Source organism: Vanessa atalanta, chromosome 28 (genome assembly GCF_905147765.1).
Source record: "Vanessa atalanta chromosome 28, ilVanAtal1.2, whole genome shotgun sequence".
Lineage (NCBI taxonomy): Eukaryota > Metazoa > Arthropoda > Insecta > Lepidoptera > Nymphalidae > Vanessa > Vanessa atalanta.
The window spans coordinates 4,621,995-4,694,083 of NC_061898.1; the positions used below are offsets into that span (position 1 = coordinate 4,621,995).

The 72,089-nt window shown below is 36.0% G+C and overlaps 3 protein-coding genes across 5 annotated transcripts; 2 read left to right on the forward strand and 1 right to left on the reverse strand.

Annotated features, from left to right (window-relative positions):
• Positions 1 to 4,853: 4,853 nt before the first annotated feature.
• On the reverse strand, positions 4,854 to 35,804 carry LOC125074844 (kinesin-like protein KIF3A). Of its 2 annotated transcripts, none has more exons than XM_047686300.1 (14): positions 35,666 to 35,804; positions 35,111 to 35,323; positions 16,703 to 16,908; positions 15,618 to 15,748; positions 14,433 to 14,632; positions 13,599 to 13,796; positions 12,711 to 12,841; positions 12,104 to 12,156; positions 11,229 to 11,356; positions 10,056 to 10,132; positions 9,692 to 9,872; positions 8,569 to 8,805; positions 5,833 to 5,952; positions 4,854 to 5,476 (listed from the first exon to the last, which is right to left on the reverse strand). In XM_047686300.1, exons 1-14 carry the CDS (start codon positions 35,669 to 35,671, stop codon positions 5,360 to 5,362), a joined length of 1,998 nt encoding a protein of 665 aa, XP_047542256.1. In that variant the 5' UTR covers positions 35,672 to 35,804; the 3' UTR covers positions 4,854 to 5,359. The 2 variants fall into 2 exon arrangements, with proteins under 2 accessions (XP_047542256.1, XP_047542257.1); XM_047686301.1 differs by having other exon boundaries at positions 4,855 to 5,458.
• Positions 35,805 to 36,710: 906 nt separating this feature from the next.
• On the forward strand, positions 36,711 to 54,787 carry LOC125074717 (coiled-coil domain-containing protein 186). Of its 2 annotated transcripts, XM_047686128.1 has the most exons (15): positions 36,711 to 38,050; positions 39,616 to 39,828; positions 40,412 to 40,531; positions 40,979 to 41,087; positions 42,314 to 42,468; positions 43,380 to 43,489; positions 44,981 to 45,140; positions 45,430 to 45,567; positions 45,745 to 45,846; positions 46,471 to 46,561; positions 47,453 to 47,535; positions 47,692 to 47,712; positions 48,813 to 49,010; positions 51,925 to 52,071; positions 52,290 to 54,787. In XM_047686128.1, the coding sequence occupies exons 1-15, from the start codon at positions 36,836 to 36,838 to the stop codon at positions 52,359 to 52,361; spliced, it is 2,934 nt and encodes a 977-aa protein (XP_047542084.1). In that variant the 5' UTR covers positions 36,711 to 36,835; the 3' UTR covers positions 52,362 to 54,787. The 2 variants fall into 2 exon arrangements, with proteins under 2 accessions (XP_047542084.1, XP_047542085.1); XM_047686129.1 differs by lacking the exon at positions 47,692 to 47,712.
• A 3,454-nt stretch (positions 54,788 to 58,241) lies between these two features.
• Positions 58,242 to 64,210, forward strand: LOC125074793. Its single transcript, XM_047686216.1, has 7 exons — positions 58,242 to 58,505; positions 60,014 to 60,212; positions 61,075 to 61,242; positions 61,663 to 61,740; positions 62,746 to 62,811; positions 63,585 to 63,645; positions 63,971 to 64,210. The coding sequence occupies exons 2-7, from the start codon at positions 60,015 to 60,017 to the stop codon at positions 64,207 to 64,209; spliced, it is 810 nt and encodes a 269-aa protein (XP_047542172.1). The 5' UTR covers positions 58,242 to 58,505; position 60,014; the 3' UTR covers position 64,210.
• Positions 64,211 to 72,089: the final 7,879 nt, after the last annotated feature.

The window sequence follows — 72,089 nt, forward strand, 5'->3', positions numbered from 1 at the left end:
GTAGAAGTACACATTGCCCCACAAAAGAGTTACTGACTCTATGCAGTCGAGTAACAGGAGTAACAGGATTGTGTTTGTTCCTTGTACCAATGTTATATAATATCGTAGACTATTCGAGCTCTCGACCAATGACATCGCGTCATTTCAAGGTCAAAGTTGTTTACTCTTCTGACTTGTTGTATTTAAATGATCAATATTATTGTCTAACATTTCGATTGGATCGTTTTCGTTAAACTACCTGTAACGTTTATACGAAATTCGAATGATTACGATGTAGCGTGTTTTATTTTTTTTTAAACTGGGACGGTGTAGAGTTGTCTGGTATCTGAGCTCGTACAGGGTGAGAGCTAAATATATAATTAGGGGTGGTTTTATGTCGTACATTTTTATGTAATAATTTAGAGGGGGGGGGGCGTTATTATGAAATTATTTTTCGTTATACTTTATAGTAAGTGTTGGTTAAATCCTTTGTGAACGGTAGCGCAAAAGTTTTGAAATTAAATATCAATCAAGAATTCAGAAACTACTCGAATAAAATCAGTTAAAAAAACGTCCAGTCGAATGTTAAAACGTCGTAAGTGATAAAAATTTAGTTTAGTAAACGACCTAATGCTACGTTTACTTAAGGTAACTCATACCGAAACGTTGTAAGCCCTCACACCGTCCCAGTTAAATCAAGCCGGCTTCGGTCCTACGTCACAAATAAATCAAAACAAATCCGTGTGTCTGTCGTTTGTTCGATATAACTGCTGTAATATTGAAAACAAAAAATGTAAATGAACATCCTGTATATCATTTAAATAACTAATGGCTTTTTATTTATATAAGTTTAAACTAGAGATGAGATGTACATACTTTACTGGGTTTTAAAAACAATTCGTTTCGAAGTTGTTTGAACGAATTTACTTCACTCAAATTGGAATTTGCATGTATATCTCATCCCTAGTTCAAACGCCTTTAATCCGACTCAGTTAATTAATTTACAGTTGTTATTGGCACTTTTGTTAATATTACTGGCATAGCTAAATAACAATTGGCGTGCCAGTCATATAGTATGACTATATATATATACTGACATTGAAATGTAAATAATTTTATCAATATGTATTAAATTTAAGCATATACGGTAATCCTAAATGTTGATAGTCTAAGCTGTTTCGGAGTTTTACGTAACAAACGGACGGACGGACGCGTCTACGGTTAATCTCGGTGTTGCCACACTTTCACTATGAATAGTTTATTTGACAGTATTTTGATTTAACATTTATTTCGCAAAGAGGTAAACACCAGAGGTGGATTTTTTTTGGGTATGACATACGGTTGATGACCTTTTACTCTTAAAGACGCTTTCTTCTTGGAAAGCTGCCTTGGTCTCAAAACACTCCAAGAACACTAGGCAAGGGATGGGTGATATTATTCGTAGGATTGGTTACACTAGCTGACTTTGAAACGTGTCACACTAATAATACACACGGCAAGGGAAGTACGTCATACGTCAAAATCACACGAAGAACAGTAACGATGCTCAGAATACTATTTTTGCGCGAATCCGTAATTTTTTTTCCAAGATCTCGACCAATTATATCGCGTGAATACAGTTTCAAAGTTGTTTATGGCTGGAATGGTATAGTAGTTACACATCCCAAGGACCAAGGTTTAAATGTTTAAATTGTGTGTTTTCATGTGAAGGGAACTTCGTCCCAACGAGGTCGTATAACACCTCTTGCTATCGCCTCAGAGATGACATGGCTCAGTGTAACAATGTAATGTATGACGAGTTCCGTACATACATTTTTGCGACGTTTTTTTACCCAATTTTGAATCCTATGTTATAGCATGCTCTTTACATACAAGATCAAGATCCCCATCGTGGGATGATTTTCAAAAATATCGGTATTTTTTTTAATTGTTTTCAAATTTAAAACTAAATAACCATTTCGATTTCTTTTACTAAATCTATTTTCTCTAGATATATCTTATCCCCTAATGCTTCGATTCGATTTTTTTGTATGTTCTTGAAAGATTTTTAGGTAAGTTATGAACATGCAATCATAACATCCTACTATTCGTATATATAATAATAAAAATATAGGTATGAATAAAATTCTATCGTTTTAAGTGAAACACGTGTTATAATTAAATTTGATATTGTTTTTCGTTTTATTTCATATGTAAATAGTACGTCAAGTTATTAAATGTTAGAGAACGTCAAAATAGAAAAAAATTATAACTCGTAATGTGTGACGTGTGAGTGGATCGCGTGTCGGTGAATGTGTCGATAATTTGTTTACCTGTCAAAATTTTCGCGCCATTTTTTGACAGTTGATATGTCACCTTTTGACAGATAATCTAAAAAGGTTTTAATACCGATTGATTATTTTTTATCGATTGGCGGTTCTTTTATATTGTGATTAATATGAGTTTTATTATGAAGTTTGTATGTTAAGTTGGATTGCAGACGGTATTTGTTTTAAAGAGATCGTAAAATCGTTTATATCGAAGATAAGGCCAGCATCACTACACTAAGTTTCTCTACGACATTAGTCTGTTTTTAAAGTGATCACAATATTTGTAAGACGTACAGTAGGGTGACACTGAAACGTTGAAATTGTTCGGACTCAGGACGGATTCATTTTCTATTTACAATTTAAAATAGAGAGACAGGCAAGCAGACCACTTGATGGTATTTGGTCACCGCCCATACACAATGTCATTGTAGGAAATATTAATGAGCATACATTGTCGCGCGACTAACCTTGAGAACTAAGATGTCATGTCCCTTGTGTCTGTAGTTACCAACGCACTGCCCTTCGAATCACACCAATATTCAGTTCTGCTGTTTGGCGGTAGGGTATGAGATGATGTCGGTTATATGCGCCGAGTAACAGGAATATAAATACAAGTTCTTTTCTCGTGAATACACACTTTTCTTTAGCTTAGAACTCTCGTGCGTTGACGCTCGTATTGAGGAATATAAGCAGCTCTAAGTGTAAGCACGCGACGGGGGCTTGATACTCTGAATCTGCTGAGCGCAACCGTGACGTTGGACGTGACAATGGACACTCGCGCGATTTTACGGATAGGGTGTCCTATCTAATCCAGTCTGAACTAGTGAGACTCTACTGTACGTCAGCGTAAGGAATTGTATAGTTAAGTAAGTTTCCTATGCAAGAGAGATCTATATCCGGAAATGTGTTATTTTGTAAGAACTCACTTCGTATGTCACACGGGAAATGTCGAAAACTGTCTTCGGTGATATTTTGATGCGTGTTTGAATGTCGCGTATCGTTTTGGCATTAAACAGTCGCGTCCTGCTGTGAAATTCGAGTTTGGTCACACAGAACAGTCCTTCATAGCGGAATATACTTTATTAAACAGCAGTGATGTCTGTTTCGTAAACTTATCGCTCTAAGCGGTTTGTCTTAATAATTTTTGTTTCAGTCGTTTCGTTTCGAGTCATTTCGGTCACAAGAGTCAAATTCATCTCTGCTGTTCAGTAAAAGTTAAAATGTTGGGGAATTCATTGAACTCGTCGAAGTTTCTAAACTATATTCCAGTGGCAGGGGATTAAAGGTAAACAAACTTCAGACTTACGTGTTCCAATCGAATTGCTAACAGCTCGGCTATGCACACTACGAACAGTTCATGGTTGATATATTTTTATTTATAATACAACAATACTCCTATAAACTACTTATATCCGATTTAATTTACTTACAGACCACAGATTATAAAGATCTCGACCAATGGTCGGTTCAAGGTCACGGTTTGTTTAACTTTAATCCTGTCATTGGAGTCGACTATGTGTAGTGTATAGTCAGTACGAACACAGTCAGCGCGTCAGTCTCTGATACTCTCAGATAATTATAAAATATTGTTTATAATTTAAGTTTGACCGGTTTCCTATATTACGTGGTACGTTTGGACGATGTTGTAAATAGTTTAATAAATTGTGATTTGTACAAAGAGATGTGTCGTTTTATTCGTTTTGATGTTTCACACCAGTTGCCCTTTTCTGGCGTCGCTTGCGCTAAAGCTGAGCTCAAGGCGAAGATCGCCAGTTCCAAGGATGCAGCTGCAATCGTGCTGCACGGAGGAATTCTCTTCCTGCTCTGTATCTGTTACGCTTGCTCATGTTCTGGATACGATGTTAGTCGATAAACAAAATTGATCTTAAGTACTATAAGAGACTATACCTATAACACTATTGTAAGCAGGGCCGGATCTACCTTATGGCATTTTGGGCTTCAGCCCAGGGCCCCGGGGATTCAAGGGGGCCCCAGCTAAGTCAAGTCAAACTCAAAAATAAATCATAATGCGAAAGAATCCATAACTTCATTAAATTAAACAGATCGTATGGTTTCCAGCCCTGCGAGTCCTGCAATTAATCAAACCCATTCAGTTCAGATATGTCTCAGGTGGGCCCCTAAGTAGTGTTAGCCCAGGGCTCCCTAAACTTTCGGTCCGGCCCAGATTGTAAGCTTATTTAAGAACTTAAACATCAAAATATACTTTATTCAGGTAGACGTTCGCAAGTATCGTCATTATATTATAATTTTACACGATTGTTTCAAATGACGCTGCTAACGGTACCAACCGTGGGTTGAACACGCAGACAGACAATAAACTCAGTATAATAAATTAATATGTATAATTATCACGATAGAGTTTTGTTTAGTTGATATTTAGACTAGATACTGATTATTACTACAGAGTCCCCCCTTATAGACCCTTTTTTCAGGCTGTTGAAACCTTCATAAAGGAAACAAGGCATAAATAAGGGAAGATCTAAATTTACTTATAAAAAATAAAAAAACATTTGCATACAATATATTTATTAAAAAATTCATGACATTTATTTTCGCAAAATATACACAAATATATAATTTTGTCACGTCGGTTACATTGCGATAGATTTATAAAGTTATTATTTATATAATAGTCTTAACATTTATCACTGGAATGTGACTAGCATAGTTTTAAAAAGGAATTAATACACTTTTTTAATTCGTTACATCGAGGAGAGTTCTCGCTGAGAGCGATTACGGTTTAATATAAATTAATTTTCTCAATTCAACTATTATTTTTATAATAATGAGATGTTAATGATTCCAAAAAATTGTCAACAGTTACAAACACACCTGAGAGTTCATCGGTTACGTGATTAACAAATTTAAAATACAGATAACATACAAAAACATCGTTCCCGCCAAAATGTTTCTACAATGATACAAATAAATAAAAAAAAAACAAGCAAATAATACTGAATTTTAGTAAACATTAAAATTTAAGCGTAAGTGAGTACAGAGATCATCGTCGTCGAAATAATAAATGAGTCAGCGGGCGAGCGCGCGGGGTGCTAGCGGGCGGGGCGCGCGGAGGGCGGGCGCGCGAGGCGGCTGGCGGAGCGCGCGCTGCCGTACGACAGGTAGCGCTCCGACAGGTCGGGCGCCTCCGCCTGCGGGGAGGGGCGGCGCTGCAGGAGTGGCCGAACATTCGGGACTTATGGCTTTGCGTGCTATTGAGGCTCCGGGCAGTAAAAGTAACTACCAGTCTCCGGGCTGTTACTAAGAATTTCTCGACAAAACCGAAAAAAATATGCAGGTAACGTCAGGTTCCGTAGCCTTCGAGGTAAAACTGTTGTGGCAAATTCAAGGCTGCCCTTATTATACTCACTCTTAACACAACTTTACTTTTAATGTGGGGGGGGGGTCTGGCCTTGAACAGTTGTAATTCATTCGAAATAGACATATACAGAGTTGTATTTTTTTTCAATTTCAGATGCTACAGACCTGTGACGGATGCTTTTATTAAATTAAAAACTTGACATACATGTGTGTGCGGTCTGTGCGGCGGCAGTCTGGGCGCCATGTTGTTTCCGGTGTACGCGACGCACTTCACTTGCCACTCGCCGAGTTGCTCGTTCCAATGGACGTATTGCTCGATTAAAGCCTGCAAATATTGAACATATGTTAAGCAACCGAGACGGCGTAATGGTTAGTTAGTTTCATTTTCATGTGCTCAATAATTAACGCTTTATTTAGTTTACACATAGTATGGCGTTGCAAATGATCCACGTATTGGTAAGTGGTCACCACTGCCCATAGACGTTTGCGCTGTAAGAAATATTAACTAAGATGTTACGTCCCTTGTGTCTGTAGTTACGCTGGCTCACTCACCCTTCAAACCGGAACACAACAATAGTAATTATTGCTGTTCGGCGGTAGAATATCTGATGAATTATATGTAGTATGCAGTGTGGCACAACCACTACCTAGTGGTAGTGCCCCACTGCATACCTTCGGGTTGCAGCCGAATGGGCCGGCACGCCCGGGGAAGTACCACTCTCTCACTCAAAATCGGCGTGAAGTGGTAGCTATGCTACTGCGTTTCGTCCGGTATGTGACAGTCCCGGAGGTCCGATCCCCCTCCCCCCCAAAACATAATGGTTGTGCAGAATTTGGTTCTATTACCCCAGGAGGGTACCATCAGCGACTGCGGTGGAGAATCTTTCTCTGGGCATCCATGCTCAGGACGTACACAACCTGAGCAGGGATGCCCAGGCTGCCCTCCGAATTCTGGGGGGGGGGGCAATTTTGCGCTCACCACTGTTCGGGGCAAGCGGAGCAGGCATCATAAGTTGCCTTATGATGCCCCCTACCACTCTCACCGTGGACTTCTGCAACATAAGGGGACTCAACTCCAACTTGAACGCCGTTCACTTTCACCTTGAGACGGCGAAGCCGGCCTTGCTCTTTCTTACCGAGACCCAGATATCCTCTCCTGCCGATACGACTTTTCTCTCTTACCCCGGGTACAAATTGGAACATTCCTTTGTACCACGAGCTGGGGTGTGCGTTTACGTCAGAGATGATATCTGCTCTCGACGCCTCGGCAGCCTTGAAGGGCAGGACCTATCGATTATCTGGCTACGTGTAGACTGCGACGATCATCCGCGAATCTACGCGTGCCTTTATAGGTCCCATAGCGGTAATGCCGAAACCGACCGACTGGTTGAGCACGTCCAAATGGCTACAGATTCCGTGCTGCAGCAGATCCCATCCGCAGAGATCGTAATTCTTGGCGATTTTAATGCCCACCATGCCGAATGGCTTGGATCGCGCACTACCGATCATGCGGGTAGATCTGTTCTCGACTTTGCTTTAGCATATGATTTGACACAACTAGTACCAGCTGATCAGCGACCGCCAGTACGGTTTCCGTCGGGATCGCTCAGCCGGTGATCTTCTAGTTTACCTTACTCATAGATGGGCGGAAGCAGTTGAGAGCAAGGGGGAGGCATTAGCAGCCAGTCTGGACATAGCGAAGGCCTTCGATCGCGTGTGGCACAAAGCGCTTCTTTCGAAGCTTTCTTCCTAAGGGCTTCCCGGAAAATTATGCAATTGGATTACCAGTTTTTTGGCAGATCGGAGCATCAAGGTCGTTGTCGACGGTGCATGCTCTGAATTAAAATTCGTCAATGCTGGTGTTCCACAAGGCTGCGTTCTATCACCCACTCTGTTTCTTCTGCATATCAATGACTTGTTGCAAATCAGTAACATTCACTGCTATGCAGACGACAGCACCGTAGACACCTCATAGACCGGCCGTGCTAATATTTCTCGGGAAAACGTCGAAGAAAACCGGAACAAACTTGTGTCTGAAATCGAGTCTTCGTTAAACAAAGTCTCGAACTGGGGTCGGCTAAGCCTAGTCCATTTCAACCCCAAAAAGACGCAAGTTTGCGCGTTAACTACTAAAAAAACACCATTTGTCATATCTCCACGATTCAAGAACATTCCGTAAGCCGCCACAGCTAGTATCGGAATACTCGGCGTCGATGTTTCGAGCCTCGTTCAGTTCCGCGGTCAATTGGAAGGCAAAGCCAAATTGGCATCAAAAAAGCTCGGTGTGCTCAGCAAGGCAAGACAGTATTTCACGTCGGCCCATCGTCTAAGTCTATACAAGGCGCAAATTCGGCCTCACATGGAATACTGCTCTCACCTCTGGGCGGGTGCTCCCCAGTACCAGCTCCTTCCATTTGACCGTATCCAACGTAGAGCGGCTCGAATTATCGACGATCAAGCCCTTTCCGATCTGCTTGATCCTTTGGCTTTGCGTAGAGATGTTGGATCGCTCTGCATCTTCTAAAGAATTTATCACGGGGAATGTTCCGAGGAATTGTTCGGATTAATCTCGGCTGCTGAATTTCACATTCGGACATCTCGTCAAAATTCCAAATATCATAATAAAAAGATGGTACATACACACACACAGTAGTTTGCAATAAGCCCCACCACCAAGTGAACGTATCACAGAAACACTAATAATAGGTGATGACTACTTACCATCCAAAATACAGTGTATAATTTGACATAAAATCAAAATAAATCATCCCCGAAAAAAGCTTAAAGCTATACTAATATTATAAATCCGAAAGTAAATCTGTCTGTCTGTTGCTCTATCACAGCCAAAAACTGAACCGAATTTGATGAATCAAGCCTGAACCTCAAGGAAAGCCATAGGCTAACCTTTTATGAATTAAGATAATTTGGTTAAGCCACTAACTTGATACTCCTTGGGTATGTACGCGTCTAGAACCAAATCAGCCAGCTGCAACTCTCGCCTAAGAGCGCGAACTCCATCCAGGATCCCTTCCATCTCCCTCTGCTGTTCACGCTGCTGGTCTGCGAGCTCAGCCTTGGCCGAATTCAGCAGCTGCACCGCTCGCTTCAGCTTCCTTGTCTTCGCTGCATTTTCCTCTTGTAGACTGGAGTAACGTTCTTCAAGGTCTAGACGTTCAGCCTGGAAGTGTTACCATGTATAATGAGATGATATCCTCTCGAATTCAGCAAAAAAGCGTAGGGCAACATATTATAGAGCTCGACTTTTTGAGAACGCAAGTACTCTCTACCACTAACCCTCATAATGCGGTAGGACATAAAATCTGATACAATCGGATTGTTCTGGCTATACGTGCTTTCCGAGGCATACAAGCTTGAAAACTGTCAACTTCCAGAATCTTCACTCGCATGTTTTTGGGCGCCATATATGTATGTAATATATATAGACGGACCGGAATATCAAAACATACTTTATTCAAGTAGGCTTTTACAAGCCATAAAAAAAAACTTTTGAATCGTCATTTAACAAACTATTTTAAGTTAAGCTACCACCGGTTCGGAGTGTAGATTCTACCGAGAAGAACCGGCAAGAAACTCAGTAGTTACTCTTTTTCAATGTCTAAAAATACAGTCATGTTAGTTAAATACAATTATATATGTATGTCATGTCTCCTGCCTGGAAGTCAACAAGCATTAACTCCACGCTTTTTTATATAATATATAAAAAATGTATAAATGACCACCTGATGTTAAGTGGGCACCACCGGCTATAGACATCGGTGCAGTTAGAAATAATTACCATCCCTTACTTCGCCAATGCGCCACGAACCTCGGGAACTAAGATGTTATGTCCCTTGTGCCTGTAGTTACACTGGCTCACTCGCCCTTCAAACCGGAACACAACAATACCAAGTATTACTGCTTGGCGGCAGAATAGCTAATTAGTGGCCCTACCACCAAGTATTTCCGATGTGGCGCCCAAAATACAAAAAACTGTTTTGACAATAACACTTTCCGACTTATTGTACGATGAACTATATAGTATCATTAATTATAATTAAATATACCTCTTTCTTCTGCAAGTCCTCCTGGAGCCGCAGCTCGTTGAGTTTCCTGAGCTCCAGCTCTCCAGCAGCTTGTTCCAGCAGACGGCGCTGAGCGTCCGCTTTGTCCAGAAGGTTCTCTCCCCCCACCAGCACTTTGGACTCCAGGTGCTGCAGCTTTTCTTTCAGCTCTTCCTGTTGCTTCCTGGAATATTAATTTCGAATACGTATTATATACATAAGATGATTTCAATTAATTATATTTGTCTGTAATTTTTTTGCCATTACAAAGTCACACCGTCGATTTGATAACGGATCTCTCAGGAACGCTTTCTATCAGAGAATGGACATTGTTGTTTTTTTGTATGGTCAATGAATTCCTACTCACTTTGTCCTTTGCAACTCTGCCTTTTTCTCTTCGAGGACCTTACGAGCGAGATGAGCTTTTTCGCGACTAATTTTCTCCTGCAAAAAAAAAATAGTAATCTTTATTAATAAAAGTTCAATTCAATCATGATGGAAATTTGGTGACGTTTACGTCCTGCGAAGGTTTACAGATAAAAACAATTTTATCTTTTCTTGTTGCAATATAAAATATTTACGTAGACTCGTATTCAGACAGGTTTCCTCACGATGTTTTCCTTCAACGAGCACGAGTGACAAATTGAGTACATGGAAATTAATTAGTGATCGTTCTAACCACATGTGTCAACCAAGTCATACTAGCGTAGTGAAATTAGCTTCAAAATTCTCAAAAGGGGAGGAGGCCTTAGTCCAGCAGTGGGATGCTTAAACTGTTATTCACACTCCAATTTTATTATATGTACTATACATATAATAAAATTGGAGTGTCTGTGTAATATTAAAATAACCACTTTTTACTAAATGGATATATATGTATGTACACACGGTACATATATACCAAAATAACATTTCAGTGTTTGTCTGTTTGTTCCTACTGGACCGATTTTGACGGGACTTTCAGTGACAGATAGCTGACGTAATAAGGAGTAACTTAGGCTACAATAATAACTTTTTTCATAAATTCAAACGCGCACGAAGTAGCGGCCAAAGCTTATCTATAAATAAATTAAAACTCAAGTAAAAAATATATAAATTATATTTATTACTTGTATTAAATTAAATAAATATTACTTGGAGTTAGTATTCATTGTTGTTCATTATATTTAAAATAATTTAATTGTATTTATTTAACATTTTATGTACTAGCTAAACCTGTGACACTACTCGCGCGAAATTTATTAATCTACCACATAAACCTTCACCTACATTTTACTGTTAAATAAAAAGGTAGCTCATGTCCTTCTCTTGTTCTCAAACAATCTCCAAAGAAAATTTCATCAAAATCGGTTTAGCATTTATAATGTTAGTATAGATTTTAAAAGATGGCAAAGTTACTACTGAGACACTCGCCGGTTCTTTTCACCGCAATTTTAATTACAGAACAATGATAGTTTTAAATATAATTAAAATAGCTTTAAACTTACTAATTACATAAGTCATACATGTGATTTAAATTATAATATAACATTAAACATACCTTCTCTTCTCTACGCATTTTCCTTCTTATTTTCTTCTCTTCTGGATCAAGTACATCCAGCTCGGGGTCCGTGAGAGTGTCTTCTGATAATTCCTCTTCCGATATCTCTACTTCTTCTTCTTCTATCTCTGTATCAACAAAAAGTTATTCAGGTTAAGTCTCCGTGGTCGTGAAGGATTGCCAGAGGGCTGTATTTACGAACATAATTATGCTCTGTAACATCTGTTTATGGGTCACCATTGCCGAACTCGCTCAAAAAGAATTCGATTCTATAAATATTGTTTGTCTTTTGAAATGATAACTTCTTATGGAGGGGGGGTGTTAACTTCGTTACGTAACGCGTTACAGCGCCAGTGTGTCTCGTTTTCGGCAATAATGATACTAATAATGTACATACACTAAATTCTAATGTACAGTCAGAGTAAGAAAACCCCCGTCAGTTTTCAAATTCATTCCTTTATCAAGTCGTAAACTCTTAGAACATTTTGAAACTAAAGCATTAAACAGAAAACTGCACATAAAATTAAACTAACACGGTATGATAACGAGGTTCAAAATAGTGTACATTGCGACGCAATATGTCATACTCAATCGGTAAAGCAGATTATCGCTCATACCGAGCACACGAAAATAGACCTTAAGGTGACGAACCTTTTCTTACCCCGACTGTACATATTCTATTGTAACTAAGAATAAAATAATATTTTTTATCAATAAATAACATTTAAGTAATAACCGAAGCTTTTCTCGAGTTAAACAATTTCGTTATTAAATAGTTCAACTTTGATTAGTCTACGTCATCACTTCCGTCTGGAGTCCCGAGACGCATTTTTTTTTTTTATTGAAGGTGTTAAGAATGTCATAGTCAAACTTACCGTTGGAATTCTCCTCGAGTTGTTTTTTCAGCTGGTCGATTTCTTGTTGGAATCTGAGAAATGTAAAAATTACGTTGGAAACAATTACGATCATAAACTGTTTTTAAAGTACTACTTTTTTATGATATCGGTTGGCGGACGAGCACATGGTACCTGAAGGTATGTGGTCACCATCGCCCATAGACAGAGACGCTGTAAGAAATATTAACCATTCCTTACATCGATAATGCGCCACCAACCTTGGGAACTAAGATGTTATGTCCCTTGTGCCTGTTGTTACACTGGCTCACTCACTCTTCAAACCGGAACACAACAATACTGAGTACTGCTGTTTGGCGGTAGAATATCTGATGAGACATGTAAGCTGACAATTTAAAAAGTCCGTAATATTCTTGGTTCGCTATTTAAACAACATACATTATAACTTGACAAGGTCATTTGAACCAACAGGTTCATTCTAGTATCTCTTCCCCTATCCTTGTGCCCGTAACACCACCCATCCATCAAACTGGAACACTGAGCACAGCACAGTTGTTTGGGTATCTACCACCAGAGGGTCCATTTCCTTTTCTAGTCGGTGAAATAATCCTTATTCAGTGAGCTATACCTAGTGAGCAAGGCGTCTCCCGGCTCGCTGTTGATATGCGTCTTGTTTTCGATATTCTTCGCCCGGTTCGCGTAACGAAGCGTGCTGATCGTCTCCACGTAGTTCGAGTCAGCTGGACCAACTGTTGCTATCTGTGTACAATCAATCATTTATATCGACGGTGATTTCTGAACGATATTGGACATTCAATCTTAAGGGAGACCGAATATGCACAGGACATTTTATAGTGGACAAGTGTGTGCGCAAACTGTGTGCGTTTTACTTGGTGGTAGGGCTTTGTGCAAGCCCAACTGTATCACAATTGGGTACTTTCGGTAGTGAAATATAAATTATGAAATTTGATTAAAATTGAAATCTATTTAAAAATATACTTAAATATTACCATTTTGAGTAATTAAAGCATTATTGTTTTATTATATTAAAATAAAAAAATCGTAATTTTTAGTCTGTATATCACGTGACCTAAAACACGAGACGCCATGGTGTGACGTCATAAAGGCAAAAACTGTCATTTCAATATCGTCTTGTACTTTGATAAACAATTTTCTAGAGTGTTAATGTAGTATTTGTACAACTAGAACTACACTCCAACGATAGCGATTGTAATTCATTATTTTCCCAAAAGAACACCAAATATTTATAGCTGTTAACGTTGAATGAGTGCCGGTCGTACACGACTGTTCTTTTTACCAGTATTACGTCACCAAAATAACTGACAACGTTTTTGTGGAAAAAAAAGGTTAAAAATTTAATTTAATTTTATGGCAGATTTTGCTGAAATATATTTTTTTGTGGCTTTTCATTAGGAAAACCATCATTTTGAAGTACTTTTTCAAACATAGTAGAATACCCTATTTCTTAATAAAAAATATCGTATAAGATACAAACCATGACTGTCTTCGAGTTACCCCCCAAGGAATCCTGCAGCAATCTGGTCAGCTTCGAGTTCCTGTAGGGTATGTGGGTCGATTTCCCATCGACCAGCGCTGAGATGACGTTGCCAAGGACGGATAACGATTGGTTGATCTTGGTCGCTTCCTTCAGCCTCGTGCCCGTTGCTTGTGTTTTGCTTTGACGTTCTGAACCCTGGAATTAAGTAAAAACATACTTTATTAGAGGCTCATGAAGATACCACTTAGTTTAAAAAGGAATATGGTAGTTACGCCTTTTTTTAAATAAGTATATACTCGTTATTATTGTATTTGATGTGGTCAAGGGGTCGGTATCGCTAATAGATCTTCATGACTGGAAGTGTTCTTCTGGACAAACGCTGGAACTGCCTACTAGCTGGACTAACCTACCCCAATGATCTCCCCAATAGCCGGTCTTGCGTTACCCGTCCAGTGATAGACATTGCCACTGTTGGAACCAATCCTTACATCACCAATGTGCCACCAACCTTGGAAACTTTGATGTCATGTCTCTTGTGCCTGTTGGCTCACTCATCTTTCTAACGGGATCACAACAATATTGAGCATTTCAAAATCAAAAGATACTTTATTCAAGTAGGCTTTTACAAGCACTTTTGAATCGTCATTTAACAAACTATTTAAAGCAAAGCTACCACCGGTTCGAAATGTAGATTCTACCGCGAAGAACCGGCAAGAAACTCAGTAGTTAGTAGTTTTTCTTTTACAACATTTGAAATACAATAATTGATGAATCAATGTCTGTATGATATTTATTTTAATGTGATATACGTTAAAGTAAAATCAACCTTACCGCCAAGTCGACAAGGTGCAATTTCCCCATCTTGACGTGCATCTTCCCATCAGACCCTCGCTTGCTGTTCTCCACTGTTATGGAGAAGATCGCATGTGACCTGGAGCTTTCTATGTTCATGGCTGTCGCTCCGATGTGTCTGTTCTTGTTTCCGACCGCCATTATCTTTTCTAGCTCGTCAGCGTTGTGGACTACGTACCCTGGAAACCAAAACGCAAGCTGTGGTTGGTTAATCGACTTATGTAGGTGTTACTCATGAAGAATTCCACTGTAAAACCTATTGTTTAGCGTTGTATTGTGGTGGTCCATGAAAGGTGAGTGAGCTGGTGCAACAACAGGGATATGCTTCAATCACAATTCACATCGTTTATGCGTCACCAGCTTTGAGAACTAAAATGTTCAAAGTCAGATTATTTATTAGGCTTTATAAGTAACTGCCTAGGAGCCTGCATTGGCTATGGGCCCTAGGCAAAATTGAGATATACGTAAATAGTATAAAAGTAAAGTGGCAGGCTGTAAATAAGATGGGTTGTTAGCTGGGCTAAGGCCATCCTCTTTCAAGTCGACGCTTGGAGCTTTATCGACCACGCTGCTTCGATATTTTATGACATTTATTGATAGATGAGCGTATGGGTCACCTGATGGTAAGTGGGCACCACCGCCCATAGACAAAGGCGCTGTAAGAAATATAAACCATTCCTTACATCACCTATGCGCCACCAACCTTGGGAACTAAGTTGTTATGTCCCTTGTGCCTGTGATTACACTAGCTCACTCACCCTTCCAACCGGAACACAACAATACAGATTACTATTATTTGACGGTAGAATAACTGATGAATATTATAAATGAATATATATAATATATCAGACATATGCAGGTTACCTCACGATGTTTTTCATCACCTCCGAGCACGACAGGAATTTATAACAAATAAAGCACATGAAATTAAGATGGGGTTACTTTTGTGTAAGAACCCCCTTGACGTGTGCAACTGACACTTCTTGGACATCAGTTCATTCACAAAGCTATCAAGCGCACTTGATGAGATCTGCTCTATGAATGCCTGCAACTGATAGATTCCATGGTACCGAAGTAGATATTGGAGACAATGCTGCTGAATCGGGCCCTAATGATGTCAAATCCAAGGGTTAATTTTATCACATATATTTAAATACTCATTACCTGTTAGATCCTTGACGAATACACCTATATCTGGTCTCTCCTTAACTTCAAGGCTCTGGTGGGGGTTGTTCCCAAGCAGGTCCCGGACTTCCTCGTTGTATATCTCAAGATACGTAACGCAGACCAGGAACCTGATGGAGAAATGTTATCGCCCAATGAACATTGCTCCAATTTTAACATGTCTAGTAAAAGAACCTATTTATCGGTTATTCCACAACTTTTCGGTTCAGCTGGCCCTGAGACTCAGCCGGGAAAAGAACCCACGTGATACCCATTATGGAAAATAGCGTCCGATCGAATTTATTAACATATATATTTAAATAAACTCGACTGCCACGTTGGTTTAGTGGCTGTTTATAAGTCCAGGTCGATAGAAAATTAATTGGGTTTTTTCGACGAAAAATCGAAAAACATGCAAAGCCTTGGATTCTCGTCTGCACTTTTTCCGGTCTTGTTGGATTTGTCGTTCCATCGGATTATGTGGAAGGAATGGAGAGTGCTCCTGTGTTTGACACACTAGAACACTTTTAAACGTCCTGAGTTAGCAGGTAGCTTGAAATTGGCCCCGTGCCGAAATCGGTCAGAATGACATCATAATAATTTATATAAATATATATCATTTGTAGAAAATACATTGGTAAAGAAGGCATATTATTCGATACAAGATTATATTGATGATAAAAAAGCGTGGAGTTAGTGCTTGTTGACTTCCATGCAGGATATATTACATACATATATAATTGTATTTAACTAACATGACTGTAACATTTAGATGTTGAAAAAGAGTAACTACTGAGTTTCTTGCCGGTTCTTCTCGGTATAATCTGCTTTCCGAACCGGCGGTAGCTTTACTAAATATAGTTTGTTAAATGACGATTCAAAAGTGCTTGTAAAAGCCTACTTGAATAGAGTATATTTTGATTTTATAATATTTTCTAAAACAAAACTCTTTCTTAGAGCTAGCGCGCGTAAGCTAATCCAAATGTACATGTTTTTTCTGTAATTTTCATTACTTTTGTTTCGTTTTTTTTATTGGCTATGGTGTTATACTTTATATGCCACAATAATCTAGATGTAATCCTCACTTTTCGTCATCCTTCGCCTTCGCGATGTGGCCGAATATATGCGCGAATGAGTTCGGTATGATGCCTCGCAGTTCCGGCGCGGAGTTACTTCCGGCCATTGTGTACGTCTTCCCGGTTCCAGTCTGACCATACGCGAATATAGTTCCATTGTAACCTTTGAGGACCTGCTCCACGATCGGGTTCGCTGTCTGAACATAGATGTCCATCTGAAAAAAACAACCTGGTGTTAGAAATTTCGAAGACTTCCATTATTTATACTAACACTATAAATGCGAAATAACTCCGTATGTCTGTCTGTATGTTGCTCTTTTAAAGCCAAACCACGAATATATAATGTATGAAGCAAGCTTGAAGTCCAAGGTTTCTCCGGTTCTCCTCAGGTCCGAGGTATTAATTTCCGAACCGGTGGTAGATTACTGACTGTCACTAAGCAAGTGTAACGCTTCTATATTGAATAAAGATTTTTGTCTTGACTTTGATTTTGAGGGACATGGGCTTTTTATACCTTACACCCGACAACCAACCCCAAATTTTTTAAAGTGATCACCACCGCCCATAGACATTCACGCTGTAAGAAATATTAACCATTCCTTACATCGCCAATGCGCTACAAACCCTGGGAACTGATATCTTATGTCCCTTGTAGCTGTAGTTACACGCTCTTTAAACCGGAACAATAAAATATTATGTATTAGTGCAACGCTGATACTAAATATACTACAGAATGTCTCACAACGTTCACAGTTTTTCAGTCGTTAGACAATACAAACCGCTATGTCCCTGCGTTTTAAATCTGTAATATCTTCGAAAATATTCATTTAAATCACACGCTGTAAAGGGCCATATTGATCTATATTAAATGCACAATGTATTTAATGTACGCAATTGGATAAGGATTAATGCTGTATTGCTTAAAATCGCTTCGAAAATAAGCCATTATTTCTCGTAAAGAGTTAAGGATAAAAATGGTCATTGTGGGCTATCCCTAAGAGTTAGACATACGTCATCGCGGACTTTTTGAAGACCTTTTTAACGTTCACAATACTGTAGTACATTATTTTGATCTATCTCTTTAGAGTTCAGCCAGCATTTGCAATGTAAGCGCAAAAAAAAATGTTTATTTACGACATCACTTTAGAAACCACTAAAATTATCAGTGTTTCTCTACTATATTGTGCATGTATTATACATATAAACCTTCCTCTTGAATCAATCTATCTATTACAAAAAACCGCATCAAAATCCGTTGTGTAGTTTTAAAGATCTGAGCATACACAGAGATAGACAGCGGTAAGCGACTTTGTTTTATACTATGTAATGATATACAATGTTTTAAAACAAGTAAGCAAGTTACACTAATAGTGAAGATACAAAGGCATTACAAACTAGGTGATCCTGCGGCTTTGCTCGCGCGTAAATTTAATATTATATATTAAATTATAAAACTTTACGTATAGCACACAAAGCGTCGTTGCCATTTTACCGCCCCGAAGGGATTAAAATTAGCCTATGTCTTACACAACCTTCCTGCCAAAGATTCTACCATTGAAACCAACTTTGTACATAAGTTACATGTATTGCTAATTGTACATTGTACAAGTGAACTGTGAGGTTCTTTATGAGTAATTCTTTAACCTGAGTTTCCTCGTGATTCTTTCATTCGCCGAGCACGAGATTAATTATAAATACAAATGAACCACATGACAATTCAACAATTCAGTGGTGCTGGGTTTTAAACCCGCAATCATCGGTTAAGATGCACGCGTTGTAACAACTGGGCCATCTCGTCTATACACAGATCAATATCAAAAATCAAAATAAAAATACACTTAATTCGAGTAGGTTTTTACAATAATTTTTGAATCGTCTTGTAACAAACTATATTAAGAAAAGCTACCACCGGTTCGGAATTTAGATTCTACAGTGACCCGGCAACAAACTCAGTAGTTACTATTTTACAATATCTAAAAATACAGTCATGTTAGTTAAATACAATTATATATGAATGTTATGTGTCCTGCCTGGAAGTCGACAAGCATTAACTCCACGCTTTTTTATCATCAATATAATCTTGTATCGAATAATATGCCTTCTTTACCGATGGATTTTTTACAATTGACTTGAATCTATGAAACGGCAAAGTTAAATTAAATATATATTAGGTTATGTATGTTGACATAGTGTATATTTTCTGAAGTATAGCTAATTAGGTCAAGATAGAGAGAGACGTTGAGATGTTCTCGTGAACCTTGGCGCAACTTAACATACATATATATTGAGGAGTTTCTTCAGAGGCTCATATCAGACTATGTACTTCGGTTCTTAGATATATAATACATATATACTTTATTCTTTACATAATATATTAGCAAAGTCGCATTCCCGTCTGTACGTTTAGATCTATTAAACGACGCAAAGGATTTTAATGCGGTTTTCATCAATAGAGCGATTCAAGAGGAAGGTTTATATGTATAATACATGCACAATATAGTAGAGATATATATCAGAGGTTATATATGTATAATACGTGCGTATTATAGTTGAGAAACGCTAGGAATTTCAACTTTCCTTGCCGGATAAAAATAAGAATTTTTCTTATTATAATTCGTCTTCAACCTAATATTTGTATATAGACCCTTATTGTTGTGTGAACGCGAGACGTGTAGTTAGCTCTTCATATAGTTTTCCTTTACTACCTACCGTCCCCGTGAATAAAGGTAGACATATATAGACAACAAATATATTATATATCTTGTGAAGACCCAGGATTTTTCAATTTTACATTTTACATGTCCACAATGACCCAAAAAAACAAGGATTTATAAAAACATATGTCTAAAATGTGTTTTTTTTTTTAATTTCGCTACAGGCGTTTGTCAAAATCTAATTATCCCGTCCACGGTGTTGCAAGTACATATATATATCTTTACTACTCGTGTCTATGCAATGTTTTACAAAAATTAAATCATTATCAAAAATCATCGTTGTTATTATGATTACTGTTAGAATAGAACGTCTTTAAATAAAACCTTTTTTGAAAATTATTATCAACGTTTCGAATGCGTTTCTTAAGAACGCCTTAACGGTGAGAATGAAACGTATTGAAAATTTGTAGATATTAAAATCACCTAGAAAATAGTCCGAGACGAGGTATATCCATTGCTGTCGAACATGGGGCACGTGTCCAGGGCTCCCATCCTGAGAGGGCCCCGAAGAACTAACAATTTCCTTCACACGTTTGTGCTCACGTTGACTGCTATGTATATTTTCGAAAGTGATTTGTAAGAAATAACTAATATATTTATTAAAAAAACGCCATTGACGACAGTCGCCATTAAAAGTAGAAAGACGTGCTCTTCATGAAAGATATACTATAATATAGCCATAAGACTGTACAACCAATCAGATTCCTACGAATTTACGAAAATTACCGCACCGTTTATTTGAAACTATACTTAAGACCTGGCTATAAGCAAAGTATTTGTACATGGTAGTAAACATCTACCAAAAGGGCCCCAAATTCATGGGTGCCCAAGGACCCCAGCACAGCTTGAGACGGCTCTGGGTATATCTATATGTTACGGTAAATTCAGATATTGATATAATATGACTTCAAATATATTATTTAGGTCAAGCCTTTTGCATATATAAATTAGTGAACAATTGTTCTCTATGCGCTCCTAAATCATTTAAGTGAGAAATTTTTTTTTTAGGCTGAATATAAAATACAAGATCATTTTTTATTTATTTTTTATTTAGCCCTTTATATGTTTGAAGTCGAGTCTGGTTGCTATTTAGTATATAAAACATCGAATATAGAACGCAAACTACATAAAAGAATGATATAGAACTATGATAGTCGGAACTTTCGACCAATCCCGTATCAACTGGGTCATTAGAACAGGGCCGCGGCCCGCGACCCGCGCGGTTTGAATGCGCGATGCATCTATTGATTTTAGCTCGCAGCTCCTGGGGAAAAGGGGAGGGGGGAGCCTCGGGCGAGATATATTATGCGGCAAATATTAGCTTGGGTATATAACGCTGCTTTTGTTGCTGCGACCTGGATTCCCTATGTTGTGCGTTGATTATTCTATTACTTTAATCGTTATTAATATGAGATGGAATAGCGTTTATTAATATTTAGTTTTAAGTGTGCAATTTATAGTAAAAACTTTGTCCTTTTTGGGGGTATTTTTTTATCATGGCTGTACGATTTTCGCCTTTGTCTTAATTCAATTAGACGTAACAGATTATGTTATTGTAAGAAATTCAAATTTTGACAGAACTTATAATTATCATTCTCAGTGTCACACAGGCGGTTCAGTTCAGCCAAATAATATTGGTTATTTTTTTTTAATTATGATACGTTTTATACTCGAATAATTATTAAACAAATTATTCGAAAAATAATAGATAATCTTTAAGAATATAATCTGTTTTTTATTTTTATTTATTTATTAATTTGGAAGCCAACGTGATGTACAAAGTATCCAATTCTATATATAGATAAAAGTCTTCGAAATATAACAATTTACATAATTCTTACAGGCTAACTCTTCATGTAATAACAAAAAAAAGACTACTGCCTATTAATGATGCCTATTAAAGATGACACATATTTAAAAAAAACTATTCAATTTTCAAGTTACAAAGTAAGCAAAAAAATTATAAATAAATCTCATGACAAAAATAAAACTTATAAATTGACTGTCAAGAAATATAACAAACACGATATATAAACTGAAACGAGATTTGAACTACGAAAACATCTGAAGGCCTCGTCAAAATGGCGGACAGCCGGGGCACAATGTTCAGCATTTCACGATCGGGTCGAGTTTTTAGTACATATATATATTATATATGCAACCGGATTTGTGACCTGGTACTAAAACGGGCAATTATCAATAATCCTTACTTTTAATAGTCACAATAGACACGAAGATATACATAACACTATATGTCGCTCACGGCGTCACTCGCTGGTCGTTATGTTAGGCATAATAAATTATCATAGCAAAATCCATCTAACTTAGTTAAGGCTTCAAAATTCAAGACCAACAGACAGACAGAAAGACATTATATTAGTTACAGTATATTAGTATTTTTGGGTAATATCGTTATTATTAGTAATATTAAGCATCCGTTTTAACACGAATAAATTAAATAAATTATGATTTGGAATATGTCAATTTTAGCTGTTGAGAGAACTCAATTCTTCATAATATGCACACACTTCCACGCAACCTGTGAGGTTACTTGGCGCGTTTTTCTTAATGTGGTTTCCTAGACCACGATCTGTGTGATGATGTTTAATTAAATACATTACTTTTTCTTATTCCAAAATTATTATTTTCGTTCCAATTGCTGTTGAAGCATTTGGACCTGGGAGTAGTGGAAAGAGCTTTATTAAAAGTATAACCACCTCGCCTTATTGCCTCCACTGGTGACAGGAGGGCTGGTTCGTTTTTAGCCCAGAGGATCGGAATTGCGATTCAACGGGGAAAAGCTGCTAACATTCTTGCCACCATTCCACGCGGTCAAGATTTATACAGTAACCATTTTTAATTCATATTTTTATATATAAGGACTTAACGTTAATAAATAGTTAAAAATTTAGTTACTTATATATTTTATTTTCTTTTTTTTTTAATGTAAAATAAGGTTTTAGTATTTAATTAGTTACCTCTTTTCTTTGTTTGTTATTTTTATTTATTTTTTTATTTGACATATAGACTTTTTTTGTAATTTTGTATGAGAATTTTGTTCTCCTGTAATCGGTTGTATATAGTTAGTTTTAATTTAATGTAAAATAAGTTTTGGACGCACATTATGTACGACTTTTGGGGATCCAAATAAATAAACAAATAATTCTTATGGAAAGAAATATTTACATAAATGATTTTTTGTCGTTTAAGGACCAAACCACAATTTTTTTTAATCACTGTTTCTGTTACGAATGCGCATTTTGTTTTTATTAAAACGAATCTCATTTAAATTATTCTATTCTATTTATTCTATCCCATAACAGGAGAAAAGCCAAATAAACAACATTTGACAGCTAATTGACGCGATATCATTGGTCGAGAGCTTGATTAATCTATGATATTCACTATGGATTTACGAAAAAATGGCATTATGAACGTCGACGAAACAGTTTTCGCAATTTTGGGAGTATAATTAAAGTGGATATAAGTAGTTAAGTGCAATAGTGTTGTATTATAAATAAAGATATATTAATCATAAACTATCAGTAGTGCACAATATAGCCGAGTTATTAGCAAATCGCGTGAAATACGTAAATCTAAGGGTTTTTTTTCCTACTTCCATTGGAATAGACTATATTTAACACATTTTTTTTTGTATGATTAGGTTAACTAGCAGATGCACCTGATGGTAAATGATCATCATTGCACAGAGACAAAAATATTAATCATTACTCAGATCACCGAGGTGACATCAACTTCAGGTACTAACATGGCATGTGCCTGTAGTTACACTAGTAATTTAAAAACCAGTGGCGGGCTAAGTCCGTCAGAGGCTCGGGGTACAGCTGAATGATTTTGATGAAATTATGTAAATACTAAGCACATTTTTAAAGTCTTGTTTAGGATTTGATCATAACCCCTCCCCCCCATCCCAAGACTGGAGGGCACTATAAAGTCTTGCTGTTTGGTGGTAAATTATTTTATGTCAGTGGTACGAAGCCTTACCGCCAAGAATACTGACCGAAATAGATTGTTTTATTGTAATATACGCACTTGGGCGACTGAGCTTCGCTTTTCTGTAATATTATTAGTAATAAAATATATTTATTTTCTTTTGTGAAATAAAAGCGTTTTTCATGAAAAAAAATCTATTGATAAACTTATAACGGAATATACAAAATTTCACCCAAATCGTTTGAGCCGCTTCAAAGATACGTTAAGTGAAGGTACACTATTTTTTTACCATTAGACTTAGCGCCTCGTTGGTCCATTGGCTTAGATATAATACCGCTTATCTCCGAGATGAGACGATAAAAGATTCTTGAGTTTTTCTATCGACAAATTCTCAGTATCACCCCTCTGTCTCGTACTTCGGTGCGCACGTAAAGCTAAACTTGCACCTGAACTAATTCGGGTCGTGGATTTTCCGTATCATTGAATTATTGGAGTGAGGAAATAGAGTTCACCTGTGCTTGCACACACCTGTGCAATGTAATACGTCCTGTGTAGTTAACTGGTCTGCCTTGATATCGGCGACATAGTCACATAACGCCAAGTGGACATCATCTTTTGTAGGTGTAAAACACTGAACTCTTACTGAAGAGTTTAAAATGGTCGCTCGGATGTTTCAGATTGGGCTTAGTAAGTTGTATTGCGAACGGGTTCCAAGTATTTAATAAAAAAAAAAAAGAAATGTCTGGTGGTACCCCCTTTGGAACGAAGTCGCTTTCATTATACATACATATATAATGTGCCAGCGACACGGGCGCAATGCCGATACTAAATATACTACAGAATGTCTCACAACGTTCACAGTTTTTCAGTCGTTAGACAATACAAACCGCTATGTCCCTGAGTTTTAAATCTGTAATATCTTCGAAAATATTCATTTAAATCACACGCTGTAAAGGGCCATATTGATCTATATTAAATGCACAATGTGTTTAAGGTACTTAATTGGATAAGGATTAATGCTGTATTGCTTAAAATCGCTTCGAAAATAAGCCATTATTTCTTGTAAAGAGAAGGTAAAAAATGGTTATTATGGGTTGTCCCTCAGAAAATGGAGAGATGGCCCAGTGGTTTGAAACGCGTGCATCTTAACCGATGATTTCGGGTTCAAACCCAGGCAGGCACCACTGAATTTTCATGTGCTTAATTTGTGTTTATAATTCATCTCGTGCTCGGCGAGACATGACAGAAAACAGAAAACATCGTGAGGAAACCTGCATGTGTCTAATTTCAACGAAATTCTGCCACATGTGTATTCCGCCAACCCGCATTGGAGCAGCGTGGTGGAATATGCTCCAAATCTTCTCCTCAAAGGGAGAGGAGGCCTTTAGCCCAGCAGTGGGAAAATTTACAGGCTGCTAATGCTAATGCCTCAGAAAAAACATATACCGTGCAGGGCTTTTATGAAGACCTTTTTAAGGTGTACAATACTGTAGTACATTATTTTGATCTATCTCATAGGGTTCAGTCAGCATTTGCAAAGTAAGCTCAAATTAATTTGTTTATTTACGACATCACATTAGAAACCTCTAAAATTGTCAGTGTTTCTCTACTATATTGTGCATGTATTATACATATAAACCTTCCGCTTGAATCAATCTATCTATTGAAAAGAACTGCATCAAAATCCGTTGTGTAATTTTAAAGATCTCATACACAGGAACAGACGGCGATAAGCGTCTTTGTTTTATACTATGTAGTGATTATGTATTAAATAACATACCCAATAACAAAAATTGAGTAGTGTGTGTGAGAGTGTTTAACAAATTTTTTTTTTATAAAAAACCCGTTTGTATTAAAACAATAACACAAAACTTTAAATAATGTTATTTTAAACCATATAACAAAAAGATACAGAGAGAGAGAGAGAGAGAGAGATAGATAGATAGATAGAAGGTCACCTAGAACACACTTTCCCCTTAGAGTAGTTCTGAGTAAACGTCTTGGCTGAATAAGTCTCATATGAATAATTTGTCAAATCACAGCTTGACAACTGGCTTTCCTCGAGGATGATAGAAAGAGAAAGAAGATCTCCTAGAGCACACTTTTCCCTTACGTCACGAATTCTGCCATTACACTATCCTAATTAAAAAAACTTGGTTCCAAAAAATACATTAAACTTCTTAATACACCCGTACGAAGTCGGATCCGCAGCTAGTATTGTTATGTATATAAAAAAAACCCCTCCCTTATTAGATAAGATTATACAATCATTTTATAATAATATAAATTATAATTGACATTGATGATAACAAATTAACACCTTATCGTTCGTCCTGTTGTCGATCGTAATCACTGTTTAACAAAAAAATCCGCATACCTGGTATAACTTTACTAGATCGGGGAGACATAAATAAATTCAAATATATTTCTCAATCTTTATCGTTAATCGTTATTTCACGTGACAGATCTTTTTTTTTAAATATGTGATCTAGCTAAGGCTGTATCTAGAAAGTTATCTCCCCCCTAAGGTGGAGCGCGCTTTCCTAAAAGATGCCTATTAATTCTAGACTTGAACATTGTTGGTGGTGGGGAATACGGAGGTCTGGTATTCCAGACTTTAACAGTCCGTACCCAGTGGCGTAACTGTCTTCCTGCCAGGTGCAGTGCACCAGCGCTTTTTTTCTTAACTATAATTTTGAAGCGCAATATAAATTAAAGAGGGGGGTGAAGGCCCGATTCTGTTCCTATGCACAGGGACCCTTGCCCACCTAGCTGAAACCTCTGATGCCTCAAACTTCCAAAAAAAAAAAAACGTATTTGTCCAGAGTCTTAAATATTACGCCACATAAAAAAATACGAATTAAATTTTAAACAAATTATTAAATAATTCATTAAAACAGTAATTTCATGTAAAATATAATGTGATATATAATTATTTAGGCACCCTAAGACATAGCTGGGGTAACTCGCTAGCTAATGTCAATAAAAATCCTCACTCAGACGACGTGGGGTTAAAATGACACCCAGCCCATGTACCTAATAAGGGTATTCAAAGTGTGCTCTGTTTTCGGACACACTTGAGCACTATATGTCCTGCGTTGGTCTACCTTGAGATTGACCGCTTTCGCCGAAATCGGTCAAGACTAATTTAGCATATGTGTTTGTATATCACATACTAGCTGAGCCTGCTGTACCCGCGCGAAATTAATCAAACATACAGCAGTACTTAGTATTGTGTTCCGGTTTGAAGGGTGAGTGAGCCAGTGTAACTAGCACAAGGGACACAACATCTCAGTTCCCAAAGTTGGTGGCGCATTGGTGATGTAAGGAATGGTTAATATTTCTTACAGCGCCATTGTGTATGGGCATACCATCAGGTGACCTATTTGCTCGTCCGCCTACCGATAACATCATAAAAAAACCCCCATTTAACCGCGAACAGTTCTTGATTAATGTATCTTTATTTATAATTATACTTATCTCCTCTTTCATTTTACTTCCAAATTTCCGATAGCAACTTCGCCGCCATGCAGAACGCATTTGTTTCGGGAATTCATAGTGAATATCATAGATTTGAGATCGACCAATGATATCGCGTCGATTCAAGGTCGAAGTTGTTTGTTTGTCTTCACTCTTGTGGTTGGCATACAAATATTTATTTAAAAATATATTAATGTCCTCAAAGGAAAATCGCTCTATAATAGAAGATATATGTATGAATAAACTATAAAAAAATAAACATATAACCTCTTTCTTTTCGAGGTCGGCTAAATTTTAGACGACCACGCCCATCCCATTTAGCACAACTTTAATTGACATCGTATTTTCGAAATTGACAAAAACGGCAAAAATGGCAATGTATAAATCCTAAGCATAGTGCATTTACTAATATTTTCTGTAGTTTATGTGTATTTTGTAGTGTTTAACAACAAAGTATAAATATATATGAAACTATACTTTATTCACGTACCTACCTACTTTATAAAATGAAAATAAAAAAAAAAATCTCACTCATGGAATACCTGAATTTATCTTTGTCAAGGTAAAAAAAAAATTGACTAACCCATAATGGACCAATGTGTAGGTAACATCTGATTAGTTTTCTATCATCATTTGTTGTGTCGATATGTTCCTGTTCGAAGGGTGAATAAGCCAGTGTAATTATAGACATAAATAATATAAAAATGTAAATCTCAAAGTTAATGGTATCTTTAGCCTATATCCGCCAATAGTATAAAAACGTTTTCATTCATCATTAAACTGGCCTTACCTATCGTACCTTCGACGACATTTAAAATAAAAAAAAATATTGTGTCATACATATTTTTTAATTTTAGTACTTAATAATAAAGTAAAATATAATAAAAATGTTTTCGTAATATAAAAAAGGGGTATGAATTAAATTTCTATTTGAGTACAATAAAGAGTATTTTATTTGGTTTGATTTGAGATATTTAAAATACTACTTAAAATGTTATAGTCTCGTTTTACAATAATCTTATTAATGAACTCGTAAAAAATATATATTTATTTAATAACAAGCAATTTGTAAATAACTAATCGAATACAAAGAGCAGCTCTATCCCACAGAGTATGTACAATAAAATCAATATGGTCTGGACGCCATCTTGTCTCGCGAGCTCCAATGGAAGCTCACACAGATGGGTACTGAAATTTGCTTAATTTTATACAATTCATACTTTCGCTGAAAAACTTGCATTGTGCAATGTTGATCTATTTCGTTTTCGGTTACGTATTTTATTTAAGTCAACAATGTGGAAAACGTTTAATAATAATAATAATAAGTTTATTATGTAGGATTTATTAAACGTAAATCTATTAGGTTCAGAGCAAAGGGGCCACCTGGTGGTAAGTGGTCACCACCACCCATAAACAATGGCGCTGTAAGGAATATTAACCATTCCTTACATCAAAAGATCTTAGCAATTTGTATTTTTTTATTAAGTAAATTATTAAAAAAATAGTCATTAAAATCTGATGATTTCTGCGGCCTTGATGCAACGTTATGACGTCACGCCATTAAATTAGAACGCACAGGAATATTCTATTTGTAAACAGTTTTCATAGAAGACTAAAGTAGGTATTCTGTACGATATAGTACGAAACACGATCAAATCTACGATATCAGCCGGTATACGTGTCGCAGGCAACTTGCTTAATTAGCCATTCGTATAACAGCCTAGCCATTTTACTAAACGGCGCGTCCACCCCTCCCATTTTCGGAGAGGCCCGGAAACGCCGAAACCTTCGCTATATTGTACATATTTTTCTTGGTTTTTCTTTATTTACATTGGAATACAATTCTTCCAAAATTACGATACAAAAGTGAGTGAAGGTAAATCTGTCTGTTACCGATTCACGATTAAACTGCTGAACTGATTTAGATGGAATTTTTTATGGACATAGTTCGAGTCCCGGGGAAGGACATCAACATTTTTTAATTCACCTCGAAGGGGTAAAAATGGGGCGTGACGATTTGTGTGCTATCGGTTAAGTTTAATAAGATTTCGCGCGGGTAAAGCCGATTATTTTTTATTATATTATAATTATCAGAAGGTAACTCTGTCTGTCTGTTACTGAACCGATTTTGATGAAATTTTGTACGAAGCCTGCTTAAGCTCCAAGACATTGGTTATTTTTTATACCTATAACCTACTTCCAAATGTGCGGACGAAGTCGAGGCACAAAACTACTTTGGTATAAATACAAACGTGATTGTATATTTGTTCCGTTTTCATGTCTTAACTACGTAACTGATCATCATGAAATTACTTATATATAAACTATTCCAATGGAAGTAGGAAAAAATATAAACAAACCTTAGATTTACGTATTTCATGCGATTCGCTAATAACTCAGCTATATTGTGCACTACTGAGAGTTTATGATTAATATATCTTTATTTATAATACAACACTATTGCACTTAACTACTTGTATCCACTTTAATTTTACTTCCAAAATTGCGATAACAGTTTCGTCGACGTTCAAAACGCAATTTTTTCGTAAATCCATTGTGAATATCATAGATTAATCAAGCTCTCGATTAATGATATCGCGTCAATTTGCGGTCAAATGTTGTTTATTTGGCTTTTCTCCTCTTATGGTTAGAATAGAGTATATGTTTTCAGTGGTACAGAAAAAGACATAGAACACCTGACACCTGAGCTTTAGCCCAACAGTGGGACTTTATTATATACAAAGCGTCATATAAATTAAAGCGTAATTTTCACATCAAAATCGTGTTTCGAATAAATAACTTCGAAAATAGTTCCCCTGGTTAATTTATTTATATCCGCATCCGAATGTGCGAAAGAGACGAAGAGATACAGCTGCCCCCTTTCATCATCAGTTTCGTAACGACAAATCATTCGTTAAATTTCAAAGGAATGTTAAGAGCATCGATGCGTCCTACATTTATCGCATAAAGTGCTAAATTAAAGCACACTTGAAACTCTAAGATTTATTTAACATCGATTTAAGAATTAATATTGAGCGCTTTACCGCTGCAAATGCATTTATAGAGGCTGAGGAGTTTATTAAAAACGCGTTAAGCCCAGGATTAAATCAAACCAAAATACTTCAATCAAGTAGGCTTTAGCGATCAGTTTTGAATAGTTACACGATTAAATAAAATTTAAAGCTACCGGTTCGGAAATTAAATTCTACTGTAAGGAACCGGCTAGGAACTCAGTAGTAATTCTCTTTCCAACATCCTTTTTAATTTGTGTCTGTTTGTTCCGACTCATCTGGAACGGCTGGGCCGATTCTGACGGGACTTTTACTGGTAGATAGCTGATGTAATAAGGAGTAACTTAGGCTACAAAAAGAATTTTTTGACGCGCACGAAGTCGCGGGCAGAGCTAGATATTAAATACAATTACATTGTCCTGCATGGAATTCTTTCTGCCTGTTGCACACGGCCAAATTACTGAACCGAATTTGATGAATATAATATAAATATAACGAAAACCTACCGATCCAAACAATGCGAAACCGCGAGTAACAATTGCCCATTTGAAAAACACACATTATTCGCACAAAATCGTATGCTTAGGACCTTGACCATGATAATGGTTGACAACTAAAGAACTACAAAGATTAAATAAAAAAAAAAGAAAAATATTAACATCGGTCTATTAGTGCCATTCTAGTATGAAAAGATATTTTCTAATTATTGTATTAAATATTTCCGTTTAAGATATTTGCTTGTTTCATTTAAATTTATTGAATTAAAAAAAAATTAACTACCTTTGCCAAACAAGTAAAAAAAAAAGTTTAAGCAGTATACTTTTATATATTGGCATGATTACTTACAAGTTACAACATACATATATTTTAATCTGTATGTATTTTTGACTGTGTCTTATCATTGTACAATTATAAATATATAATACGTAAAAAAATATCATACATAATCCGATAACTAACATAGACCACTAACGCTTGTAGGCCCTAAATAAGAATTACAAAAATTAAAATAATTAATTAAATTTTTCTATAAACTGTTCGCTTTGAAAGACATTACTAATAAAGATCTTTGCCTACTAAGGAAATAAAAAAAAAAAACATTTCGATTTTTATATGAATCGACTAATCGTTGTGTGTGAGCACACGCTTTGGTAGTGTATCTAACTTAATTTTTATTTTATCGAGTTTCAAATCACGACGATATATACTGATATTATAAATGCAAAAATATCTCTGTCACCTTTTCATGATAAACCCGCTTATTTGGATTAAATTTATTATGGATATAGTTTCGAGTCTCGGAGTACGACAAAGGCTACTTTTTTAATTCACCCCTCGAGGGCATTAAATGGGACGGCTTCTGTGCTATACGTAAACTTTAATTAATTTCACGCGTGTAAAGCCACAGGATCAGCTAGTTTTATATAAATTTAACTTCAACAATACATTTAGTCAAAACTAAATATTACGATGTAACATTTAAACGTGAAAGCGTACCGAACGAACAAACAAACGCATTTAAAATATCAGCAATGACAATTAAACCCGAACGGCGTGACTAGTTGAACAATGAACTACATACACGTTTAAAAACCGTGTCATAGCGCGCTGTATATTGATAATTGCATATCTACAGAGATAAGGGTTATAATACGGAAACGTATACACAGTTTTACATTACAAATTGTTTATAGAAACGTATATTATTATGTTAATTTTTATGACATTTATGGAGCAAAGAAATGGCCGCGATGGTAGGTTCAACGCTTGTCAAATATTGGCGTTCTAAGAAATATTAAGCGCCAACCCAATGCGACCTTGAGAATTAGCGTTATATCCCTCGTCTACCGTACCACATCAAACGGTATGGATCGTTCAAATAAAAATTATTGTATATTAAATAAAATATATACATATTAAAATGCACGTTTCGAATATATATTTTTTTCGAATTTAAAACTATCTGTCTCGGCTTTATACGATACAATATGGGTCTATATACAACGCTTAGATTTAAGAACAAACAAAGTAATTATATACCTTTTTTTTCAGATAGGAAAGTTTTAATTTTCAGCTTTTCTCTACTATAAAATACATGTATTATACATATAAACCTCCCTCTTGAATCATTTTTTACTCTTTTGACAGAAACCTCATTAAAATCCGTTGCGTGCTTTCAAAGATCTAAGCGTACACACGGAGGGAAGCGACTTTGTTTTATACTATTTAGAAATACTAAAGTTGTAATCACTATTAATCAAAAAAAAACGATCAACAAACAAATGAGAAAAGATACTGAACTGTTTTGCCCTTGCTTTTATTATTAATATGTATTTTAAATCGAACTCATGATTCGCCATTTTGTTTCACACTTAATATTTTCCAGCGAAAATTTAATTGATTTACGTAAATGTTTTCGTTATTAAAATAAATGATATTGATAGAAAGCTTCAAATGTTCGAATTAGCATTATATAATGCACCAGACGAAAATATATTTTTTCCGCCCTTTCCGCTTCGCCTTCAAATAAGTAGAACACGCCATCGTTGTACCTACAGATTGCGCGCGCAACGCAAAGACGCCATCTTGTTTATGTTCTACAGCGTATTATACGCATTACTACATAGTATAAAACAAAGAACTACGTTATAGATTTATTCGTTCTATCATGTATGTTATATATATGTCAAGAATACGTTTTAATATAACATATATTTACTTATACTTTTAGACTATATACAATAAATTGTAATAATCTCTACTATGTAAGACTGCAATGCAACTAAATATGTACTTGCATACGTAACAAAAAACTAACTTCTTTTTTTTAATATTTTTTATATTCGAGCTAAGGAAAATCGCAGTCAGACAAATAAGAAAATAAAGTCATATCAAACATGGAAAAATATGTTTTAAATTTATTATCCTATTCAAACTAGAATCCATTACAGTCTTGTTAGAATAAAATAATTATTAATTGTTATCTATATTTAGCTTATAAAAAAATAGTTAAATATATATATAGTAATAGTATTTTTATATTTAATTGATACGCAATAAAATTATTTAATCATAATCATTTAGTCTAAATTTTAAAAGTTAAGGTTTGTAGCAATTTTCACTCTCTTAGGCCATATAAATTGTATTTTACTCGCTCATTGTAAAATATTATCTAATTATTACCTTAAATTCAATATGATCTGCTATAGCAAAGCAATGGCATTTTTCCTGTAAAGTAGATCATGCCTACATAACATTATAAGATGTATAATACATAGTATTGATGTGATAGCTGAAAGTCATACAGTGTAATCTCAATATAACGAATTCTTGATTTTACTTCGAAATCCCCTTGAACTTATAAAAACCCGTAAGAATTAATACAAAATAAATAATATTTACGTATAACGAATATATTTATTAAAAACCGCTTTATACCGCTTTTTTTTTGTAAAACCCTAAAATGCACGAGTCAACGGTCAGTGAATCGAAAAAAAAAAAAATCTACTTTACTACTAATCAAAACTCCACTTTAAAAGTAAAATACAAACGATAAAATTATAAAGACAAGTCTTTATAATTTTATTAATTAAAATTAAACAATACTGAGTAACATAAACATTCGCAATAGGAGACCAAGAAATTATTAATTCATGTATTCACTCTAATCTAAAAAAACTAATTCTACAAAGATCAAATTTGGAACATATTATGTCATAACATGACCATACAGTAGGAAATTATATTTGATAATTTTACCTATAAAGGGAGAGATACTTATATGAATTTTACACATATGCTAGTAGTACTGTATACTCCATATCTTAATGTGTGTGTATATATTATATATTATAACTATTTTTAATATAAAAAAACAAATATACATAAAAAATATTTAAAAAAATTAGGCCTTTTTTAAATGACCTACTTTTCTTGCATACAATTAACACATATGTTAAAGAAGGTACAAGATCCTACTTATGTGTATATTATGTATAGATATGTGATAGAATAATAAGACGGTTTGTGGTGAAAAAAAAAAACATGCAAACACATATAAATGCCCCTTCAGAACACAGTTAAAATTACAAACAATGACATAACATGTTATAAAAACAATTATCTTCCAAAAATCTTCTCTTCAGTAGACATTTGACCAAACATTCCCAATGCATTGGGCACAGGCAGGCTGTCTTGCATCACGGGCAAGCCCGCAGCAAGATGCACTGGAATGTTACGTCAATAAGTTTCTCTTCAGCTCTTGCCCAATCCCAAGGTTAAATTACAAAATTGACATTACTAAACAATTCACCGGGGAAATTTAACACGAAAATTACCGCCTAAAGACCGTCGGCCATATTGGTTTCCGTGACGTCATAGATACGGCGACAATAGGTGATCTCATTGGTCTAAATATATATGAACACAAAACTTTACTAATACACTCATATGCTTTGTCTTGATAAACATAGACAGTGATTAATGTTAGAGAAATATATTGGAATTTGTTAAAAAAAATTTAAATATTTTTTTATTTATTTAGTAGCAAAGTAATGACAAATAATTCTATGCATTGCCTTTTAAATTAATCTTAAGCTGGCATAAAACAAGTTATATCTAATAAAAATAAATAGTAAAAAATCTTGAAATAGTAGCAAACTATTTAATTTTAAATTTAAAAGGATTTTCTTTGTGTGAAATAATGTAGGCATGTCATATTTAGGAAGTCTTCTTGCTTCTCTTCGTAATGATGATTAATAACAAAACCCACCCACCATTCGACAAGACTGAAGTCTATATCAGCGTCAGTCGAGCCAAATGACGGGCAGGTCTAATTATTGTCTTCTTTCTTCTGCATACTGCTTTGTTTCCCATCTCTTCTTATAGAACTTATAACTACTCATATATATATATATATTTATTTATTTGAAAATTTATAGAAAATTATAAAATTTAATCACAAGTTAATATTAAGAAAAGTCATTTTTTATTTATTTATCCATCGAATTATTATTATTATTTTCATTTAAATTAATTGAACCAAATTAAGCACCGTCAAAATTTTCATTTGTCTTATTAGAATCTACATTTAAAAAAAAAAGAATCCGTTGATTTCATTGTCGAGTTATAAAACATTTGAGAATTAAACCGCGACGTGTCGAACGCAATACTGATAGCTACGAGGGTTGATAAACGTATGACGTGTTGAGATATTACTATATCCAAGCACACACACATATATATACATATATATTTACCTGGGAGGTGTTACTGTCGAAGACTGCATCGTAAGCGTAGATGCGCGGCGGCTCCGGCGGGCTCACGTTATTCCTGGTAACTGCAATCGTGCTGTTCACGGAGTCTACTGATACGCAGTTATACGCCCCATCAAGTTTTTCCTTCTGGTCCATAGGACGCACGCGCACCACCACTCGAACATTCTCGACCGTAGGCGCGCCCAGCTCCGCGTCCTAGCGTTATAATTACATGAAAATGTATAAAAGACAAGCCACACGTGCCCTCTTGGCGCCTATTGCGTAGTTGAACGACGTACTAGACATGACCCTGACATGAATTTAACGTGACTCACGAAAAATTGAAAGCGCTTCTTATCGTATTGATTTTTAAATGTTTAACTATAAACTCTTTAAACAATCTATGCAGCGTTATCGATTTAACCACGTAATCAAAATTTGCAAATTCCAATGAGAATGTAATATGAATACCTACCTACAAAAAGGAAATGATGAATTATGAAATCTTACACGATTTCCGGAAATCACATGATATAGTAACTCATTGAGATCACTTACTGGCATTGTGCACGTTCTTCTTCGACGAGACTGCGCGAGGTTGTATTTATTTTCACACAGGCAGGGTTACGTCTTTGTTTGTCGAATATTAGGTAAAAATCAATACTGACGACCTACTTTTCCCGGGGCCTCTATTCGTTCTTCGAAGGAAATGAAATGACAGATTCGTAGAATGTTACCATATAACAGCACTAAATAAAGTAAAAAGTTATTGATTTTGAAATAAATATTGTTTCGAAATAAAAATTCTTACAAGAATATTTGAAAATATAAAATTAATTATAATTTATAACTATATTTAACTTTAAAATTTTTTAAGTATATGCATTAATATCGAAAGAGAAAAGAGAAAGCTTCAATACATATTAAGTACTTTCTAAACTATAAAATAAAATTGATTTTGGAGTAATAAGGAGATTTTCATTTTTTTCTTATACGTCAATAGTCAGTGTTGATGCTTATAGTCGCCAAGCATGTAGTTTTCTTTAAATTGTATATTTTGTAAATCAATTGTATGAAAATTTAAATAATGTTATTTTTTTCACTCAGATACAAATTTAATTTTACATTAAATTATAAAACCGTCATGTATTGTTTATTACTAGAGATTTCAATATTTTTTATAACGCTTGTGAATTAAAGTTGGCTTATTAAAAAAATATATATTTAAACTTGTCAACACTAAAGTAATTTAGTACAAAGTAATTCTTTTATTATTATAATTAAAGGATTCGGGAGTTGGTTAATTAATATTAATTCCTCACTTTTATTATTTCTCATAAAATCTGATATTTTTACCCTCAAAACAACATATAAAAAAAAGTAAATGAATATAGGTTGAAAATAAGAAAATCCGAAGTGTATCAGAGGAAATAGAATTACACAAAATAAGTTGCAATATTTTTCGATTAAGCATAAATGTAGGATACTTAGTTTTACATGATAGTGTATGACTGACTTTACAAGATCTTATCGATTGGCCGATTGCATTCTCAATTTTGACTAAAGTACGGTCACGTCCCTAGTAAGAAATGTCATACTGTCAGATCCAGATGCTCGATGTTTATTTTTATTGATAAAAAGTAGCATCTAAGATTCTAATGGCTTTCGTGCTTCCATATTATAAATTGCAGTGGTTTAAGAGCAAGAGATCAGTGTGAGACACTTGAAATGTCGGTGGAGGCGGAAAGTTTAGTCCATTTAAAATGTGCCAACGTTGACGACATAAAAGAGAATGGGAGTAACTCGACGATATCACACGATTCCGGTATCGAAATATCCGATGCGACTTCCGCAACACTTCCTTCACCACACGACTCTGATATATCCTATATAAAAACTACAGAAAACGAAAAAATTGGGATGGTATTGAATGTTGATGAATTGCACAACAGTGCCCTAGAAAACGATGGCAGTTCTGACGTATCCACTCCTACATCCTTGTCCTCTGAGGACAAGGAATTTAATACCTTCGAGATAAGTTCTAAAAACGATGATCTAGGAAATTTATCTGATATCACGAATTATAGTGCAACTGACCAAAACGATAACATAAATGAAACAAAAATAAATAATAACGAAATCCCTAATATTGAAAGTAAGGATGATAGTTTAGACAGTGTTAAACACTCGAGTACCTTATCAAAAACATGTAATTTGAACAGTGAAACCAACAAAACAGCATCAACATATAGTTTGAACGAACCAAATAACGAAACTACTACTAACCTATCTCCACTCAGCCGTAGTGCAGATAACATATCTAATTATGATACACACAATCATGATCTAAACCATTTAATCACCAAAGATCTCGATCAAGAAAGGATACTGTCTGAATTTTTAAGCCAAAAAAATAAAGTAAGCGCAACTCAGAAAATAGTACAAGATAATCAACAAATGGCTGATGTAAAATATGCAAGATTACCAAAAGAAATTTTGTCACAAGATCTCGGTAGTATAGTTAAAAATGTCCACGGTATATTTTCCTCGGTTAGCGGAAGTTTGAAGAACGCTTACAATAATACCCAAAGAGTTGCACAGAAGCCAATAGCCAAAACTGTTAAACCCGTTACCAATGGTAGGATAATGAATGAAATATTTGAATTCTCAGAGGAGAAATCCGTCAACGACATAGCCCAATTACAAAGTGAAAATTCGAATTTAAATATAGAACCTGTTCCAAAATCTGACGTTCCAGAATTGGAACATGAAAAGAACGACAGTAACAATGAAATGTTAAAATTGCAAATAGAATCGTTAGAGAGAGTATTGTTCGAGCAGAGAAAAGAAAATGCATCCCTCAGAGAGAGAGTCAAACAGCAGTGTGATGAATTGCAGGCAAAAGATCAAACATTCAAGGATTTAGAGGCTAAAGTTGATTTGGTAATTTTTTTTCATATTTCTTTTGAGTATTAAAATGAGCTAATGTTGTCTCATGGCAAAATTCCCATCAAGTTCGAGCCATGGGACAAAAACAGTTCAAAGATCATCTTATCTGAAGAGGATAAGATGATTTTTGAACTGTTCAGAGCAGGCCAAGCAGCAAGGGGTTTGCATATATGTGATTTTTTAAATTTATCTTGTGCAAAACCTTATTTCTTGTACTGGTAAATGGGCCACACAAGAATATTAAGTATTCCCGTTTTGAGGCAGATATAATATTAATGTTGATACATATTAACACATGTGAAATGATTAGATACCAACTTGCGATGAAACTAATTGTGTTTATTTAATGCGTTCTATTGGACACAGTGAGATGACTAAAACGTCATCATATCTTAGAGCTGCCAGCAACAGATGAGAGCCTCCAATGGGAAGCCACTCCGTATGACAGTTTCACTGAACAGATTTTTCCATAGATTTAGGTCTAAAACAAAAAAAAATTATACTGTAAGGAAACATGTTGTCTAATCAATCAATCAATCAATCAATCAATCAATCAAAATATACTTTATTCAAGTAGACTTTTACAAACACTTTTGAATCGTCATGTAACAAACTATTTGAAGTAATGCTACCACCGGTTCGGAATGTAGATTCTACAGAGAAGAACCGGCAAGAAACTCATTAGTTACTCTTTTTCATCATCTACTAATATTTTGGCACATGTACCATTCGATGGAACGATGGAATGCGTAATTCAAATAAGAATTCAATTTTTTTCGTCCCTACCGTCCGACCGATATAACATTGTACAAGCGCTATTACTTTCAGTGTTTCTATTTAAATTTTACTTTGAAGCAATAATATATAATAGAAAGAGTCTTAAAATTTTCGGATAATGCTGAAATCTTTTGTATTATATGTATTGTTTAAATACTTTTACAATTTTTAAAATCATTAAATTAAGAAAATAATATGTTCGTCATTGCAAAGTTATGTCGATCAGAAAAAATTACATCTGTCAATGAGATCAAGCTTTCTTTCTTTTACAGGTGTAATACGTTCTCCGAAACGCGCTAACCTTCTGGAATAAGTTTTATGTTAGGTTAAGTTAGGCATTAAACAAAAAAAAGCATCTCATTTATTAGTACTATATATATTTATTATCCATCGATTTTTTTCAGTTATCTTCGTATGCATTATTAGCATTAGCAGTCTGTAAATGTCCCACTGCTGGGATAAAGGCCTCCTCTCCCTTTGAGGAAAAGGTTTGGAGCATATTCCACCACGCTACTCCAATGCGGGTTGGCGGAATACACATGTGGCAGAATTTCGTTGAAATTAGACACATGCAGGTTTCCTCACGATGTTTTCCTTCACCGCCGAGCACGAGATGAATTATAAACACAAATTAAGCACATGAAAATTCAGTGGTGCCTGCCTGGGTTTGAACCCAAAATCATCGGTTAAGATGCACGCGTTCTAACCACTGGGCCATCTCTATCTTCGTATGACAAATGGAATAATAAGACATGAAAGGCATGTTTTAAAATCAATTGCAGATGTGTAAACGGGCGGAACAAGCTCAGAGGGAAAAGGATGCAGCTGTAATGCGGTACGCCAGCACTGAGTGTGCTGCTATCGAAGCGAAGAGGGCAGCAGAAGCAGCTACCAAAGCGGAACGTGCAGCGATCGCGGAACGGGAGCTGGCGACTGCAAAGCTTCGTACAGCTAGAGAAGAGAAGCAACGAATTTGTCAACTATATGACGATAAGGTAGAATTTTAATCTTGGTTCTATACTTCAATTATATTAATTACTTTTTGAGATATTTGCAAAAAAACAGACACAATTTTTTTGTGTTTTTTGCGACCGGTTATTTTCTATAAATATCGCCCAAGATTTCTCGAATAGAATAAAACTTCATGACAAAAAGTTGAACAAAAACGCACTCGACAAAAAAACGTACGTAAAAGTCCAACTTCGTTGGTACCATCCACGAGTAACATATGCTGTGACCAAACGCAATGCATAATATTGTGTTCTGATTTACCAGTGAGCCAGTGTAACATGGCACTTGGGACATAAAATTTTAGTTCCCGAGGTTTTTAGCGCTGACGATGTTAGCCCTAACATCGTTTTTAGCCTTAACATCGTTGGTTGGTTGGTTCATATTTCTTACAGTACCAATGTTTATCTGCTGGGCTGCGGTGACCACACTGGTCGGATCGACGGTTTATGTGACCACTGAAACATCAGCTGGTAAATGCTTTCGTTGTTGGTATTTAACAACTTGAATTGAAGATTGAAGAAACTAAGAGGTATTCGACAGGCTTACGATGTTTGTACGTGATTTCAGTGCCATGAGCTCCAGAACAGCGAACGAGAAGTGAACAAAGTGCGCGAGGAGTTCCGGGAAATTGAAGGTCGTTTGAAATGGACGCAGAGCAAATTACGAATGGAGATGGACGCTTGCAAGGTATGGAGTATTAGGAACTGATCTGATCCTGAGGTGAGGTTCTGAGCTTCAACGATGTTTGTGCAAAGTGTTTTACTTGGTGGTAGGGCTTTATGCAAGCCCGTCTGGGTAAGTACCATCCGCTCATCAGATATTCTACCGCAAAACAGCAGTACTCACTGTGTTCCAGTTTGAAGGTTGAGTGAGCCAGTTTAACTACAGGCACAAGCGACATCATCAAGGTTGGTGGCGCTTTGGTGATGTAAGGAATGGTTAATATTTCTTAGCGTGCCATTGTCTACGGGTGGTAGTGACCACCTTAAGGTGGCCAATATGTTCGTCCGCCAGCCTATAACGTAAAAAAGGTATATGGTGTATTTTTGAAAAAGCCCTCGGGAGTCATAACCTAGCAATTGGATCCTCGAGGTAATAATTTAATAATGAAAATATCTGGATGTCTATTTCCAGGAGAGCACAGAACGGGTTGAGAAACTGTCCCAACAAGTCGCAGAGCTCGAGGCGGCCAAGGAAGCAGCCACTGTGAACGCGACTGATTCGATCCGGGCTAAACAATTAGGTATATATTTTTTGTATAGTATAAAAGTAACAGCAGGACTATCTCTCAGGATAGGTGGATACATGTTTGCAGACTTGCTCACGATATTGACCTTCACCACCCAGTTTAAGATGGTACAAGGCCATCTTAGCCATTGCCGAGGCTCGAAATCTGGAGTCCTGGCGGACGATTGTTTTTATTTTCTGTTTGTTTTGTGTGTCTAATTTATCTTACTTGTTTTTTGTTGTATGTTGCCCTTTTGGACCCCCTACCCTTATTTCTTGGGACCCACAAGGACAAAAATTGCAATATAAGCTTTTCGGACCCTTGACAATAAGGGGCAAGAGCATGTGCCCTGTTTACCATAATGGTGATGACAGATTATTGTCCACAAAGTTTTTCTAACACTCGTAGAATAATAAATTTTGTCAAATCAAAAATTCAAGTCCATGAAAGTTGTCGTTTATGAAAAAAGGGGTTTCTCCCTATAGGCCGTGTAGGCCGAGCCTAGAGCGGCAAAATCTGGAGGCAGGAAAAAAAATGGTTTGTGAGCTTTTATTTTAGTAGGCGCGTCGTCTGTAGTTCATATGAGGTGCGACTAAAACTCACACATTAACCGTTAAATACTTAAAATATATACATACTCGATAGGTTTTAAGGTTGAGTGAGTCAGTGTAACTACAGGCACAATAATAAATAAATAATCATTATTTGACAAGGTGACATACAATACTCTGATCCCAATTAAAGCACTTGTGTTATGGAAATCAGAAGTAACGACGGTACCACAAACACCCAGACCCAAGACAACATAGAAATGTAATGAACTTTTAAAAATAAAGGCACGAGAAACTTAATATCTTAGTTCCCAGGCTGGTGGCGCTTTGACAATTAAGGAACGGTTAATAATTCTTACAATGTCTATGGGTGGAGACCACATACCATCAGGTGGACCATTTTCCAATCCGCCTACCGATATGTATATTCTAGATAGGCGCTACCGTTCATAGACATTGACGCCATCAGAAATATTAACCATTCCTTACATCGTACATGCTCTACCAACCTTGGGACCTAATATGTTATGTCCCTTGTGCCTGTTACACTGGCTCACTCACCCTTCAAACCGAAACACAAAAATACTAAGATTTGCTGTTTCGTGGTAGAATATCTGGTAAATGGGTGGTACTTACCCAGACCACCAAGTGGACTATTTATCACGGAACTTTTTTTAATATTAATTACAGAATCAGACTTGAAAGAGAGTCAAGCGACATTAATTATGTGTCGGCATGAAAAGGATGATCTGGACAGACGTCTGACCGTCGCGCTCCAGCAACTAGATACGTGCAAGAGAGAACGGGACGAAGCTAGCGGATCTCTCGCTCTAGCCAATGAACAGGTAGACCATTACAAGTATATATCTATTTGTTAATATTTTACATAATTATATTTTACATTACATTAGCAGTCTGTAAATTTCCCACTGCTGGGCTAACACCTCCTCTCCCTTTGAGGAGAAGGTTTGGAGCATATTCCCCCACGCTGCTCCAATGCGGGTTCGTGGAATACACATGTGGCAGAACTTCGTTGAAATTAGACTCATGCAGGTTTCCTCACGGTGTTTTCCTTCCAAGCACATGAAAATTCAGTGGTGCCTGCCTGGGTTTAAACCCGAAATCATCGGTTAAGATGCACGCGTTCTAACCACTGGGCCATCTCGTCTCAATATATGAATTCTCTTAATTTGTGTTTGTTTTGATCTCGTGTTCGTGTTGTGCTTAACACAAACGTCGAGGATGTTTGGTCGGACGGTTTGTGATATCTAGAATACTCTAAGTCTATGGTCCTACGCCTGAACTCTCTGTGGGTGACAGATAGCCGGGAAGAGACGATGCAGACTTGATTGTACACACTCTCACGTCGAGGCACGAAAGTGTAAACATTGTTACGTCAGTTAGATAGAAAACTTCAATAACTTATATGGGGAGAGGATTGAACCTAGGATCTGGATCTGCAGGGTTAGAAGCTAGTCACGAGACCATCGAAGCAATCGCCAAATAACAGTACTCTATATTGTTGTGTTTCGGTTAGAAGGGCGAGTGAGCCAGTGTAATCACAGGCACGAGGGACATAACATCTTAGTTCCCGAGGTTGGTGGCGCATAGGTGATGTAAGGAATGGTTAATATTTCTTACAGCGTCTCTGTCTATGGGCGGTGGTGGCCACTCACCATCAGGTGGCCGATATGCACGTCCGCCAACAAAGGCCATCAAAAAAAATTAATAGTAATAATGAGGTTTACATGTTTAGATCGAGTCGCTAAAGGAGAGTAATGAACGTTTGGAAGAGGAAGCTGCCGAGCTAGCAGCGTTACGTGCAAGAGCGGCGTTGGCTGACACACTCGAAGCTCAGCTGCAGCGGTGAGTTACTATAACACAGATGACACACACTATGAGATTAAAAGACATCCAATCACGTAAAACTCTTACCAACTTGATCTCATGACCAAAATTACTATACCCTGTACAAGATAGCTCGATCTCTTTGACAGCTGATGTAAATTTTTCTGATCGACATAACTTTGCAATGACGAACATATTATTTTCTTAATTTAATGATTTTATAAATTGTATAAATATTAAAAAAAAAATACATATAATACAAAAGTTCCTAAAGATTCAAGCGTCATCCGAAAATTTTAGGACTTTTTTTATTATAAATTATTGCTTCAAAGTAAAATTTAAATAGAAACACTGAAAACAATAGACGCTTGTTCAATGTTACATCGGTCGGGCGGTAGTGACGCGAATAACAGGCTACAATATCGACAGTAATTGCTACAAATATCGATTACAAAAATCCTTATTAAAGATCATTGTTAAGTTATTGTTACGAACGGGGGTCCTTTTGGTTGTATTCTCTTTAGCTGGTATAACTTTTTTTTTATTATAAAAATATATAAAAATATTATATTTTTTTTTAATTTTTTTAACTTTATTAGAACAATAAGTTAAAAAAATTTAAATTCTGATTTGAATTACACATTCCATCGTTCCATCGACTGTTGTATATGTTATATTCGCTGTTTCCCATCACTAGCCCGTCTGTCAAAAAGGTCAAGCTAACTTGAACAGGGTATAGTAGTAAATATTTATTCTTGTTGACTTTTGTAAGCATTTTTGAATCGTCATGTTATACGGTTAATTTAATCGTAAAGCTAGCATCGAACGACAAATATTATTATCATCAACGTAGAAGGGAAGATCATTTACGCATACCTTAAAGAGAAAAGGGCCCAGAACTGATCCTTGTGGAACACCCAATTTTAGTAACGATCTAGGAAACTTTGCTCGTATTTGTCAATCCGGTATCAGATTTGGAAACTAAGATGTTTTGTCCCGCGTGCCTGTAGCTACACCGGCTCACTCACCCATCCAACTGGAACATGACAATACTAATAATTAAGGAAGTCAGCTACGAATCAAAATGGCGATACGAGAATATATTTTAAATATCGAATCTGTAACGACCATCCTAGATCACAGCCTCAAGACATCTATACATAAACGCGACATCGGAGTCGCCGAGGCTGTGCTCTCTCTGATCGAGCACGGAGCGGGGCCCGCTGGATTGCAGTAATTAGGATAAAAATAAAAAAAATACTATATAAAAACTACTATTTACAGTATTTTTATATATTATAGATTATCATATATTGTTTATTATGGATTATTTATATATTATTTTAAATAAAAAAAAAATATGTGTCAATGTGCGCCACGGCTTCCAAGAAGACGACAAGCTCGAAGTCCAGCGAAGATCTGCTGATGTTCAGTAAAAATATAAAATAACGCCAAAATTTATAAAAATATAATGTAAAAAAAATAATAATATATCGAATCTGTCGCCAGCGAGACGGAGCGCGCGTGGGCGGCGGAGCAGGCGCTGAGCACGGAGCGCGCGCGCGCCGAGACCTGCCTGCGCCGCGAGGCCGCCGCGCTCGAGCACGCCGCGCGCCTCACCGCCGCGCACGTGCACGAGCGCGCGCGCGCCGCCGAGCACGAGGCCAAGGTGGGCCTCGAACCGGCCGAGTGCTTGTAATCCGATGTTATGATCTGCGCTCCGGCCGTCCACGAGGCGGTCGAAACAAGATTAAACTGTTTCAATTTCAACGAATCTATCTCTCTAAATAATATTGCAATTCTTTTATAACTTCACCACTGCTCAAGAAATCATTTTCCCGGGATGAACTCAAACGTTGCCCAGACCTCCTCAGATGCTAGTATTAAATCCCCCCCCCCCCCTCCCCACTTTCACAATGTTGTTAGTAGTGTATCGCATTAAAAAAAAAACTGTTCAGGCGCAAGCTCTGGCCGCAGACAACACATCCCTCCGGGAGACGGTGCAGGTGTTGCAGGAGGAGGCTGGCAAGTTGAGATCGGCGTTAAATGATGAGATGGATCGACGGAATAAAGAGAATCGGGTGCTTGCTAGGAAGGTAAGAAATATCTGCATGAACGTTACACAGAGCTGGATTTAAAGTTCTGGAAGTATTATTTTACAAATTAGTTGGAAAATTTTCATTTCCATCGAAAACCTTTTACACATAAGTCGCTTTTGACATAAAAGTCTATGTTCCGTGCCTTTATACTGAATCTGTATAAATTAATTCCAGGTAGCAGAACTAACAGAGGAAGCTGCAGAGGCAAACAAGAAGTTGGAGTACGAACAGGGAGAGAACAGCGTGCTGAAGAAGAAACACGCGAGTGCCATAAAGGTGTGCTCATAATGCTTGTTTGATATCTTGTTATGGGAGGGTAAACCGCTTCTCTAAAGGGTTTCTCTTATACATTCTTAGTTACAATTCTAAAATCGTATGTAAATACACAAAATTCTAATGTAAATATTCAAGAATTATATTTTTTTTTTATGGCATTGGTTGGTGGACGAGCATATGAGCCACCTGATGGTAAGTGGTCACCACCGCCCATAGACAAAGGCGCTGTAAGGAATATTAACCATTCCTTACATCACCTATGCGCCACCAACCTTGGGAACTAAGATGTTAAGTCCCTTGTGCCTATGACTACACTGGCTCACTCACCCTTCTAACCGGAACACAACAATACAGTGTACTGTTACTAAGAATGAATTATATTTTATAGTCAATAAAATATTTAATGTGCTTAATTTGCGTTTATATCTCGTGCTCGGCGGTGAAGGAAAACATCGTGAGGAAACCTGCATGTGTCAGATTCGGCTGTTAATTTAATGTTAATTAACATTCCTTAAATTATCATATACATAAAATAACGTAAACTTTTCTCCGCTCCTGTGTTGCTTATAAACCGTATTCGTTTATTTTTGTTTATTTTACCCATATATATATATATAATTTCAGGAATTAAATCGAGAATTAAATCGAGCTCTGAAACGAATAGAGTTGCTGGAAGCAAAGCTACCTCAAAATGACGTCAACTCGACTAGAACAGGTAAGAACAGGCCAATTGAAATTTAATAGTTTAAAATTATAAATAATTTTGGTAGAATCTTATCAGTATTTCACCGATCATTAGTAATACTTGGTATTATTGTGTTCCTGTTTGAAGAGTGAGTGAGCCAGTGTAACTATAGACACATATAGCCTATTCCAATGGAGTAGGAAAAAAGATAAACAAAACTTAGATTTACGTATTTATTGCGATTTGGTAATAACTCAGCTATATTGTGCACTACTGAGAGTTTATGATTTATATATCCTTATTTATAATACAACACTATTGCACTTAACTACTCATATCCACTTAAATTTGACTTCCAAAATTTCTATAACAGTTTCGTCTACGTTCAAAACGCCATTTTTTCGCTAATCCATAGTGAATATCATAGAGTAATCAAGTTCTCGACCAATGATATTGCGTCTATTTGCTGTTAAATTTTGTTTATTTGGCTTTTTCCTGTTACGGTTGGAATAGAGTATACATTACATGTCGCTTGGATGTAAGGTATGGTTGATACAGTTATTATCCCTAACAGCACCAATGTCTATAGTGATAACCACTTCATGACGAGTGGTCCATTTGTATTAAGCTACATTATCTGCAAATAAATTATATTTATATAGGATACAAGATGGCCCAGTGGTTAGAACGCGTCTATCTTAGTCGATGTGAATGAATCATTCAATTCAGTGCTCCCAGTGAAGGAAACCTGTGTCTAACTTTAATGATATTCTGCCATCTGCCATGCTCCAAACTAATTCAAAGGGAGATGAGGCCTTAGCCCATTTGCAAGACGTTAATATTATTTATTATAATAGCTGGCAATGATCAATTTTATCAGACTCTTTGTATGTTGGTTTAAAAATGATGTTCTTGTTACAGGTTCTGTGTCATCTTTAAGCAGTATCGACAGTCCGCACGATGAACGCGTTCAGAACGGACACACGGACGTACCAGACGTGCAGGTATTATATAAATAATAATAACATTGTATCTATAATCCCGATACTATTGTATAGTTTAAACAGGATGTCTTTGTTTAATAATTTTGTCTCTTAAGATAAAGTTTTCTATAGAATTGTTGTGTATTCATAAATTCTTTATATATTTCACGCATACAGAAGGAAAATGAGGTTTCGATGGTAAGGTTTTGATATCCAATACATAGTTCATATTATATACAGTAAATATATGTAATATTAATTATGTGTTAAAGTTATGTACTAGTTGATGTTTGATTGCGTTTTAGGGTTTGGTCATAAGGTGTTAGGCATAATAAAGTTGTTAAGTATGTTCCTGACTAACTAACCTGGGGTTCAAACTTGCTTTATACCAAATTTCATCAATTTCGGTGCAGTGGTTTGGCCATGGAAGAGCAACAGACAGACAGAGTTGTATTTTCATTTGTAATATTAGTATCGATTACATAAACGTCACAAAAATGCTAATAACTATACAATAATTAACTGTATCGCTTAAAATATGGAGTAAGCTTTAAGTTGTCGGTTACTTATAAAAATGACTTTGGCTTTTTAAGTGTTGAAAAAAAGTAACTATTGAGTTTCTTGCCGGTTTTTCTCGGTAGAATCTGCATTTCGAACCGGTGGTAGCTTCACTTAATATAGTTTGTTAAATGACGATTCAAAAGTGCTCGTAAAAGCCTACTTGAACAAAGTATATTTTGAGTTTTTGATTTTGAAATTAATTAATGTTTAATCAATTTCACAGATTATTAACATATTACTAACAAAACAAAATTACTTTTAGTAAGTTTATTACAATATATTACTAAGCAAAATACTTTTATCAATTTCTAGTTTGCGATTATTAATACAACAGTATAACTCCCGCCAAAATCTAAAGAACAAACCAATCTGTCAGTTTGGAGTTTGACATAATGACGTTCGGATAGTCTGACTAATTCTCTTTATAATATTATATAATTTTATTATTACAGATAAAAAATTCAAGCTCCTTTGATAAATTATTTGCAAAGGTCTGTGTTATTTAATTTACGTAGAAATAGATTAATGTACACTTTACCATAGATTAATGATACACAGAGGTGTTTCAAATATTGTAGATGTATTTAAGTAAAATATCATTAAAATTAATCTCAGTTTAATTTCTCATTATGAAAGCGTTCATAAAATTATTATTCTATGTGATAGTTAATCTGTAAGCAAGACATTATTAGAGAATAGTTATCCATGTGTGCGTGACTTCAATTCTAATTCCCCAGCCGGACCAGCGGCTGCTGGTGGAGCGCATCGTGTCGCTGCAGCGTGCGGCGGCGGCGCGCTCGGAGCGCTGCGAGTTCCTGCAGGAGCACTGCGCGCAGCTGACGCGCGAGCTGCGCCGCAAGTCGCGCGTGCTGCGCGCCGCGCTGCCCGCGCTGCCGCCCGCCGCGCTCGCCTCGCGCGCCGCCGACCAGCACAAGGTCTCCGACCGCTTTTATTTAATACATACTTCCGGGTAGATATTGATGGTGAGTGGAAGTGGAGTCGAAGACGGTCAGAACGGTCAGGGAGAATCAACTGCATTCGCCGCCCTCGCTACGCCACTCCGCGAGATGCCTGTTCATAGATCATAAGACGGGAACACGTGTGCGTGTAGAGAGTTCCATTCTTTGGTAGAGTGACAGAGTTTGACAAATTTTTCTTCGTGTGCGATGGAATTGATGTCACAGCTGGGCGTTGATATCGAGAGCCAGCACGCGTAGACTTGTAATCGTTTTGTGATAGAGGCGGGCGGGCAAATGGGTCGCCTGATGGATACCAGTATCCTGCCACAGATTACATATGGCTTGTATTCCTATTGGACAACTTAAAGGGAAGGTAATGGGAGGGATAACTTCGTATTAAATACGTGTACGAAGTCGAGACGGTCTAGTAAAAATTAAAATTTAATAATATTTACCTAGATTTGAACCAGCTATACCATGTCAGCTCTTAATTTAATGTAATACTAACTATCCGTCCTGGCTCCACACGGGTAAAAACTATATACAACTTGTAGATCGAAGAACAAACATAATAAGACAAATTCTTATTGAAATTTTTGGCTTTTTGTCAATTATAATATGCATGTATTATACATATAAACCTTGCTCTTGAATCGCTCTGTTTATTGATATAAACCGCATCAAAATCCGTTGAGTAGTTTAAAAAATCCAAGCGTACAGACGGGAAGCGACTTTGTTAAGACAAATTTAGAGATATTCGGTTGTGTTGTAATTGAAAACAATCGTTCAACTGTAATGTATATTGGTATTAAAATTTGTATTGTTTTCAACTCACGCTGCTTCAGACGAAAAGGAAATTTTCTAAGGTAATAATTATCTAAATAATAATACAGATTTTTATTAATAATATATTTATTTTAAATTTCATACATATATATGGACGTTTTTTAAAGAATAGCGATGTCCCTTTATAAGGAATTACAATTTTTCCTATTTACCCCTCTTTTTAAGCTCAAAGCTTTTATTAGGAGTGGGGGTGACAATGGCAACAATGACACAGGGTTCAAGGTCGATCTTGCGACTCTTTACATTGCTCGAGGGCCATTAAACCATTGCACTATTGACGCTTAAACTGCTTTAATTTTTTAATAAACAATTATCTGTATTTATATTGTTTTGATTGGCGTTGTTGTTGGATGTGTGTGCATGATTTTTTAATATGTTTGGTGGTAGGAGTTTGTGCAAGCCCATCCATAAGGTAGTATGCATTACACTTGGCCGTAGTTCAAGCCCCGGGTTGGGATAGTGAAAAGCTTGGTGGTAGTTTGTGTAGATACGTGCCCGAAATCACATCACCACCAAGCAACAATATTTAGTATGATTGGGTTCTGATGTTACCAGTGTCAGTAAAACTACAGACACAAGAGACAACATCTTCAAAGGTTGTTCTCTGAAGGTTGGTGGCGCATTGGGATTTAAGGAATGGTTAATGTTTACAGCGCGAATATCTATGGTGGTAACCACTTACCATCAGGTGGCCCATTAGCCAGTCCGCCTGCCTATGCTATAGAGAAATGCATGTTACCCGTTAGTTCTGTGATGACCTTCAGGGCTATGTGATTATGAGGCTGTTCTTGTGTTTATATTATGTTCAGCACAGTTAAAGGCTATGAATATTTTGCTTGAGTAGTTTTATACATAGTATATTTTATTTTTCGCCGTTAAAAAAGTATTTTTAATACTCCGATATTGCATTAATATTAAGTTATGACTGCTTCGTTAATTTAGCGGCTAGATAAGGTGGTAGATCTCGAGGTCATACGTTTGAAACAAAGATCCAGCCGATAGAGGGTTTTTGGGTTTCTTTATCGAAAAATTCTCAGTGACAGCTGGGAGTCTGGACGTTAGAAGTGTGTAACACGAGAAGCACTCTTACCGGTCGTATTCGCCGTCCCATTGGATTAGAAGAGTGGGGGGACAGAGGGTGCATCTGTGTTTGTATGTCCTGCGTTATTGGCTGGTTTTCCTTGAGATTGGTCGCCGTAGCCGAAATCGGATAGGATGACATCAATATTTAATTATAAGAAAATTTTATTGTTATTTTTTTTTTGTTGGAACTATGTCCAATTTAAGATTCCTTCTTAACTTTTGAGATTGTGTAGCGTGTTTTTTTTATCGGAGCAGGATTACCTTAGAGCGTAGATGTTAGATGATAGTCTTCTGATAGTATGTATAAATTGACAGTATCCTGTAGTTTTCACTTTCGGAGGTATAATAGAATATATGTAGTCACTTATTGTGTAATAAACACTTGGTGGTGCAAGTTTGGGTAGGTATCGTCAACAGAAACGAAAGCGAATATAAATGTTAGTGTGTGTTGTAGTTAAAATTTGTTACGTTAATAGTTAAGAAGAATTTTTCACGGGGAATGTTCTGAGGAACATCATCTCAAATCTCAGGACATCTCGTCAAAATTCCAAATATCACCCGCACCACCTAGATGTCCAAAAATCGACAACAGCGCGATTTTTAAGACATTTTCTGCATCGCACAACCACTCTGTGGAACCAGAACCTTCAAGAAAAGAGCGTACTCATTTCTTAAAGGCTGGCAACGCAACTGCAACTCCCCTGGTGTTGCAGATGTCCATGGGCGGTGGTAATCACTTTCCATCAGCAGAGCCTCCAGCTCGTTTGCCCCCTATAACATAAAAAATAATAATAATAATTAAAATGACAGTGATTTTGACGTATCAACAAAAAGACGCGTCGTTTCGCACTGCTGGGAATTTGTATTCGCTTTTGTAGCTTTACTTTAATGTTCCGTGCGCTCCATTTGTAATTGGTTTTGTAATCTTAGAAATAAAATAAAATAAATCTTTATATAACAGAGTGAAATCGCTCAACTCGGCGGTGGTGCGATGGCAGCGGTATGGGGGGGAGACCCAGGTGGGATGACGCTCGAACTATCGCTGGAAATGAACAAGCGACTTCAGGCCGTTCTCGAAGATACGTTACTGAAAAATATCACACTTAAGGTAAGCTTAAGATGATCATTGCTGATCATTCATCAACATTCAAACCAGGGTAGGCACAACTGAATTTTGAAGTGATCGGTGAAGAAAGACATCGTGAGGGTACCTGCATTTGTCCTCATTTGGAGATGAGTATGCCCAAAAATTTCTCAAGAAGAACTTAGTCCCAATAGGGGCCGATTCAGAGGCTGTTAATTGCAAAAAAATATAATTGATTTCAGGAAAACATAGACACATTAGGAGAAGAAATTTCAAGATTGCGCGAACAAGCGAAAAACAACGAGAACAAATAATACGATCACAAGTACCTTAAACCTTTGTTAATTTATTTATGCGTCTCTCTCTCACATATGGATTTTATCTTCCGTCTCGTTCGTACGTATGTCATTTTAAAACGTCAAAGTATGGCGCTAAAGCTATCACATGTACCTTAATTCATTAATTTATTTGTATAGGACGTTGTCTCTTTCTCGCGTATGGATTTGATCTACCGTCTCGCTCGCACTTGTCGTATTTATATGTGGTATAATTTATTTGTATATTATTCTTCTAAGTCTTAGATATTTTAAATAGAGTGCCAACTTTATTTTCTTAGTGTGTGAAAGCTACGCTTGACCCTCGCCGAACGTCATACTTTACTAGTGTGCGTACTTAGAGGCCAACTGTAATACTACTTTTCAACTTGTTCTCATTGACAGTTCATGATAATATATATTATGATAATGATAATGAATATACCCTTGGTTTGTTTTGTAGGTCGACTTTCGACAAGGGGGTAAAAAACAATAATGACATTAATTGTCACACATCATTAAGTTCACACACTTTAATAATTCTTAACTGCTGTATAAAATCATCAACGAAATAACGAGTGTTTACTCGAACGTGTCGTCTAGATCACGAGCGGACAGTTCCTCAAATAGTTAACTTATACGCATCCGAACACGCCTCGGCATCCGGCACTTTTTCAAATATTAACTTTGCGTATATTTGTGTTTTTACGTGAGAACTATCAAGACTCCTTTATAAGTAAAAAATAAAACACGGTCGGCCCTCAACCCTAAATCGTCTTACATAGTAAATTAATGATCCTTTATAAGTTAGTAGAATGGTTCTCCACTAATCATGAGAAACTGTTAAGCGTCGTTCAGATATACGTAATCGAAGTGTAATACAAAAGTGTGAGCGAGACAGCGTCTGTGAAAAGGAGACATGATGATTATTTTTTAATAATATTTCGTATAAATTTAAACATTGTAAGTGAACATTCCATTTGAAATTTGTATGACATTATATGATTATTTTTTTAATTTGTATGATTAATGTGTGTACGCAAAGGTGATTTAACTCTTAAATTGTTCCAATTAAAAAAAGTGTTGCCAGTTACTGTGTAATTAAATAAATATTATAGCGTGCAGATTCTGAAACACTAATCGCTTTAAAACTAATTTTTGGTCTGGGTTTGGGGAGGTGTCATTAATGTGATCATGTCTGATCTCGTTGTTATTTTAAACATAGTTAGTTGGCGTTCAAGTTATATAGCTGAGTACGACTGTTTATGATTTAAAATTGACCAATTAAAAAAAACGGTGGATTTAAATTTGGTTGAACTGTTTATTAATTATAGACACAAGGAATTTATCTTCTAAGAATACATGGTTTGTACTAAGTTCAACAAAGACAGGGCGATATTTGAAATCGGATGTCAACACCGATATTTCATCCGAATAGCCGTTACACAACCGATGTCACAAAAATCGCATATCGCCCATGCGTACTTTGGACCGATGTTTTTACGTCGCTCACTTTTCCTCCACTTCGTTGCCGTCGTAATGTTATAGCTCTCTTTCCCTTTCTCTCTACTTCTATATCTTTCTCTATCATGTTAAGGAATGCGCTTAAACTTGTCACATTTTTTAAAATTTTAGTTTCTATCCCAGTCCACTGATCAATTATCGGATTACATAAGAAATCTCACTTAATATAAAAGTAAAAAAAATTAACAAATCATATTATAATCTTAGAAAAGATTTTTAATTAATTAATTACTTAACGTTTATGGGCAGTGGCTTCATTTGTACTTCCGTCTGTTTAATAGAAACAACCGAATAGTTAAAAGTTAAATCACTTTTTGCATTAAATTGAGTGAAAAATCGATTGAAAATGTTCTAGAACCTTGTCCAATGTGGCGTCGATTTTATATTACAGTTAATGTTAACTATAGAAAAACGTAAAATGTTGCCATAAACAATATTATATAATGTCTTTAAAAATTATTTTTATGACAGATAAGCCTGTATTTTCTTAAGTATTGTATTATGTTAAAACAAATTAAATTATATTCATTATAATGACGATGAAATTGTAATTATAAATTTATAATCGACTTAACCCTTAAATGCTGCCATTTGTAAAGACATGCGTTGACTATTACATACATAATAATTTCTGAAAACATATATGGGTAGGGTTGAAAGAAACCACGAAATATTCACATCTTTCTTTATTTCCTTGGTTTTACAAAAGAGTACGTTATTCTTAAATACTTCGTGCCATAGTACCTCCTTTCAATTTATCTCGCTTACACTTTCATAGTTCACTCTCATGCTGTCTCCCTCATTGCTGCACTAAAATCCTTACATATATAAATTTATTTTTGATATTTGAAGAAAATTAAATTCATCCTTGTCGCAAATATTGGTATTATATACTAAAACCTTTTCTGTTATAAGTTTTACGTATATTGGTTTAGCAAAAAGTTAGGCATGATCGATGAAAAAGAAGCGCATTTTGGGGTTCATTTTACTGTGACAATTTTTTTTTTTACTTTGAACCATTTTAATCTATAGTAAATTAAATGATTAAAGTGATAGTTTTGAATGTTGGTAACACTGTTCACACCCGTCTGTGTAGCACTCTCAGCAGATCTTGAACGTTGCACGAACGTTGAATGGTGTTGTTACAGATATGAGAAGTAATGATTTCATTGTTATCGCATTTAATGTGTCTATGGCTACATGTCTCACTCTGAAATTGTCTATGGTCGGTGACGGTATTTGTATTGTACTTTAATATATCTATGTAAATAAAATTTGCCAATCATTCCCAATGATAGATAGAAAATAAATATGATTAATTTTTTTTTAAATAATATAGCCATACAAATCGTAGTTGAATTATAGATATGTTATATATATGTTGTAAGATTACTGTGAAAGTCATAATATTATAATTTTACTTATGATGATGACTGATTAGTCGTCACTGTTTCGTGAAATTTATAAATGAATTTAGTTAAAATTGATTGATGATTGTATAATAGTACTTCTGTTAAAAAACGACGGCTTATTTTACAATTAAACTTATTGAACATAACCGTTCAAAAGTGAAAGGAACACTGATTGGTCCGCACCTAACATCACGTTTAGTGTTGCCACTTAAAAATTCTCGATTAATAATTTATAAACATATGGAAAAAAATGTCCAGTGAAATTATAATTAATTTATAACTGGTATAATAAAATGATTATATGAGAGATTTTACAATGAACTAACAAAATATTTATCATCTTGTGTTGAATACTTTTTGTCATAAGCGGAAGTCTGACTTCGACATAATAAGAAATATATTCCGTAGACTGTAGCGGTAAAGGACGGTGTAGTACGACATTATTCCTGAGCTATGGGGTATAAATATTAAAATCTAATAATCTTTTTTATAAATAAATTGCACTCGTGTGAAAATGGTCGGGGTCGTTGTTTTATAATCTGACACGTCGGTACTGCTTCGGGTGACGACAATACGAGATACTAGTCCTCATTGCTATAAATAATGAATACTTTTTATTTCTTGTACAATTTTAACATAAAAGTCGAAGATATCATTACATTCTTTAATGAAAATGAATTGGAACACGGCGGTCGTCGTATACTTTGCACATTTATCACGCTTTGGGTGTTCTATATAATTATCACATAGCATTTGTAATAATCAGACTTCAATGGAAACTTCTCGAAGTACCCTCAGTATTAATGGTGCTAAGCTAAACTATACTCTCAGACCTAATGCTATCTCTTTCTGATTGTTAAAGTTAAACAGTATTATAAAGAAGGATGAAGCGAGATGGCCTACATTATGTAGCTTTTAACCGAATCTGTATTTCCAGTGAAAATTGAACTCATCATGTGCTTAATATGATTTTATCAATCATCTCGTGTCCAGTGAAAAAGGTACCCGAGTTTGAAATGTCCTATGTGTATCCAACACAGTATTCCAGACCTTCAAAGACTTTTCTGGGATGTTACCTTTGTACTTAAGAAAAAAATATGTCTTTTAGATCTGGCAAATTATTTTCTACGTATATAGTGAGCAAGAGAATCAGGACCAATGTTTAATAATTGTTTGCTTGTGATAATATTATATTTACCCCTCGTTGGTCTAGTAACTAATGTTGCTAAAGATCTCAAGGTCACATAGCATATTTCAATCGAAGATAAATTAAAATTAACTAATCCTAAGAATATTGATTACAATATCTTTATTTATAATAAAACATTTTATTTTAATGTCTAAAATTCCGATAACAACTTCGCTGACATTCAAAATGTTTTAATTTTTAAATCCATTATGACAACCATAGATAATTTAAGTTTTCGACCAATTATATGACGCCAATTCAAGTGTCACAGTTGCTTTTTTACTCCTGTCATTGGATGCTACAAGTTTAAATTACAAGTAAAAATCTAGAAAGCAGTCTAGTGTATGAATATTATCGTTAAAACATAGTGTTTACACTCGTGAAAAATCAATAAGCCATTTTATATTAGTAAATGTAATATCGAATTAAGATAATTGTTATCTATGATAAATTTTAACCGCGTGACATATCGAATAAAAAATATGTTTTTTTTGTTTGACAAAATGATTTGTCAATGGGTTACTTATGTTACTTTTTACTTTAAAGTATGTTGAAATAAATTCACCACGATTACCATAGACAAGATACAGTCGTTGTCAGCTAGTGATTATATAGTTCATGACATAAAGTTATAATGCCTAATTTAATCTAAAATATTTCTTCTTTTATGCCTAAATAAATTATGTTGCTCGGCCGTTTATTTGAATTGTATATTGAAATTATTTAATGTAAAATTGTTGTGAAGTGTAAAGTTTAATTCTCCAATGAAATATGTTACAATAAATGTATAAAATTAATAAGAAGTTTTTGTAACTCATCCCTGTAACGTGTCGGCTCCATCGGCAATCAAGGCATGATCCTTCCACTAAAGCTAGCTAATTCTATGTGCGATGTCGGTCTTTAGTCCTTTTGCGAATGTCCTCATTTCAGATTCTATCTGCAAGATAAATGCCGAGCATCGGCCGTTTCTTTGCTCGCTTAGCGACCTTGAATTAGTGGACCAGTCTCAAGGTGAGGGTCCACGTTTCGGCACCGCTAGTCACAGGTAGGACGCATTGTTTGCACACTGGTCTTAATCGATTGTGGAATCGACGATTCAAAAATATGACGTAACCTGTCAAACGCCGCCCAGCTCGAACGTATTCTTCTTTTCAAAGTTGACCAGTAATTGTATAGTTTGGTCCAGGAAAATGTATTCCTGCACAACTTCGAGCGGAAAGTCGGTTATGACCACTGGTATCGTGGATATATGTTGGTTGACCATACTTTTGTTCTTTTCAATGTGCATCTCGATACCTACTTGTCTTGAAGAATCGCTCGGGCTGTTTAGCATCTCTTCCAAATCCTAAGGTCTCCGCCATAATGACGATGACATCGGCAAATCGCAGGTCTGTAATAGCGTGGTTACTTTGGTTGTTGATTTGGATAATTAATTAATCGAGTATTTGGCAATAATGTTTGATCTCTGATTTACTTTTAAGAGCATGGTGTCATGGCAACGCGAGCCGTTACGTTTTGACAAGCGCCTCGAATGCAATGGTTGCTTGCAAACCCATTTGCTCTTAATCGAGATGAATTATTGTAATCTTTTGATATTTTTATACCACTGATAACGTATACATTTCATTCATACCGATAGATTTCGTATTTATCTAAACAATTAAATTAATTGATTTTGTTTAATTTAATATTGCACTGGCAACTCTGAATCACATGTCGAGTATTCACTGACAATTGACATTTGAAGTTTATTCGTCGGTACATTGTATTGTATTTCACACTTGACATTTAAAATAACAATACATCAAAACTCCACAACTGTATAGTACTTAATATTAATTCTAATGCAAATCTCAAGCCTTTCGTGTGTTATTGAAACGTACAAAATAATAAATGTTAAGCGAAACAATTATGTGGGCATATTTAGTCGAAATCGTTTAGTAAAATTATATTATTATGACTTATGAATTCAAAACGAATAAATTGATGTTGTGGTGAAAGCGGCGGTTTTCCTAACAGGTATTTTAGTAGTTTATTTCGTATATAGAATAATAACTAACTTGTGTTAATAATAATAATAATAGCCTTTTATTCAGATCTCTTAATAAATTACAGTAAATTTGAACTAAAAAAACTAACACGAATTCTTAACTAAATAAAAAAATTAAACTAATATCTGTTTCTTGGTTTCTATTTGCCAGTCGGCAAAGGCCTCCTCCAACCTTTTCCATTCATCCCTTCTTCCAGATGACTCCTGCCACTCTTATGTTGTCTAAGGTGGGATACCTTTTCTGTGGTCTACCTCTCATCCTTTTGTCTTCTTTGGGGTACCACACGGTGGTACTAACTTGTGTAATTGTTATTAAATTCCTATGTTAATATACTGACTAAACATAAGTTTTCATATCATTATTTGTAAATCATAATTCTTAATTGTTTTAACAAATACTTTGTTGTAACTTTAAACAGACTTTGTACGATTATAATTGTGTTTAAATACTTAATATTTAATTCAAAATTAATAAAATGAATGGAAAAATAATGCAATAAATAGTTATTTATTTTTTGTACATTAAAGTGAATGATTCAAGCTAAATGTTTCCTTATTTTTACAGTCTGTCATTTAAGGTCACTCTCTCAGTTTCATTAATAAGTCAAATAACTAAACTAAACTTTAAAACCAATTGAAGAAATGTAATATACTAAACTTTATTTATTTTATAAAGATTGTTATTAAAAGTTTGACTAACATTATAATTAATCAAATTATAAGGATTTAAATCTTTTTTTATTAGCCTTGCAAAAAATGTGTTCTGAGCAACTTTGGTCAAGGCGAACATTCTCAAAAGAGAACAGTCAAGTGCAGGCTACTGTACTTTTTTTTATAGACAAACAAATTCAATCATACCTTACATGTCCAATGCACCATCAGGCTTGGTAACTGAGTTGTTATGTCCCTTGTGCCTGTATACACTTACCTTTAAAAACAAAACTTAACACATATAGTCAAGTAAACTTAATTTTGTCTTTTGCACATTTAAGTGATAATGAATCTTAACCACACTTAAGAATACCTCAGTAAAAATATGTCTTTTAGCAAAAAATGTCTATCTAAGCTTTATTTTTTTTTGACATGACGTTGCACATATATTTATATATGTGTTTAAAAAAACATCCTTTTATGTTGTAATGTCATATAAATATACTATTTTAATGGAGTTATGTAGTGTGTGTTTGCTCATATTTCTTATGTGATTCTTTGTTTTACTATGAATAAATTAAATAATATTCTCTGTTCAACTTGGACTGAACCGAAAAGGGATGTGTTTTTTTTTTATATTAGTCAAATTATTTATGTCAATCTCAATAAAACTGTATTTTTCAAGTACATGAAAGTAATATAAATAAGATTGAACATAATTTTTTTTATTAATTAATATTAGTATACCTATATCTATAATAGGGAATTAAATTAAATAAAAAATATTTCAATGCTTTTATTGTTATTCAACCGTTTAAATTTGCAGCATGTCAAGAAAATTAGCCCCATCAGAAGACCAATCAGAGAAGTTGGTGGCATACTTAGAAGAGAATCGTTGGCTTGCCCTAGGTCATGCTCGTACATGGCATGCCAGACACCGCTCGAGAGTTGGGTGGCAAAATATAGCTAATGAATTAAACTGTGACAGCCAAGGGTGTTATAAAACATGGCAACAATGGGCAAAGGTTTGTTACCTATAAATATATAAAATATTCAGGTGGAATGGAATAAAAATAGATTTGAATTCAGCGAGATAAAAATTAAAGTATAACTAAAAAGTAACTAAATGTAATTAAACCTTCTTTCACTATTTATAATAAAATTTGTATCTATAATGACATTTCGCAGGTATTTTTAACTTCGCTGATTAATAAATTCCATTTTTTTTTTTAAAAACATCAATAGACAATGCGTATTATTGAACACAAGATTATATAGATGATGAAAAAGCGTGGAGCTAATACTTGTTGATTATCAGGCAGGATTACATACATATATAATTGTATTTAACTAACATGACTGTATATTTATATGTTGAACAAGAGTAACTACTGAATTCCTTGACGGTTCTTCTCTGTAGAATCTACATTCCGAATTGGTGGTACTGTTAATATAATTCAGTAAAATGACGATTCGTAGCTTGCTCGAACTCAATATCACAATATAAATTTTATGATAACCGATGACTACAAGTTTTAATTGGACTGTTACGTCACCTTTTGTTAGCTATAGAACTTCGTGTTGTTGTTGTTTTTTATGACGTCGTCATTGTTCAATATAGTGGGTGTTGTGTGCCAGTTTTTTGAGTGTAGGTTGGTTTTTGGTCTTCGTGGGATTTTGTTATCGTGTCATCTGATCGCCATTTTTAGTCTTATTACCTCAATTGTTACTCCAAGTACCCGATTACACAGGGTTAGTAACTCTTTTTGCTCTTGATGCGCTTCAAATGCTCTCAAGGGAACTTCCTCCAAGGGGAAACCCCTTTTACGTTTGTTAGTAAACCGTTTGAAAATGGAACGTTTTGTAAAACAGTTCGTTTTGCTTCAGTATTGGATAGACAAAAAGAGCGCTATCAAAAGAAAAGCGGCCCTAATCAAAGCTTCAAAGACACAAGGCAATGACGACATAGCACTGAGCCCGTTAGAGGAGAGGATAATGACGTTAATGGAAGGAGGCGTTGACTGTGAGAAAAAGATGGAGAATAACATCTCATTTGTACGTAAAATGGTTTTGTTTGATCACATTTTATTATTACTAACAATAGGTAACCAGGTTACAATTTAATTTAATAAACAAGCCTTGAAATTATATATTCAACTCGACTCGAGATCTGAAATATTATGCCCAAAAGTTCTTGATTAATATATCTTGAACGTAACCTATTTTCTGAAACTTTTAATGTAATTCTAAATTATAATTGCACCAGTTCAAGCAAGATGACGATTTGTAGTGAAAGATAATGGCAAACAAAATTGTTACGTATTAACACGATACTAGAAGGTGGAATTTGCTAGAACTTCTTTGGTTGGTGGTTTGGTTGGTGGAACAAGTTTGGTCAAACATCTGCTAGTTGTTAAGTTCATAAAAATATTCACAGATTTATGGTATCGTGTTTTAATTTTTTATTTCTTTTAGCCAGTTAAAGATTTAGAAGATCCATGTTCGATGGCATCGGATTCAGAGACGGAGGAAAAGTCAAATGAAAAAGAAATGGTACGTTTTCACCTTCCTGTTTTAATTGAGTAATTTTAGTTATTCCAGGGATTTAGTCTTAATTACATCTGAGTCTTTAGACATGTGTATAAGTAGTGTTTATTTCATCTCGAGTTCTGTGAGAAAATTTGACGGACCGGAATTTGCATGTGCTTACCAGCATTTGCCGCTACTTTGCCACATGGATCAGTTTCCAAAATGTTCTCTTCAGGAGGTTTTTGCTCACCATTGTTTCAGCCAAACACAGCCTTTGTTTTTGCCGATACAATTTAACTTAAACTAATCGTTGGCATTTAGTTGATATATCAGTATTACTTTATGATCTAAATATATATATAATTTTGTTTCCTAAATAAGTTTCCGTCAAAAATATCGGAATTAATGCAACTTCTCTTAATTAAAGAAGCGTGCTTGTTTCTCAAGCAATCGATGTACATCATGTATCAGTTGCAGATTTTTTCAAATTCGTCGTAAAATTTGTAATTTTCGTAAATATAATTATGTATTGCTGATACGTATTCAATAATATTGCAAGATTATTTTATTAAATGACCAAACTTAGAATATTACGTTATTATTTACTTGGTGGTAGGGGTTTGTGCAAGCCCGTCTGAGTAGGTTCTACCACCAAACAGCAGTACTCAGTATTGTTGTGTTCCGGTTTGAAGGGTGAGTGAGTAAGTGTAACTACAGGCACTTGGGACATGACATCTTAGTTTCCAAGTTTGGTGGCGCTTTGGCGATGAAAGCAATGGTTAATATTATTCACAGCGCCATTGACTATGGGCGTTGGTGACCACTTACATCATCAGGTGGCCCCTTTTGATCGTTCGCCAACATATATCATAAAAAAAAGTTTTACATCTAGATATTTCCTTATAACATTTTGGGGAGTTATCTTTTGTTAAACTGCGGAAACTAATTATACATTATTTAATACACAGTGATCTACATTTTATCATCTATTAAAATTCATGTATTCAAATGTTTTTATTGTATTGGTAGGAGGATCCACTTCTGGGTTCGTTATGGATCAAGTGTGAGCCAAGTGTCCAGTATGACCAGCAGTCAGTAAGTTTTCATACAATATTAGTTGTCACTGCTTTGCTCGCGTTTAAGGGTTGTTCGGGTGCTAGGTGTAAAATAGCCTATGTCTTTCAATGAGGTTCAAGCTTGTTTTATACCAAATGTCATTAAATTCCGTTTAGTGGTTTGGTCGTAAACGCGTAACAGATAAATTTACTTTCGCTTTATTAAAATTAAAATTTGTCTTATGTAGGTCTCGAAAAGTGTCCCCCGAAATATATGAGTTCTATGAATTGCCAGAATGTCGCTACTGTAGCTAAAGGGGATTTACCTGAAATTAACGTTTGCGTATCTATTATCCTATCCTATTAGTATCCTTGGGCTATTGTCGTCACCACTAGTAGTAGAAGTTTTAAGTGTAAGATTTACCCTTTATTAGCGATGTCTGACATTCTCTCTGATTCCGTGTTACCCTACTGACTATTAGCGCGTTCTTTCAAATTTCACCGTCTAGTTCCAGTAGCGCCGTTTAAATATAATAATACATTTAGAAGAACACTTCTTGCGTAAAAATTACTCCTTACCTCTGAACTACATGTAATATAGCTTAGCTTTCGCGAGCTGAGTGAGTGGAGTGACTTTAGTCACTGTCGCGCAGGTATAGTTTTTAGGATTATATTGTAGGAAGTTCGGCTGCAAGATGTTTATACGACTGTGGGGTTAGAGTAACGTAGTCTTTAATTTTTACAATAGATTACGAATCCGTAGCAGTACGTACGTTTCCTAGATTCAATTAGAAATTAATTCTTCCTTTCCAGCAAGAAGAGATATCATCTAATCGAAGGCAACCCCCTAACTACCCCGTAGCTACACCATCAAGTAATACTATATTTAATACGCTTATTAGTCTATAGTACATTACAATGGCAGGTACAGTAAAGATAAATAAATTTTAAATTTACATATTAAATGTGTTTTGCTAATAGCTCTGATATATTGTGCAGAGTTCTTTTGATCTTAAGGTGATATTTTAAAACGCTATCTTATCTGAGCCCATAATGAATACTCAAGATTATATAGATCTCGACCAATGGTGTTGCGTCAATTCAAGGTCAAAGTTACCGGTCGAGTTAAGTGCTACTACTGCCATTGAAATAAACTATGTACCAGGTTATATACTAATTAGTTTTTCGTTGATCGATAGTCACTCGTCGACGTCCTTTGGTGACAAGACGGCTCCCTCAAAGGGCGCGAAATCAGCGTCAATCAAAGACGGTGGGAATAATCGAGCGCCTGATCGCAATAGAGGAGAAACGAGCTGAAACAGACTATATGATGGCCCAAACTCAACAGTCGGTCGTCGAGGTTTTGCGACAAATGAGCGAATCGTGGACGAGGCAAAGCCAAGCCTTACAGGATTTAGTCAATAAAGTTACTAAATGAATTACTATGTGTTTCTATCTTTTGCATTGTTTGAATACTTTTTTGGTGGTTATTACAGTGTTGCCTGATACAAAAAATATGAAAACTGTGCTTAAAGTGTTATTTTACGGGTTTTGTGTTAGTCATACAGCATGAGCCGAGATGGCCCAGTGGTTAGAACGCGTGCATCTTAACCGATGATTTCGGGTTCAAACCCAGGCAGGCACCACTGAATTTTCATGTGCTTAATTTGTGTTTATAATTCATCTCGTGCTCGGCGGTGAAGGAAAACATCGTGAGGAAACCTGCATGTGTCTAATTTCAACGAAATTCAGCCACATGTGTATTCCGCCAACCCGCATTGGAGCAGCGTGGTGGAATATGCTCCAAACCTTCTCCTCAAAGGGAGAGGAGGCCTTTATCCCAGCAGTGGGACATTTACGGGCTGCTTATGTTATATGTCTTATGTATACAGCAAACGGTAAATTATATCATCAAAAACACTTAGTCTTGTTGTGTTCCAGTGTGAAAGGTGAGTGAGCCAGTGTAACTACAGGCATAACATAAAATATTACTTGCCAAGGTTCGCGGTGGTGACTAACTATCAAGTGGTGCATTTGCCAGTCTGCCTCACTATATTAAATGAAAAAAAAAAATCATTTCTTTTTATTTATGTTCTTGTATTAACTGACGTTGCACCGTGCCGCGTTTACATTTCGTTACCTCACTTTCATCGACATGACGTCACGTGACAAGGCTACGACGACCTACGTGGTCGAGTAGTGTGTACACCGGTTTTCATGGGTACGCCACTCCGAGTCGATGTAGAAAAAGTTCATTAGTTTTCTATGTTGTCTGGGGTCTGGGTGTTTGAGGTACCGTCGTTACTTCAGATTTTCCATAACACAAGTGCTTTAGCTACTTACATTGTTATCCAATATATTAAAAAAAAAAACGTTTTACGTGACGTCACAGAGTAGGGCCCGCCCCGTTTCCAGGGTCGATCAATCATATCTTGCCATCATCACGACTGTTACAGAAGTTGTTTTAATTGATTTTAAAACGTTAATTAATTTCAAACATTTATGGCTTGTGTTATCAAGTGATTTTATTCTTAAAGCCATAATTTTCGATATTGGTGATTTATACGATGAAGTTTTCGTTGATTATTTTGATTTGTTTAACTATTCAACGTAAGTAATCTCTTGTGTCCTCGATAAAATTGATCTTATACTAATAAATAAAGGACGTTTTCTTATGATGCCTAAATGAGAAAAAGTACTAAACCAATATATATAAAACTTATAACGGAAGATGCAGCGGGTTTCGGAGAAAAAAATCCACTTAACACATTCAATCGGCAAACTGCAATGCAATAATTGTGTTCCGGTTTGGAGCAACTAGGAGCAAAAAAATCCATATAATCTTAGTTTCCAAGGCTTCCCAAGGTCACAGTACCAACACATACGGGCAGAACTGACCATTCATTAAAAGGCTTAATAATAAAAAAAAAAAACTTGTCGAACGAAAACTAAGTGACGTGATCGTGATTCGTGGTCAAGGAAGTGACATTTTCCTCCATCTTGGGTTGTAATGATGTTGACAAGTTTGTAACTGTCAGTTGCTTTCTTGGTGAATTTCATAATATTTTGTTGGTATATAACTGAAACTTAGTTAATCAGTGTCCGACGATAATTATTTTAAATGTTTTAGTGAATTAGAAAACAGTCTTAAAGTACTAATTTAATTTTAAACAATTTCCTTTTAGTATTTCCAATGGATGTCTTTGGGAAGTCGCATGGTGAGACGTTTGACAGTGACGGGAACAGAAGGTCGTTCACGGTCTCGTTCAAGTCTATGGGGTCTCTAAGAAGTGTTCCCAAGAAACGGAAGGTCAACTTTAAACATTTTCCATCTCTTTTTGATTGAGGGAGAAAACACATTTTGTAAAATCCGCCTTCATTTTAGTTAAAAACTTATTGCAAAATATGTGTCGATATTGTTTGATATTTAATTTTTACCTTCATTTTTAATACTGTCCTGATAAGGCCTACGGTTAAATCTTAGCCAGTGATTGGAGTTCCAACCCTGGCAGGTACCACTGAATCTTCATGTATTTAATTGGTGTTGATAATACATCTTGAGCTATAGCAATACGTAGTGAGGAAACCTGCAGGACATAAACTAAGGTAGCTTTTCTACGTTTGCTATTTTTAACGAGAAAATTTGGTATAGAATGGATAGGTTTTTAAATCTCCGTGTATATATGATACATACAAAATTTAGCCCAATTTACAGTAAGGCCTTAACTATAGAAAAATGGTGGTAGTAACGCTAGGAGCATTTACCCGTTGAATCGCAATTCCGAACCTCTGGCCAAAAATTAACCATCTCTCATGCCACTAGTGGTCAATAAAGCAAGGCGCGAGACAACTACTCTAAGATACAAGTGATTCAACAGACTTGGTAATGGTACAAAAATATAATTTGGAATAAGAGACGGAAAATGGCAGGATATTTCAAGTACTATATATTTTTAAAAATTAAAGTTCGACTCAAAGTTTAGCAAGACCGAAATAAGTTCAAAATTTAAAAGATATGTTTATCTTGTTTATTTATTTGACTATAATTATTGTTTATTATAATATTCTTTTATGGTAAAGCACTATTAATTAAATCGTCATTTTCAATAGTTCATTCTTAAATACATTTATAATACAATTTTATTTTCACACGTAATGACTTTTACCTTTTACCTTGTACAATATACTTTCGACTTTTTTATTTTTACAAATAGCAATATTTAATTCTTAACCAACTTTGTCACATTGTGTATTGTTGTTAAGGCCAAAAATATTTTACCCCTAAATTTTATTATTGATGAAATCAAAAATACTTTTAGTATTTACTATTATTATAAGGCTCTATTTATTTTACATACACTGTATTTAGTATATATAAAATAAATAATTCTTTATAGATTTACATGAAGTACAGACTTCATGAGCGAATTATCTATATAAGAAAGTAATATTTTATCGGAAGTAGTATACATTTTAAATACCTACGTCACTACTACTGCAACTACTAACCGAATTAACATTTTATTTATGTTCTCACATGAAAGTTATCTCATTTATACGTATATTTTAAATTATTTAAGCAAACCTGTGTGAGAACTGAGTGCTAGTTTTATGAAGAAAATCGTTTTTACCGTTGGCTTTATTCATGGCATAAGTTCCAAAACATATAAACAAAATTTAAAATAATAATTACAATTTAAAATTAAAATAATTTATTTAAAATGTTTAGGATCAAATATTATACATCAAAAATGAATCGAAGCAATTTTGCTTACCATAATATGTTAATGGTATTCTAGGGAATAGTTATATATATTAGTTTACTTAGTTACTTATAAAGAAAGACTTCGAAGAAAAGAAACGAAAGAAGTATACCAGTAAAATTATTACACCAGGGTAGAACAAGAATAGACAATTTTTTTAGGGCTCGTCATTTGTTATATTTTATGCAAAACTGTATGTTTACATCTAAAAGCTACATTTAATTATATATAAATATATTTTTGGTTCGGCAGGTGTTATATAATATTAAAATGATTTGTTTCAAATTCATGCCCTCTTCATAATATTAGTTATACAGAGTTGTTTTTTTTTTAATACGGATGCGAGTTCTGATTTTCTAGTAATTAGACAAAACTCAATAATAAAAAAGTAAGGATATTTTCTTAACTGGTAACCCCAAGACTACAAATCCTATCAAGATAATACATAATATGTACTCTGTGGACTGTCGAGTTAATTTGTCAAATAGTCAAATACCCCAGAACCAGCAACCAAAAGCAGTTACAAGTTTAAAATGGAGTGCATCGTGTTAATTTTATATTTGGAAACAGTCCATGAAATGAGACTTATTATTTAAACGTAGTTAAAATATTCCAGTCTTTATCATTAGTTACGTTCTAATATAAGAATTAAATACCAAACCGTGAAGAAAATTTGATCAAACCGAAATACCATGAAAGTATATAGGTAATTTTTTACTTTAATTTTAGTCTTTCTTGATTACTGACCAGTGAACATTACTGCAGTTCAATTTTAAATTCATTATAAAGTCTTGGTAAAGATTTGTAAAAGTATAACTCAGTCGAAAATATTTTTAACAAAGACGTGTTCACGACGTTTTTTCTAGAAGGATCCTTAGACAAGATTGAATATTGATTGATATAATGTAATGTACTACATTATGTAGAGGGAATACAAATAAAAAACACTTATTTCATTTCTATGTATGAAATAATTGTATTTTATTTGTACAATATCAAAACGGGTCTTTAATTTTCACTGAAAAAATCTTGTAGTTGTAATTGTATCTTGTAGACAATTCAATAATTGCTTACTAGTTGTTTATCGTGGGTTTGCTCGTATTTTAGGGAGTGGTCACATGTTTGGTATAAAAAGGACCCTATGATACAAGCTTGCTTCTACCAAATACTATCAAATTGGGTTAACCATGAAAACTTAACAAATGATAATGGTGTTACTTTTGTGTCTTGTTTGTATAGATTACATAAAATATACAAATAGCAAGTAAAGTATGTTGTTTGTTAAAGCTCATCAATGGCACTTAATTTGAGTTTCATAACATTCATTATACAGTATAAAAATCTAATTATGTAATTACAAGTTACCAATTTAATAAAACATGTAGAAAAAATATTGATGTGATTATAAACCATTCGGTTGGTAATATCTTTTTGGAGCTAAGTGTAGTGTAGTGTAGTTTAAAGAAATTTGAGGAATTTGGTCTTCTTTTTGTTTTCATTTTTGTTCGTGACACACTCTTCAATTATAGTGTGCCCGAACGAGTTTGCTGGAGTTGACTAGGAATTTAAATAATAAAATTTTCAACTTTTCAATTTACTATGCTAATCTAGGTGAAGAAGGAATCTTGTTTGCTTGTAGTAGTTCACTGTACCGCTGTCGCTGAGTGAATGCTTTTCTTCGCTTGGTACTTCACGCATCCCCTGGCTTGGGGAATGGTGATGGCAGTTCCTAGGGCCATGCCCAATCTACCGCGGTGTCCTGTTCGCCATCCGTTACTAGGATGGGTTGTTAGGGTTGGGTAATTCCAGTGGAGGTACCCTAGTGGAATGTGCTGCAGACATCTCTTGGTCCTCCGTACATTCTCAGAGCGATCAAGCGCACCTTATGAGACCCCGTAAGGGGAGGTCCAGTGAACGACCTGCTCTATGAATGTCTGCGCACGACAGATGTCGTGGTACAGAAGGAGGGTTCCGAGACATCTTGCTGCTGCCAAATGTGTGTTGTGCGTACGTGCGTTACGATGAAATCAAGTTTCGTCGCTGGTGGTAAAGGCTGCGGATGAGTGAGGTGGCAAGTAGAGGAGAAGAAGTGGTATTCAGCGTTCCGATGGGGTGTCGGTGTTCTGTGTACTTGTAGTCTTGTTTCGGCGAGTCCGGTCCGTGACCGCGTAGACTCCCACGATCCGATCAAGCGCACCGGATGAGACCCCGTTCGGGGAGGTCCAGCGAGCAACCTGCGGTCGTGGGTGGAAAACGTAGTCTAGACACCTCGCTCGCGGTCGGGGACGTCAGGATAAGTCCCGCTTGGGATTTCCTTTGGGTTGGCCGTGGCGAGACGCTATTGACCATACTATTGATACAGACCGGTTCGTCGGGTGCGGCTCTTTGTAGGATTTGTTGGAACTGGCGCTGGTTTTGCGTCAGTGGTGTTCCTTTCGGTGGATTGTCCTGGCGTAGTTGGCGTCGTCTTTAGGCTGGAATGTGATCTGCTGGTGTTTCAGTGCGTCCAGCTAGTGTGACACTCCTGTCCGGTTCTGCAGAATTACTCATGATTCGATCAAGCGCACCGGATGGGACCCCGTTCGGGGAGGTCCAGCGAGCGACCGGCGATCATGGGCTTTCCTGCAGGTAGGCGTGCCAGATGCAACCGAGTCCAGTAGGGTGGGCCCCCGTAGAGGCTACCTCTGGTCCGATGCATCGTTAGCGGACGTCAGTGTTTCCGGGCTGGAGTGTCGTGGTGTCAGCTGGGTCGACGATCTGTCGAGGAGCAGGCGGGAGGCGACGCTGAGGGCGTCAGGTGGCCGTGTGTGCTGCGGTGTCATGTCCTTGATGTGGGTGTGGTCCGATTGATCGGCATGTATGAACATCTTCGTGGCTAGGCGTCTGGTGAATTCCTCGACAGTTGGAACAATCCACAATCCTTTGCGAGGTGTTCACCTCCGCATCGGACGCATGCTGGTGGTCGGTGGCAGCAGCGTGACGATTGCCAGAATTGTTGGCATCTACGGCATTGTGCGGGGCCTTTCTTTGGTCGCCATGCTTCGATCTTGATTCCGGACATACAAAGTAGCTCCGTTACTTGATATATCGCTGGTATTAGATCAGGGGTCTTCTTCAGCTGAGTGAAGTACATGCAAAAAAAAAAGGAAGCCCGGGGTGCACCCCGGGCGGCCTTTTCTGGCCTGGATCTGCTTAACTACTTCTGGTTCGAATCCCAGTTCGCGCAGTTCTTCTTCGACCTCTTCGGCCGTGGTATTAAATGGTAGCTCTCTGATGGCTACTTTCAGGCTCCTTTTCGCTGGTAGCGAATAAGAGAACCATGAGACGTTCTCCTCTCTTTCCAGAGTCGTGAGATACCACTGTATGATGCGGTATTCCTCCTCGGTTGTGGCCGAGAATCGCACGCCTCGTTGGTCCCATACCAACGTGCGCTCGGGGGTCGTCCGAGTTTTTGTTTGAGCACACGGAATTGGTGTGCCCAATTCGGGAGGCTCTCCACCACAAGTTTTCATCTCCGTGGCGTCCTCTTCAGACGACGTGGAGTGGCTCCTCCTGAGCGCGTTGGGTTGCTCTTAGATTTCCATGTTGTGCACAGAAAGAGAGCAGGTGGGCTTGGGTAGCGTTGAACGCATACTTGCCAGATGTTCCGGCGTTAGCTTGACTTGCACAACAACGCTTCGTGTTGGCAAGTCCGAGGTTGTAGTGGGTGGCGCTGCGGTGCTCCCGCTTCCAGCCTTGCCGCTCGACTGCTGGCTGTGACCCTGCGAGAGGTCCACCTGCAGGGACGGCGAGTGGTGGGGGCCGGTGACGAGTCGGACAACGCGACGGTGAAACCGCGACTTTGGATGAAATGCTGTTGTGGGCAATAAAGTTAACTATAGTTCCGACTTCTGGATTATCTTATAAAATACAGCACTGTTTTTGTTCCTCCATAGTTTGTATTTCTTTACTATTGCAACAAACAAAATTTTCCCAAAAAATATTTTTTCTTTAAGTGTTTGTAATTTTCTTTCAATTGTTCATTCAATACTTTTCCAAAAAGTACCTTTTGAACAACTTCTTTGCGAGTGGCTGGTGTATCACGAATGTAGTAAATATGTAATATGATAAAATTATGTGCAGCACAACATATATACATGTATATCTTAAATGCTTACGAAAACAAAACAAAAATTCATGCACTATGTAATTTTATTTTATTTAAAACTTATTTACACTTAAAAAAAACCGTCACTTTCGTTTGCGTTTCTATTTTTGTATTTGAATGTTTTTCTCGAACTCATAAATTTTGTCGAATATTGCTTGATCAACAACCGCCGCGTATTCAAAGTACTGATGGACCGTCTCCAACGCATTTAAAGCTAGCTTCATTGGCATGATCTTTATTTCTGTTTCCGGAATCTGTGCCTCGTCTTTACTGTCATTTCCAGTAATACAGGTGTTCACACAATTCTTAACGATATCGTCGTCGGTTTGTTCTCCAGCGGTAGTTACGTCGTCGTCAATTTGAACGAAATCTTCGAAGCTCGGATTCTTGAGACACAAGCTTATGGAC

Coding starts and splice junctions, on each gene's coding strand:
- LOC125074844 (XM_047686300.1), bottom strand. Junction 16,909..35,110: donor TCGACAGTAACACCTCCCAG/GTAAATATATAT, acceptor TGTTTTTTTCAG/ATGGACATCTATGTTCAGAC. Junction 10,133..11,228: donor AAATGCGTAGAGAAGAGAAG/GTATGTTTAATG, acceptor TTTTTTTTGCAG/GAGAAAATTAGTCGCGAAAA.
- LOC125074717 (XM_047686128.1), top strand. CDS start 36,836: ATGTCGGTGGAGGCGGAAAGTTTAGTCCATTTAAAATGTGCCAACGTT. Junction 43,490..44,980: donor CTCGAAGCTCAGCTGCAGCG/GTGAGTTACTAT, acceptor ATCTGTCGCCAG/CGAGACGGAGCGCGCGTGGG. Junction 45,568..45,744: donor ATCGGGTGCTTGCTAGGAAG/GTAAGAAATATC, acceptor AATTAATTCCAG/GTAGCAGAACTAACAGAGGA.
- LOC125074793 (XM_047686216.1), top strand. CDS start 60,015: ATGTCAAGAAAATTAGCCCCATCAGAAGACCAATCAGAGAAGTTGGTG. Junction 60,213..61,074: donor CATGGCAACAATGGGCAAAG/GTTTGTTACCTA, acceptor GTTTTGCTTCAG/TATTGGATAGACAAAAAGAG. Junction 63,646..63,970: donor CCCCGTAGCTACACCATCAA/GTAATACTATAT, acceptor GTTGATCGATAG/TCACTCGTCGACGTCCTTTG.